The sequence below is a fragment of the Hypomesus transpacificus genome, chromosome 21, assembly GCF_021917145.1.
Source record: "Hypomesus transpacificus isolate Combined female chromosome 21, fHypTra1, whole genome shotgun sequence".
NCBI lineage: Eukaryota > Metazoa > Chordata > Actinopteri > Osmeriformes > Osmeridae > Hypomesus > Hypomesus transpacificus.
Genome location: NC_061080.1, coordinates 8671643 through 8743731, shown reverse-complemented (window position 1 = coordinate 8743731; position 72089 = coordinate 8671643). Strand labels below are relative to the sequence as shown.

The 72089-nt window shown below is 40.2% G+C and overlaps 1 protein-coding gene across 2 annotated transcripts; it reads left to right on the top strand.

Moving 5' to 3' along the window:
* The first annotated feature begins 14903 nt into the window (after positions 1-14903).
* On the top strand, positions 14904-39605 carry LOC124483353 (zinc finger protein 239-like). Of its 2 annotated transcripts, XM_047043777.1 has the most exons (3): positions 14904-14982; positions 30672-30783; positions 36991-39605. In XM_047043777.1, exon 3 carries the CDS (start codon positions 37136-37138, stop codon positions 37988-37990), a length of 855 nt encoding a protein of 284 aa, XP_046899733.1. In that variant the 5' UTR covers positions 14904-14982; positions 30672-30783; positions 36991-37135; the 3' UTR covers positions 37991-39605. The 2 variants fall into 2 exon arrangements, with proteins under 2 accessions (XP_046899733.1, XP_046899732.1); XM_047043776.1 differs by lacking the exon at positions 30672-30783 and having other exon boundaries at positions 14905-14982.
* Positions 39606-72089: the final 32484 nt, after the last annotated feature.

The window sequence follows — 72089 nt, the reverse complement described above, 5'->3', positions numbered from 1 at the left end:
AAAAACAATAGGTGCCTCGCAGCTTCGCTGCTTGGCCCCTAATAATAATAATAATAACAATAATACTAACAATAACAATAGGTTTCCTCCTGACGGTTTCCTCCTAACGGAGGCCACTAACCTCTGGTTTGTAGCCTGTAGCGCCACCTATGGGTAATGGTGGACCATTTGTGGTGTGGTATTTACTCTTGGCCTATACAATCAATGTTTCAGGATTTGGAGAACTTTTTACTATTGCATACAAAATCGGAAAAGCAATACCATCAAGATCCACAAGGGCCTTTATTTCAAGCCAAGAAGTGAAGGGAGCGGGCTTGTTTAGCCTATCCATTCCAGAAAGCCTTGTATCTTTGTGCTTTAGGGCGTGGCCTGTAGCGCCACCTATGGGTAATGGTGGGCCATTTGTGGTGTGGTAATTACTCTTGGCCTATACTATCAATGTTTCAGGATTTTTAGAACTTTTTACCATTGCATTCAAAATCGGAAATGCAATACCAACAAGATCCACATGGGCTTTTGTAAAAGTGTGGTTGTTACTCTTGGCCTGTACAATGTTTCAGGATTTGGATAACTTTTTACCATTACATACAAAATTGGAATTGCAATGACACCAAGGTCCTCAAGGGCCTATGCTGACATTCAAGGAATAAGTGGGGGCTTGGTCAGCCCACTCTCCTGAAATGTTGTGTGTGCGTCTTGCCAAGCCCGCTCGTGTATCAAGGGAAGGCTGAGTGTGTGAGAATTTGGAGCACGCGCGGGGAGGAGCAGGGTAGACATTCATTGGAAATGTGCTTAGATATTAGCCAAGCATGCAAATGCATAAATGTAATGTAATGCATGCATGTTTCAAATATTCACCAAAAATCGACCTTTCATCTTACAGTCAACTTTTTCACAGATTTGTGTACTAAACATTCTCAAGAGTCTTCATATGAACTTGTGATTTAATCTGAGTATCATTTTTTGACTGGCTGATGTGTAAAGCATTATTTTAGCGTTAGCAATACATTTGATTTAATGTATATCAATCATTTTTGGAGATATGAAGTTGCCTTTCCACATGGTAACATGTTTTAGTGTCTTCCACCGATCTACCAAGTTTAGTGTTGATATCTCTGAGATTTGCTGAGATTTGATCCAATTTCCTGTTTGGTTGCTTTGTTGCAGAATTTGATTGGCTGTACCGGACAAACGGTTTTGACATTCAAAGAGAAAAGTAATGCTGAATGAGGGTTGCTCTGAAGGTGATGTTTGCAATTTTTGGGGAAGATTGGAAAAGAATTGTAGAAATTGCGGGAAATCTATATAACTGGCAATTGATGCGATAGGGTGTGCTGAAGTCCTCTTGATCCAGGGAATCCAAGGTTACCTCATTTTTGAAAATCAGTCATAAGTTTCAAAAGTTGCGTGTGTAAACACAATACGACCCAACTTCCTGTTTAATGGCTTAACGGCTCATTTTGATTGCCTTTAGCGGGCAAACGGTTTTGAAAATCAAAACACCATGTGGTAGCGTTTGTGACGCTTGGTCTGAAGATAATCTCTGTCAAATTTGGTGAAGATTGGACAACATGCGTAGGAGTAGTAGAGAAGAAACGTTTTTCAATTAATTCAAAATGGCGGCCGCAACAATTCGGCTATTATCACAAATTATTATGAGTCACACACGGGATGTCCCAAGATATCATGAGACAAAGGAATCACTTAATAATAGCAAAGAAATCAATAGTCATTCAACAAAACACATTTTTGCTTCCTGCGGCCACGCCCAGTGATCACATGACACCAAATTGTGTGGACATCCTCAGAAGACATGAATCCTTTCTTCACTTTTACAGGTCTGGAGGGTCATGCAGAGGCCTGCTCAACAGAGTTGAACAGAGGATGCTGCGAGAAAAACTGATCCCTTGCTGGACTACCCCCCTCTAGCTGGACAGAATCAGAATCAGGACAGCTTCTCTTCAGCCCTGACCTCAGGACAGCTATATCCAGCTGGCCTGCCCTGACTGCCTGCCTGCAGGCCCTGCTTGCCCCTGCCTGCAGGCCCTGCTTGCCCCTGCCTGCAGGCCCTGCTTGCCCCTGCCTGCAGGCCCTGCTTGCCCCTGCCTGCAGGCCCTGCTTGCCCCTGCCTGCAGGCCCTGCTTGCCCCTGCCTGCAGGCCCTGCTTGCCCCTCCAGAGACAGACAGTCACCCCACAGACACAGTAGCTCTGCAGACTGCTTTTTTGAGGACATTGATGAAAAAGGACAAACCAGCATTTTTTACTTTGATGAAAGTCTAAATGTTTAATCCTTTCCATGTCACAGCATGCCAAGCTGCTGACTTTTAGTGTCTTAAGTAATGAAACCAATTCAAGTTATAGACTTGAATCCAATGATTAGTCATCTGAATAAAAACCACTCAAGAGAAGTACTGCTTCTTGGATGATTTGTGCTCCACATCAGTACATCTCACACATTTGCCTTTGTTTCCATGGGATTCATGGAATTGCTAGTTTCTGCTCCACCATTGTGTTATAAAAAATATAATTTAGGACAGCAATTACATTATTGTGTTATCCTTTCACATTACACACATTTAGTCAATGTTCTTAAACTCAACCGATTTTTGTCATTTTACCATACTGTTCATATTGAACAGACATCAGTGTTTGGGAAGATTACTGTATATTTCCACTTTTGATTTGTATTTCCATCTTAAATTTGGTCTTTATTTTCAATTTGAAGTGTTATTAAAAGATCTTAAAAAGTCTTAAATTTAACTTGTTTACACCTGTAGACACCCTGTGAAGCCCCCACCCCCCACTCTAGAGACAGTTGGTGACAGAGAGGTGCAGACATTAAGTTAAACATAGTTATGCCTTAAGTGTAGAGTAAAAAATAAAGACTAAATGTGGATGTAAATGGATGTTGACACTCAGTTCTCCGAGTTGGTGCATGTCAGTTTAGGCAAAGGTTGTCTTTTAAACCCTTAGGTTTAAAAAGAATTCAGATTTGATTGGAACTCTCTCTTTTATACATTTATAGTTAGGGTTCCTCCGGTAGGAGGGAACCCTATTGTTATTACCCTTACGGAAGGAAAATATATTGCAGTATATTGGAAAATATGATGTGATATATTAGGCAATATATGTCCATATATGGGATTTAATAATTATATTGTACCGAAATACATGGGATAATATACTGACGATAAATATATTACTAATATATTATAAACTGTAATATATATTCACGTAATATATTGCAATATATTGCAGAATACAGCAATGATTGCCGTTTTCCATATATTGCAACATATTCAACATGAATATATAATATATGTGTTTATATATCCCAAAATATATGCAATTTTAAATCTATAAATACCACCATAATGTATTCCGATTTATATGGGAAAATGTATTGGTAATATATATAAAGATATAGTGTCACATGTATATTTAATATATGGTAGAATATATTTGAATTATATTAAAAAAATATAGCTGTAAGCAGCAATGGTGAATTCCTCCTTGAAAATGGCAAAATATTGTAAAATTGACATAATAGATAGTTACACCGGGATTACCCAGAAAACTAGAAACTGTTTTGTGAAAATAAAAAAAACGCCTATTGCTGGAGTTGAACCTGGAACCCTTCGGTTACCAGCACAACCTTTCATCCAATTGAGCCATTCCAAGATCTAGACTTTGCAGTGTTCAGTTACTGAATAATAAAATAAGACGTTTCTCCTATGGCACTTATAGTCACATTTGGTGCAAGCTCAAACAGCTCTAATTCAGTCATATTTTCACATATTAAGGTGAAGCTTTGCAGGGTACTTCAGGGGGAAGTCACCGTAAAGCCTATTGCTGACAGGGGAATCCTAATTATATGGAAAGATATACATGAAATAAATGTACAGATATGTGTTCAATATATTGTGGAATATATTTTAAATATAGGTAAAATGTATGGAAAAATATTTGAAATATATGACAATGATCGCTTCCAGCAAACCTCTTTTGAATTAGCCACTTCTCCCTAAATAAATGTCAATCTTATGGTATTTACGTTTTTGGGGGCAAATTTTCAGTTAGCAGGTGGTACTGTTTGAATCGGGATTCCATTTGAAATACTGCTGTTGACAACCTTATTAGAATACCTTCTAGATGGCTGAGTGGTTAGGGAATCAGGCTATTAATCAGAAGGTTGCCGGTTTGATTCCCAGAAGCACGAAAATGAAGCTGTGTCCTTGGGCAAGGCAATTCACCTTACTTGCCTCGGGGTATGTCCCTGTACTTACTGTAACTTACTGTAAGTCACTAGATAAGATTGTCTGCTAAATGACTTAATGTAAATATCACCATATATGTCTGTACATTGTATGGGCATGTTCTCATATATGTACACATGCATTGTACAATATATCTTTCCATATAATTTGACATATATTTAAAATACATTCTACCATATATGAAGCATACAGTGACACTATATCTTTACATATATTACCCATACATTTTCCCATATAAAGCGGCATAGATTATGGTGGTTATTTATGAATACATAATTGCATATATTTTGGGATATATAACCACATATATTATATATTGATGTTCCATATATTGCAATATATGGAAAATGGCAATCATTGCTGTATTCTGCAATATATTGCAATATATTACATGAATATATTATAGTTTATAATATATTAGTAATATATCTATCATCAATCAATTATCCCATGTATTTCCATATATAATATATTGGTCAATGTAATGGAAAATAATATATTACAACATATTAAAATGTATTTCAAATCATATATTGGTAAATATATTTTCTTTCCGTAAGGGTAGGGTTCCTCCTGTCAATTTTTAAAGTGATGCCATTTGCAGGCCATAAGTCCCAAAATTCTGAAATTCATTACATATGCCTTATTTCTCATGAGGAACAAACAGCCTCTAGAACCTATAACGGCCGCCATATTCGATTTTTCTGTACAATAAAGATTTAGGAAACAAGTTTTTTCGCTTGCCAGGGAGGATGTCCAGGGAGGATGTCCGGACTGAGCCTCACAAAAGTTATCAATAGGATTTTTGATTTTCAAAACCGTTTGTCCAGTACAGCCAATCAAAATCATCAGCAAAGGAACCAAACAGGAAGTTGGGTCAAATCTCAGAACATTTTTGAGATATCAACACCAAACTTGGTATATCGGTGGAAGACACTACAAAATGTTCCCATCTGAAAAATGTACTTAATATCTTAAAAAATGACTGATATAAAGCAAATCGAATTTGTCGGTAACGCTAAAATAATGCTTTACACATCCACCGGTCTAAAATGGATACTCTGATACTATCACAAGTTCATATGAAGACACCTGAGAATGTGTAGTACACAAATCTGAGAAAAAGTTGACTGTAAGATGAAAAGTAGATTTTTGGTGAATATTTGAAACATGCATGCTTGGCTAATTTCAGAGCCTTTTGGCTAAATCCTCTCTCCCCTCCTCCTGCCCGCGCATGCTCCAAATCCTCACACACTCAGCCTTCCCCTACACACGCGCGGGCTTGGCAAGACGCACACGCAACATTTCAGGAGAGTGTGGGCTGATTTAACAGCCATTTAATTCATTAAGCAAGTTGTTTAACTCAAACAACCATAACACAGTACATATGGTATACAAAGCTGCAGTCAGATTTGGAGAAATTGTTAGCTTGGATGTTATCTTGCCATATACATGGGGTCTTGATGATGATACGTACGCAGCTTCAAGGCAGAAAGACGCGTTCCATTTCAGGAGACTCCGAGACCTTAGTGCGTCACTAGCATCTCGTCAAATCACGCAGTCGGAGCACAGCTAGATCATTAGCGTCAGCGCTCTTGGGTACCCAGCATGCAGTGTGGCATGTCAAAAAACGCCAAAACTTGTGGAAAATAGTTTGGTTACAACAGCTATGCAAGGGTTTTCCGTTGTTGCGTTCGTTCAGTTAGATGTTTTTTAATATTGCTGTTTGTCAGGGAGTCAGATGGCTGAGCGGTGAGGGAGTCGGGCTAGTAATCAGAAGGTTGCCGCCGCGCCACATGATGTTGTGTCCTTGGGCAAGGCACTTCACCCTACTTGCCTCGGGGAAATGTCTCTGTACTTACTGTAAGTCGCTCTGGATAAGAGCGTCTGCCAAATGACTAAATGTAAATGTCAGTTAAAATAATCTTGTTGGTCACTCATGTTGTGTGGTTTAATGGGATGTGAAAGTCGGCTATTGTACATCAATGTCCACAAGGAGTTGATCATGGGCTGTGCCATAAACCTTTTGCCAATGAGGCTATTCCTGATCGTAAGTTGACTGTGGTTCTGGAAAGCGGTCTTCAAGCCATCTTTGAGAAATTCTGGAAATAGTGTTGCGAGCAATGTGCTTTGACTGTGAGAGGCAATTTTTGGTCATCATCTAAACTTCATGTCCGCTACAGCATTTCTGCTTTGGCGTGACTTGCGCTGGGAGGGAGGTAAACGGCATGGATTGGGATAGTGTGCGGGCAGGTGTATTTTTATATAGGGTGAAATGGAATGAGAAATATAATACAAAATGTCTGAAAGGGGTGTATTTATGTAAATGCCCCACATCTCAATATCTTTGTGTCAATTAATCAAATATCATTTTGACTGATGGTTTTCAAACCTTTTTGGGTTCAAGATGACATCACTCTGAAGTACCATCAACAATTTCACGTTGGCATGTCAAAATATGATTGAATTTCAGTAGTTTAAACTTTGGCTGAATCTAACAACTCTTACCACAGAAGAAACAGCGTCCTTTTTATACAGTAACTGAACATTACACATTCAACACTGAGAATAGCTCAATGGACTGGGACAGTGACCTGCAAAGTATAAGGTTGCAGGTTTGAATCCAGCTGCAGTCTTTTAGCCTGTCTTAAATTTGAATATCTGTTTAGTCAAACAGGATGACATCATTATGAAATACCATGCGCAATTTCATGCAATTCCACTTTGAAATGTGAACCGCTTCTTAACCTTTGTCCCAAAGCTGACCAAAGCTAATTGTCTGCCCTTTCTACTCATACATTCTTAATAAATCTAATATAATTTTGACTGATTGTTTTTTAAACCTAATAGGGTTTAAGACAACATCAATCTCTAGTACCATAAACAATTTCACCTTGGTATGTCAATATATGATTGAATTCAATTAAATTGCTCCACAGTGTGCGCGCTCCAAATTCTCACAGACTCATCCTGCCCCTGACACTAGGGTGACCACCTGTCCTGCTTTGCATTGTGTCGCACAGCATTGTCACCCCTTGTTCCGCACGTCGCATATTGAAAATGCTGTGCTATACAGCGCAAAGAGGAACAGGTGGTCAACCTACTGACACACGCGCGAGCTTGGCGAGACGCACACACATCCTTTCTGGAAATGGTGTGCTGACCAAGCCCCACCCTCACCCTCATTTCGCTTCCAATAGCAGCTCGCCGTTACGAATATAAATTGCTTTTTGGCGGCCATTGTTGTTTTCAACTGGAATCACCTGAAAGATGTGTTGGAGGCAGCCACGTTCGGTAAGTCCTATTTTTACACATTTTAAGCTAGAATCAATGATTGGGTTCGTGAAAGTACACTACTCTTGAATTATGGTGAAGGTTTGAGCACTTTGAGACCTTTAGATTGTGAGTTTGAAGTGACGGAAAACCGAACTCGAAAAGCAGCTAGCTTTTTCCCTCTGTGTAATTGCTGAATCATGTATCATCTCGGTGAATTCATCAAAAAGGTAGATGAGGGCAGCTTTTAGGAGAACAAGCAATTCTCCACAGACCTGTCGGCTCAGAATTTCGATTTGGGTCGAAAAAGTCTTTGTAATAAGCCTATGCGCCAGGGAGACCGCATAGGCTTAGGCGGCAGCCATGTTTTGGTCGCGTCATGTTCATAAGTTCACCATTTCACAGTTCGGTCGACACCAAAAATGTCGAGGAGGGCAGCCTTTAGGAGATGTGGAAATTGAGCTTTTAGCCAGATGCTCCGATTATTTTTGTGATTTGTGGAAAACTTGCAAGTGGAATGAGACTGCGTCCCGGGGGTACATTGTTTTGACTTAGCCTCAGTGACAGACTCGGCTCGCTCACTCACTGGCAGTGTGTAAACGATATTGTAGTTCACTCAATTTTACTCCTAAAACGTCAGGGAGGTCTGCTTTTTGTAGACAAGAGTCTGCTGAAGATAGCCAGTAAATAGGATATTTCAAAACAAGCCTATTTAATTTGTCATTTTCCTGAGTAAGCGACCTACGTTAGCCAGGCTAGATTCACTCGGTCAGCTTATTTAAAGGTCTCTGGCAGTCAGAATCACTGTTTACAGGGAAAGGTGGAGTTGGTCTTTGGTCAGATGTGTATATTGACCAGTTTAGAGCTAAATACTCTTGCTAGATCCTGTGTTTTGAGTGACTTTGCATGGGTTTCCAACACATTTGGATTCCAGTTCAAGTATTGCCACTGCATTTCACAGTCAAAACTGAAGTCTGTGTCAAGTGTAGATGGGAAAAGCTTTATTTACCACCACTGACATAGACCCTTTCTTCACTTTTACAGGTCATGCAGAGGCCTGCTCAACAGAGTGCAACAGAGCATAATGAGAGCAACAAGAGAGGATACTGAGTGTAACAGAGGATGCAATAGAGAATGCTGAGGGCAACACAGACCCCTTGCTGGACTACCCTTCTCTACCTGCACAGCTTCTCTTCAGCCTGTCCCCAAGACAGCTTCATCCAGCTAGCCTGCCCTGCCTGCCTGCCCCTGCCTTGATATCTCAGAAGATCACAGAATTACAGCTGTTTAAACTTCAGCCATATCTTATTAAGCTTGCCACAGAACAAATAGCTTACTTTTCTATACAGTAACTGACCACAATGGTTCTCAATACTGAGAATAGCTCAGTAGGCTAAGACAGTGTACTGCAAGGTCACAGGTTCAAACCCAGCTGCAGTCTTTTGGCCAGTCATAATTTTGATTATCTGTTTAGTTAAACAGGATGACATCATTCTGATATACCATGTTCAATTTCACCTTGAAATGTCAACCGATTCTTAACCTTTGTCCCAAAGCTGACCAAAGCTAAAAAAAAAAAAATATTGAGGCAATTTGGACATTTACATAAATACACTTCTTTCAGCCATTTTGTATTGCATTTCTTATTCCATGTCACCCAATGTAAAGACATGTATTCTACACATCTGGAACTAATTTCAAGTCAATTGGGTCTATAGTTTATGAGTAGAAGGGTTTTGAAGGTTGTACCAAATTTGGACAGTACAAGAAAATTCATAAGTCTGACAATATGGGTCCTTGAGGCTTTTTTGTTTCCCATGAGAAATAAGGCATGTGAACCAATTTTCAGGTATTTTGGAGTAATAAGGCGCTGGGAAAATCATGTAGACTTTGGGCGTGTTTTATAGCGTCACCTATGGGCGCACATGGGCCATTAGCCGTCTGGGAGTAATGAGTGACCTGTTGTATCATTGGGCCAAATTGGAAAAAATCGGGTCCAGGACTTTTTGTGCTATTGGGCCATTTAGCGGAGAAAAAATAAATAAATATAGCTGCAAGCAGCGATGCGGGTTCCTCCGCAAAATGGCAAAATATTATAAAAATGTATATATATAACAAGAGAGCAAAACTACTTCATGTAGGGCCAACTACAAGAGGCTGAATGGGGATTTGAACTCATGACATAAGGTTACAATGCAGTCTCTCTATCCTCTCTGCTACACACCAACTGTTGAAAATTGAAGAGTAGAAAGGGTAAAGTATTAGCTTTGGTCAGCTTTGGGACAAAGGTTAAGGAGCGGTTGACATTTCAAAGTGGAATTGCATGAAATTGCGCATGGTATTTCATAATGATGTCGTCCTGTTTAACTAAACAGATATTCAAATTTAAGAAAGACTAAAAGACTGTGGCTGGATTCAAACCTATAACCTTATACTTTGCAGGTCACTGTCCCTGTCTATTGAGTTATTCTCAGTGTTGAACAATGACAAGTTCAGTTACTGTATAAAAGAGTCCGCTGTTTCTTCTGTGGTAAGAGTTGTTAGATTAAGCCAAAGTTTAAACTACTCAAATTCAATCATTTTTAATTGTTGATGGTACTTCAGAGTGATGTCATCTTGAACCGAATAAGGTTTGAAAACCATCAGTCAAAATTATATTTTATAACACAAATTTACACACGATTTATTGACACAAAGATATTGAGGCAATGTGTACATTTACATAAATACACCCCTTACAGACATTTTGTATTGCATTTCTCATTCCATTTCACCCTATATAAAAACACACCTATCCGCACACTATCCCCCAATTCATGCCGTTTACCTCCCTCCCAGCACAAGTCAATCCAAAGCAGAAATGCTGATGCGGACGCATGAATTTAGACGTCACCCAAAATTTGCCTCCCACAAACAAAACACACTGCTCTCAACACTGTTTCCAGAATTTCTCAAAGATGCTTTAGACCGCAATCCAAAACCACAGTCATCTTACAATGAAGAATAGCCTCATTGGCAAAAGGTCTATGGCACAGCCCATGATGATCTCCTTACCGACATATATATATGGAGGCCGACTCTCACTTCCGATTAAACCACACAACATGCACTCTCAGGGTGACCAACAATATTATTTTAACTAACAAACAACAATATTACAAACATCTAACTGAACGAACACAACAACTGAAATCCCTTACATAGCTGTTGTAACCAAACTATTTACCACAAGTCTTGGTGGTTTTTGACATGCCGCACTGCATGCTGGGTACCCAAGAGCGTTGACGCTGATGATCTAGCTGTGCTCCGACTGTGTGATATGACGAGATGCTACTGATGCGCTAAGGTCCCGGCGTCTCCTGAAATGTAACACATCTTTCTGCCTTGAAGCTGCGTGCGCATCATCATCAAGACCCCATGTATATGTCAAGATAACATCCAAGCTAACAATTTCGCCAAATCTGACTGCAGCTTTGTATACCATATGTAGCCTACTGTGTTATGGTTGTTTGAGTTAAACAACTTGCTTAATGAATTTAATGGCTGTTAAATGTCATATCCAACTATACATTTATAAAAGAGAGAGTTCCAATCAAATCTGAATTCTTTTTAAACCTAGAGGTTTAAAAGACAACTTTTGCCTAAACTGACATGCACCAACTCAGAGAACTGAGTTTCAACATCCATTTACACATTTAGTCTCTATTTTTTACCCTACTTTTAAGGCATAACTATGTTTAACTTAAGACCTTTTAATACCCCTTCCAATTGAAATTAAAGACCAAATTTACGATGGAAATACAGATGAAAAGTGGAAATATACAGTAATCTTCCCAAACACTGATGTCTGTTCAGTATGAACAGTATGGTAAAATGACAACAATCAGTTGAGTTTAAGTACATTGACTATATGTGTGTAATGCGAAAAAATAACACAAAAATGGAATTGCTGTCCTAAATTATATTTTTTATTACACAATGGTGGAGCAGAAACTTGCAAGTCCATGAATCCCATGGAAACAAAGGCAAATGTGTGAGATGTACTGATGTGGAGCACAAATCATCCAAGAAGCAGTACTTCTCTTTAGTGGTTTTTATTCAGATGACTAATCATTGGATTCAGGTCAAAAGGACACTAAAAGTCAGAAGCTTGGCATGCTGGGACATGGAAAGGATTACAAATTTAGACTTTCATCAAAGTAAAAAATGCTGGTTTGTCCTTTTTCATCAATATCCTCAAAAAAGCAGTCTGCAGAGCTACTGTGTCTGTGGGGTGACTGTCTGTCTCTGGAGGGGCACGCAGGGCCTGCAGGCAGGGGCAAGCAGGGCCTGCAGGCAGGGGCAAGCAGGGCCTGCAGGCAGGGGCAAGCAGGGCCTGCAGGCAGGGGCAAGCAGGGCCTGCAGGCAGGGGCAAGCAGGGCCTGCAGGCAGGGGCAAGCAGGGCCTGCAGGCCAGCTGGATGAAGCTGTCCTGGGGTCAGGGCTGAAGAGAAGCTGTCCTGATTCTGATTCTGTCCAGCAAGAGGGGGGTAGTCCAGCAATGGATCAGTTTTTCTCTCAGCACCCTCTGTTGAGCAGGCCTCTGCATGACCCTCCAGACCTGTAAAAGTGAAGAAAGGATCCATGTCAGTTGTGAAAAATGAAGCTTTTTACATCTACACTTGACATAAACTACAGTTTTGACTGTGAAATGTAGTGGCATTACTTGAGCTTGAATCCAAATGTGTTGAGCTGATGGAGACCCGGCCATGCAAAGTCACTCAAAACATTTGGCTCGATTCCAGGCTCTGGCAAGAGTATTTAGCTCTAAACTGGTCAATATTCACATCTGACCAAAGACCAGCTCGAACGTTGCCTGTAAACAGTGATTCTGACTGTCAGAGACCTTTAAATAGGCTGACCGAGTGAAACTAGCCTGGCTAACGTAGGTCGCTTTCTCAGGAAAATGACAAATGAAATAGGCTTGTTTTGAAAGATCCTATATACTGGCTATCTTCAGTAGACTCTTGTCTACAAAAAGCAGCCCTCCCTGACGTTTTAGGACTATAATTTAGTGAATTACGATATCGTACACACTGCCAGTGAGCGAGCCGAGTCTGTCATCGAGGCTAAGTCAAAACAATGTACCCTCGGGACGCAGTCTCACTCCACTTGCAAGTTTTCCACAAATCACAAAAATAATCGGAGCATCTGGCTAGAAGTACAATTCCTACATCTCCTAAAGGCTTCCCTCCTCGAGGTTTGGTAACAAACACATTTTTGGTGTCGACCGAACTGTGAAATGGTGAACTTATGAACTTGACGCGACCAAAACATGGCTGCCGCCTAAGCCTATGCGGTCTCCCTGGCGCATAGGCTTATTACAAAGACTTTCACGAGCCAATTCTGAGTCGACAGGTCTGTGGGGAATCGCTTGTTCTCCTAAAAGCTGCCCTCCTCTAGCCTGGTCCTAACCAGACCCTCGTACATTTCATTTGTACAAAGGGTCTGGTATGTCTCGATTGACAAACGTTAACTTCCTTGAAGGCGGGTCCTCTGTTGAAGTTTAAAACTATTGGATCCGCCCAGAGCCACTCTGATTTGCCATAACCAATCGCAAGCGTTCGCCTTAGCCAACTCCTTCACCACTACTGTAACGGAGCTGGCTGCCGTAGCTGGAAAATCAAACTTTTCCCGAACCCCGTGGGGAGGAGGGCCACAACATCATGGCCTCCAACAAAACTCAGCAAGGAATATTCTTGCTCCGGCTTTAACCTATATTCGGCAGCGTTGCCACAACGGCAGAATAGTTTCGCTCGCATCTTTCTCCGCCGCCATTACTGAACTACTCAAACAAGTGCACGACATTAACGTCATCGTTCTCAGCCACTCCCTCTGTTCGCTGATTGGACCTACAAAAAATTTGTTTCTGGAAACCGACTTCAGAATCGACATCCCAGACCTAGTAGAGAAGCAAAATCCAAATTGAGCGGAAGTAGGTAGGAGGGCAGAGCCAGGCTAGCCCTCCTCTACCTTTTTGATGAATTCGCCGAGATGCTACATGATTCACTAATTACACAGGGAGAAAAGTTAGCTACTTTTCGAGTTTGGTTTTCCGTCACTTCGAACTCACGATCTAAAGGTCTCAAAGTGCTCAAACCTTCACCATATTTTAAGAGTAGTGTACTTTCACAAACCCAATCATTGATTCCAGCTTAAAATGTGTAAAAATAGGACTTACCGAACGTGGCTGCCTCCAGGATGGCTATAAGGCAATTCCAGTTGAAAACAACAATGGCCGCAGAAAAAGAATTTATATTCGTAACGGCGAGCTGCGATTGGAAGCGAAATGAGGGTTAGGGTGGGGCTTGGTCAGCACACCATTTCCAGAAAGGATGTGTGTGGGTCTCGCCAAGCTCGCGCGTGTAAGTAGGTTGACCACCTGTCCCTCTTTTCGCTGTATAGCAAAGCATTTTTAATATGCGACCTTCGGAACAAGGGGTGAAAATGATGTGCGACACAACGCAAAGCGGGACAGGTGGTCACCCTAGTGTCAAGGGGCAGGAGGAGTCTGTGAGAATTTGGAGTGTGCGCACAGTGGAGCAATTCAATTGAATTCAATCATATATTGACATACCAAGGTGAAATTGTTTATGGTACTAGATATTGATGTCGTCTTGAACCCTATTAGGGTAACCCTATTACCCTATTAGATTATCAGTCAAAATTATCTTGTCTCTGGAGTGGGGGGTGGGGGCTTCACAGGGTTTCTTCAGGTGTAAACAAGTTAAATTTAAGACTTTTTAAGACCTTTTAATACAGAAATTAAATGGTCTGCTGTTCCTAATTATTCTCTATCGACATTATTGAAAATGAATTAATGTTACGATATCTTTATCGAGGGAAGTCATTACTTCTTTACAAGTTATTTGTATCGATTTATCGCCCAGCCCTAGTCCACACTGACTCTAATGACTACTTAAAACACATTACATCACACAATTGTATCTTGCACATTTGTATTTTTTTATAATAGTTGTATTTTATATTGTAAGTGGTAACTTATATTTAATTTTATGACATTTTATATTTAATTTTATTGTACATTTTATTGAATTCTAATTCCACTTAGGACTGCTAGTTTATGTACCCTATGTACCCTTTGTATAGATAGTCCACATATTTAAATTGTAGGTTCCTATATGTTTATTGTATGCACCTTCCTGCCAAAGTAAATTCCTTGTCTGTGCAAACTTTCATGGCGAATAAATCCCATTCTAATTGTGCTGTTGTCTTCACCCAAACCCCACTGTAGGAGGAGCACGGCCTCTCACTCCAGAACAGTAGGTGGCGGTGCTGCATCTCATGAACGTTGGTGGCAATCTGCCATTAAAAGAAGAACGCCGCTGTCCTGTCCAGTCTGAAAGGTTGAAAGTTGTTTACCGTACTGCAGGTATGTAAAGTTAATTATATGCCTTACGTTTTATTTCTGCTTTTGAAGTTTAAAGCACTGTTGCAAATCTAACAACTAGACTCAAGGTTTGCATTATGCGTTGGTTTTGACATCGTTGTGTCCAGGATTTGTGTTTGTGTGTTTAGTTTTAAGCTCACCACGGTGCTAGTTACAGTAGGCCTACCGTTGACCTTCCGGTATTTTCTTTCATTGTGTTATGTTACTCAGTGCTTGAAGTGGAGAAAAAAACGTGCCGGTACTCTTGCATTGGCAAATCATTATGAAATTTGAGATTTCTACAGTAAAGAACAAAACTTGGATTGCTGGTACAACAACAATTTATTGTTAGCCTATTTATTAACAACATAAATGCATAGCCTCGGGAGCATATTTGATCAGGGGGGTGGCTTAATGTTGCGGGGCGGCAGGGACGGTCTGGGAGTAAAAATAGGCCCTGGACTTTTATCCAGACCAGCTCACCAGACAAGTTTTTGAGCCGTTTCCGCTCTACTTCCAGAACTGCTCTGCAATCCACTTCCGTTCTAGTGGGCTGGGTTTGTTTTGCTAGCTAGCTCCGTTGTGCCGACTAAGCACTGATATCGCAGTGACAAAGAGGATATACAATTTACAACATGAAGAAAAGTAGTTCGGGAACGACGTGTGTGGTAGTTGGTTGCAAACACTCGAGAAAGCACCCGAACGAGTGGTTAGAGTACTACGACCAGTTTTAAAACCTAGAATCGCCTCTAGCCTGTTACAGCTAGCGTAAGTGGTCCCATTATCGTCCACCCAACCACTTTCAATGGAGAAATGTCAGTTTGACGCTGCGGAAGGCAGATGCTACACATACGGTTTGAGAGCGTATTTACATACTCAAATATCAAAGTAAGAAGCTGTAATTTGGTGTGCAGCAATATAAGATGTGTACATATCGATGAGTTACTTTCTTCCGTTGCTGCTGCATATCTTCTTTAAGAAATTAACGGAAGAAAAGGTTGTGGACGAAAATGGGGCCCCGAACGTTGGAGATTTAGAGTGGACGATAATAGGGCCCTTTACACTACAGTAGTATTGTTTGTAGGCTATTCACATTTTGTTGGTGTTCCATTGTCCAATTGTTGCAGTGGATTATGTGGAGAGTATATTATTATTGTTGCAGTGGATATGTGGATATAATAATTCAAACCTTTCAAATACACACATCTGTATAAGCCCGGCATGAGGTGTGTAGCCAACCGGTACTTGTTTAAAGCAGTCATAACCGGGTTCATAGGAAGAATAGATAGATACATTGGAACTTCAGGCAGTGACAAGCCACATAAATAAGGTTACTGCCTGTCTTGTCCTTCTGAAGTTGTTAAATTGAATAGGTTGATGTTCAACATGTATCATCAAGTATAGCCTAGAAATTCCGAACAAATTAGCTTTCAATGTTACGTATGCCTTGGCTACTTGGACTGTGTCCTGGCAATAAATAAAGAACATTATTCTACATGTTTTGCCAGGATAACTGGCAAGACCATTGAATGTTCATGAAGTTCCTGTGTGTTTATTCCTTTGACTGGGTACAACAATGCGATCAGTCAACCGACTATGTTTTTAATGTCGGGCTACGAATTTAAAGAACAACTTCTGTCTGATACGTGTGGCATCCTTTGGCCAAATAATTAGCCTACATTTTGCTGAGAGATTGAAGAGCTAGACAACAAAGGTTTTGAATGTGTTAATGAATCACTGACTAAAGTCATCTTCTGACTTTGCCTTTGCTCCATTTTAAAAGCTCCAAAATGATGGACTGGCAAAAGCTTTATAACTATAAATCTACTCTAAAATGTACTTAAAAGTACATAGTCCATATGGCGACGACGTTATCCACAAGTACATGCGACAACGTTGGCAACTTATCCAGTAGTAAATGTCAAGCGACAAGTATGTCAAAGTAGTAGGACCGTGATCCCAAGCTAGCATAGACATTGCTGTGTTTACACCGGCAGACGCTGTGCAAACCACTTCCGGCGGAAATTAATTGCATATGTGTAGAGTTATGGCGGCCCCCTGGTTTTGGCACGTAAACTTGTGTATAGTTATGCCACCACAGCTGCCTGCTAATGCATGCATAGTCTGTGTTTGATGTGATGCTAGTTCGTGAGTTTGATACTTAAAGGCCAACTTTTTTGGCCTTTATTTGAGCGCAAAATAGTTTTTTGAGCCTTGTGTAAAATAAAAATGGTTGTTTTTTAATTGGTAAAACCTTGTCTAGTGAAAGATAGGTCTCTTTATTTTTCAGCCCCACCCTTGCGTTTCTTATCCTCGTTTTCCATCGTTATTCTTCTCCCGGTAGATGCCTTTAGATGCCTTTCTGAAGCCAGGCTAACATGATTACTTACAAACGAAAGTTGTTTAATTTCTAGGTTTGAAAGGAGCAGTGAAAAATCTGTTTTACTGAGGGATCAGTTGATGCTGTCCAGATAACTTTTTCTAATCTATCGTACCGGCACGCAAGAAAAGGTGCCGCTACGCAAGAAAAGGTGCTGGTACGCTTAAGAGTCAAATGTAGAGGTGTCGGTACTGCGTACCGGTGAGTACCGGCCCACTTTGAGCACTGATGTTACTGTATACAGTAGAGCGTACCATTACGGTGCGTTTACACTGCAGCGACGCAATGCGAGCGACATGTTTTCCATTCATTGTTGGAATGCTGCTTCAGCATTCCAAGTATTGTTCTTTCAATCTTCAACTTCTTCGCATTCTTCTTCTATTTCTTCCGCGACACCTTTCAGCGCCTTCAAATCATCAGCTATTAAAACCGTTCAGCTATCAAAAAATTCAGCAGTTTCAGGCTATGACTGCTATATCTTTTGAGCTTTGTACCTCTTATGCTTGAATTAATATAAATCAATTATTCATAATATTCTTTACATGGTTTTCCAATTGAGTTTTTTTTTCAATTCCTCAATCCTCTTAAACTTCTTCAACTTTCAAATCCTTCTTCTTCCTCAATTCTTCAGCTACAGCCACCATTTAAACTTTAAAATGTTGACAAAACCCTAAACTATAAAAAAGAAGAAAAAAAAGCTTATGATATCTATTCAACTTTTTTTTTTATATCACTGATTATGTTTCATACGTTTTTTAAACCGTTTCTGAGATTTACATGGGTGTGTACGTGAGAGCCTAGAGTGCAGACTGAAACGCTTACAGTTCACACTGCAGCGACGCGATGCGAGCGACAACACGTTTTCTATGGAGCCAGGCGAATCGCTTGCGTGGTGCATTGTGGGTAGGGAAGCGACGCGACAGAGTTGAGATTTTCTCAACTTTATGCAAATGAAGAGAGATTTTTGCTAGCTATGTCCAATCGGAGTGTTGGCTCGTTTCTCGTAACATAGCAACCATGGTGAACATTTCTAGGTTTCAAGATGGAGGAGAAACTGATTGTGTGGCTGGGTACCCAGTACTGTATGACACGTCTCTGTATTCGTACAGATATGTTAATATAAAAAATGAAGCATGGCGCAAGGTTGCCGAAATTGTCGGTGCTCCTGGTGGGTATTTTGTACTTTCAAATTCAGTCTAGTCACATTACGTAACTTCGTTCTGTGGTAACGAGAGTTAGCTAATTGGCCAGGCTGGGACTCCCTAGTTGTATCGACAGATTAGCAGACACTTCGAGTAATATAATAAAACTTGTTTACACATGTCAACGTGTATGTTTATTAAACAGTTTTGTATTTTGTAAACAAGTTGTATTTTGATCGATGTTAAGAGTACGTATACCCAAGTCTGCACACTTGGCCATTACAACTACAACAGTGACTTTAGAGAACGATTCGCGTCGCTGCAGTGTGAACGTAGGGTTAGAGTGGAGGGGAGCTTCGAAATCAGTTTCAAAAAGTATTTCTAGTTTGCCAGCATTGCCACAATTTTCGCTCTTCATGCTTCGTTTTTGGATCAATATATAGCTAATTTTGTGCATTTTTATGCCACTACTACAACTACTAATTCTGCAGATGCTGCTAATATCTCTTTCACTAACTACTATGCTTATGATACTGTTTTGTAGTGATGGGGGAAACAAAGCTTTCCGAAGCAACGAGCTATGTGACACAATTGTCTCAAAAGTATCGCTTTTTCGAAGCGTTCGATACATCTTCTCCATAGGGACATCTGCTGGTCAGTTTATGGTATGGCGACTGTATCGAGCGAAGGAAGGAATCAAGTGACGTCAAGTCCTCGAGACGTCAGTCTCACAATCGTCATTGACAACTTGATAAATAAAGGTTATGTGACAAATGTTTCGATTTGCAAGTGTCAAAAATATGTTATCATATATCTTGTTGTATTATAAACAACGTAACGTCTTTGCTACTTTACGTTTATTACATTTAATTTTAGGTTCTTATAATATTAATTAGATGGAGCGCTCAACTTAGTATGGCAATGTGGTAAGAGCACAGCCTCTCACTCAGACAAAGTGAGATCGCATCCACTCACCCTGTTTTAGTGGAAGTAAATGTTAAATGAATACATTATTATATGATAATGTAAGCGAGCGGTTAAGGTTTTGGAACATGCTTTTGCAACCGGGAAAGGGATGGCCACATAAGAACGCTGGTAAAACTAGAGAAATATGTAGTCTATGTGCTTGTGTACGATATCATATCTGTATCTATCTGCATCTCTGGCTCTGTCAATGAATGTATTCTATAGCGTCTGTAAATAGGCCTGTCTCCTCTTTATAACTTACGAATATTAGTGATTTCTGATGTCTTTTAAGCGTTTGAATAAAACGCCTTTTGTCTCAGCTGCTCGTGTGACGTCTGATGCTTCGGACGACACTTCGACTCTAATCACGTGGTTTTTGCCCATTTGAGGCCACGCTCGACATGTTTGTATCGGTACCAATTGTTTCGAAAGGTCGATACAGCTTCGTGAGCACGGTATTGAGCGTAACATCACTACTGTTTTGTTCTACTACGCCACCGAGTGCGTTCACTAGACTATGAGAAACCCGATGGCCATTGTCGGTTTATGCCAATAATACGATTGTTCCGTTTACATGTGTAATTCGTTATGCGATTACTCAAACACGTCTACATGATTCTTTTTATTAATCGTTGTATGCTCCACGGACAGAACTTGCACCATCATCCTTCTGCAACAAAGTGTCGCTGTGTCTTCCTGTATCGGCCCTACTGTTGTATTTTTCATTCAATCAACACATTGAATCCTACTAAGAAAGCCGAGTAAACGCACTCAATGATACATTGCTACATCTGCAACTGATATTACTATCCCGACTAATTTCAGCTGTTAAAACTATAATATTCTTTTTACGACTAGCTAGCCTACTTCTGTTTAACAGTTAAACTTTCAGCTTCTCCCGCATTGTAGGCTATTTAAGCTCTTAGCGTTGTTAGTTGATGCAGTTCAGCTTCCACACTGCCTCTTGAAATTCAACTTTTTCTTTGATTGCTTCACAACGTTCAAACTTATTGTCCCGCATTGTATTTAAGCACTTAGCTTTGTTAGATGATGCAGTTCAGCTACCACACTGCCTCTTTAGTGTGACTCACAATTTTTTTTAATAATTTCAGCTTGCAGGTATTTTTTCGTTTCTGTATTTTCAGCAAAAAAAAAAAAGAAAACGGTTTTCAGCATTTCAACGCATTTTCAGCAGGAAATGCGTTTTCTAGTTTTTAATGGAGGCCGACGAATCGCTTACGTGGTGCATTGTGGGTAGCGACGCAACGCGATCGTGTTGAGATTTTCTCAACTTTATGCAAATGAGGAGCGATTTTCACTAGCGATGGCCAATCAGTGTTTTCTTGTTTCTCGAAACGTAGCAACCATGGTAAACATTTCTAGCTTTCAGTTTTTAAGATGAAGGAGAAACTAATCACCTGTGGTTGCATATCCAGTCCTGTACGAGACGTCTCTGTCTTTGTACAAATACATTAATTAAAAGAATGAGGCCTGGTGCAGGTTTGCCGACGTTGCCGGTGCTCCTGGTGGGTTTTTTGTACGTTCAAATTCAGATTCTCGTCACATTACGTAACTTTGTTCTGGTAACTAGCTAGTTACAGTAGTAATTGGAACTCCGGCTGAAATTCCCTGGTCGTATCGACAGATTAGCAGAGACTGAGTATCATAAAACGTTTTTACACATGTCAACGTGTATGTCTATTAAACAGTTTTGTATTTTGTATAGAAATAGTATTTTGATCGATGTTGCGAGTACGTAGCCCAAGTCTGCACACTTGGCCATGACAACTACAACAGTGACTTTAGAGAACTACAATTCTACATTAATCTGTTTGATACGCCCCCGAACGTGGTGAACTGTGGGAAGGCAAGCGATTTGTGTCGCTGCAGTGTAAACGCACTGTAACTCTTTAAAATTAATCAAGATGGTGATAAGTAGGCTAACTAGATGAACCCGGGACTTGACTAACTTGCTAGCAAGTATGGTTGAAATCAAATCAAATGCTTCAAATCAATGCTTCTTTTTGAATGAAAATACAATCAACGCTTCAGATATATCAAAATATGTAATAATAATGTTGAATATATATATATATATATATATATATATATATATATATATATATATATATATATTCCACATGTATCAATATGTCACCTGTATTTAAATGAAATTGTCTAAGAGAATAAGAGGAAAAACAAGAAGTTGGCATACTAACAGGGAGGGGTGCATGGGGTGATTGCACAACTGCAGGGAATATAGAGTCAGCATGCTCAAGGCCAGTGAGCACTACCAGATAATAGGGATGGAGATTTGAAATTATTTCACTATTTAAAGTATCCGAAATTATACACATATGAACCACCACACATTCTGGCAATAATTGTGATTTATACTGTTAGATTAAATAAGGATTAAATAAAGAAAATAAATGAATGATCAATTTATTGAACATGAAGCAAAGACGAGGAACTTGTAATACGCATGCGTCTTCAGGCGTAGCTCTTAACTTGGCGAATAACGCAAAAATAGCCAATTAGGCAACATGGCTACTAGGGTTGGGCGATATGGCCAAAATCTTCTATCACGGTAAGAGTTATTTTATATCACGGTTACGGTATACATCTTGGTATAGTAACAGTGTTTCCCCTAGGATTTTTTTTAGCAGTGGGGGCAGGTCAGGTCTACAACACCCCCCCCCCCCCCCCCGAATGTAATAGTCTAATAGCTAATGTAATATTGCACATATTTTTGTCCTATTTCCCCTAAATAAATACAATTTGCATACTTAAAGACACCTTACAGTATGTTCTAAATGGCATAAATGCTGCCAATTAATAATTTACGTAACAACTTGTTGTAAATGCAGTGGCCTAGCCTACAGATTAAGGTAGGCCACTCGGAAGCATGTACACTGTCTGCTTCATTTGATCTTGATAGGCTAAGCATTCTGTAGCAAATAATAACAATACCCACTATTTATTCATTAAAACTAGGCTACTTAAGCATAATAATGCACCTAAAATACAAACGTGAGCAAGGGCAGCAATCGCTATCGAATCAACAGACGTGCATTTTCGCTAGCAGGGGAAGAATACAAACAACGAAAATCACCAGTTAACTTAATTTAAATTTGCTAGAACTATAGACTAATACAATAACAGGCTTAAATGAACTGACAACATGTTTTATACGACTTTCAGTTCTCAAGGATGCACACGCCAATCTCAACTGCGCTGTGAAACGCGTCTGTGCTATTCTCCGACATGCGCTCTAACAATCACGGCTGATAGACGGCCTACAATTTTGTACAGCTCTAATTCTGATACCGTGGCGGTAGAAATTTAACCGTGGCGGGCCAATCAACAGGGGAAACACTGAGTAATTGTTCTGTAAATTCAATTAAGAAATGGTACAAAATAACCATACCATACTGCATCATCACACTTGATTATTTTTTACAAACAAAAACAACTGCCTCAGAGGAGACAACACTTGAGTTAAAAACAAGACTAAAAAAGTTACGAGTACGAGCATTCCGATTGGCTGATGCGCAGTCATTCCATCCGTCATATACATATTCCATCCGAGTTTTACTATCAATATAACTTTAGTTTCGGCATATCAACCTTATTAAAGCTTGGTCGAAACGTTAAATCATCAGTTTGATATTTCCCGGCATGAGCTCACTCTCAGTAGGCTTGTCGCGATAGTCAATATATTGACTTATCGTACGGTATATGTAAATGAGCGCAATCGTTTTTGGTGCTGCGATATATTGCAACTGATCATTTTTATAATAAAAAGTAATGATTATATCAAAAATAATGATTTTGAAAAATATTCAAATTGAATTTTCGAAATCGCATATGCGACGTTGCGCTGTGAGACCCGCATACAAACGATCACATATGTGAGACGCTACTCCTTAACAGGTTAACGGGTTAATCTACACTGTAGATTCTACAGTATAGTAGAGTCGTTGAGCTGCAGGAATTCGGCGTGCTCCTAGCATTGTGCTTTTGGATGTGCTTGATTAAATTGGTAGGATTGTACTTTACAGTACTACCACCACCCCTCAAAATAATTACTTTGCAGACATTGCAAGCAGCCGTTAAACTACTTGACTACGGCGTGGCAAGCGTGAAATATCTCCACACAGCCGACTCTTTGGCTCGCTCGATGTTACTTTTAAGTTTATCTATCCACTGGTTGGACACAAGCTGTACACCGCACGGTGCAATGCTTCAATCTAAAAACTTCCATGGTTTACACACCAGCAACCAGCAACAACAAATAAATAAGAATTCTAATATTTACAATGTAATGTTTACCAAGTTTTTGTAATTGATTGATTACTATTGTATGTTTGACCAATACACACCAATTCTACTGCTACATTTAATTTATTTTAATACGTTTGATTACATTCTATTTTCGCATTTTGAAAGCACATTTGTTTTTTAAATTACAAATAATAAGAATTCAGTACATTACTTATGTTATTTTTGTCTTAGTTTGTAAAGTCTGGTGCCTTTAGTCTCTTCCACATGGTGGAAGGAAGGTATAAGGTGGGAGGTATACCGTTTTTATACTTTTAATTCAACAACGGTATCGGGTCGGTATCATAGATACACAAAGCCCAGGCATCGGTATCGGGACTGAAAAGGTCGGATCGGTGCATCCCTAATAAATAATAATCCAATATAAGGCCCGTCACCGCCGGAATGGACTATTGCCAGGATGGACCATACAGTTATATTTGTTGTTGTTGTAATATAATGCGCACATATACACACACACACACACATTGATTTGGTAATAACTAGGGCAGCAACTAATGATTATTTTAATAATTGATTAATCTGTCAATTATTTTTTCGATTTAATCGATGAATCGGATCAAAAACAAAAAAGCATTCATTTCCAACCCTTTATTCAAAAACAGAACTGACAGTGCAAATTTACAGTGCAAAAACTCTTCAGAATGTGCACCAACAGGCACACAATTTTTAAAAAGTTATGAATATTAGCGTGGATTTAATGCTATTTGCCAAGATGAGCAATCTATTTGAGTTTCGTTTAAAACTTTATTGAAAATTGAAAGGTTGTGGAAGTAAAACAGACTTTATTCGAATGATCTGGTGTATATTTAAGATTTGTTGACACAATTTTGAAAAAAGTTAAGATTTGCGAGGATTAAGCTATTTTCAAAGATTAGTGATTTTCTATCATTTTATTTGAAACTTCATGCTTTCTCAGCGAGGTTGCCACTGCTTTCTTAAGTCCACAGCTTTTCGGGACTCTGTGTAGAGTTTGGGATTAGGTGCCTTGTCAGGAGGCTGTGTGTCACGGGGTGCTCCAAGCTTATGAACACATGGGTCTCGTTGCACAATGCTGTAGTAGGACTGGAGTGCCGGCATGATGTTTTCGATCGTTTGCAAGTTGTCATCTGTGAGCTCCAGAGTCCTGGCATCACTCAGCGTGATGGTTTTGCTGCCACTGCCCATCTTGACTCATGGAGATGCTCAAACATGTCACAGACCGAGTTCCAATGTGTTGGACAGTGCTTAATGAGCTTGTGTAAGGGCAGATTTTGACCCTACTATCGCTACAGTGCTGCGATGGAAATGGCTCACCAGCCTCCCACTTGCTCCCACCAGCCGACTCACACTGGCCTCTTTAAAGCCATCATTGCGCGTGAGTGACAGAGAGACGGAGGAAGAGCAGGGAAAGGAAATGCAGCTGCGTGTTTTAAATAGCATATTTTTTTTTTTTTATAACGAAACGCAATGTGTGGCAGCCGGTGTTGATAGGTGGCGTGGGTTGTGTGGGTGCTGCTAAACATTTGCCAAATTCATTCCTTTAGATGGTGGTTAGCTGTCTCGAATGGCATCGATAAAAATTAACGATCCCCATCCCTAAACATGCTGCTGTGAGAGAGCCAGCTGAAGCAACAGGTGAGGTGGACAAATGTATGAAGAAACAGGCAGGTAAGAAAGCAGGTCTCAGGACAAGGGAACTTATTTCTATTCTTTGGTTTCTGGCAGATAGGACTTGAATGGGGTGTGAATTTTGTATAGGATGTTACATTTATGGATTTTGGGTTGGGCGTGGGGATTTTGTGAAGGTGTGAATCATTTTTTATTAATATCTAATATAATAACGTTTTGAGAAACAAATTATTACCAAAGGAATTATTGGTAGCCTACCATTTTAATTTTTTTACGTCGCAACTATTAGAATTCACAACACATGGAATCATTTATTACTACTCCTACATAAGTATTCAAAAACAGTATTCGAATACTAACTTACTTTAGGATATTCGGATAACCGATTAACCACGCCCATCCCTACCTATTAAGGGAAACGGAATGACCACACCAGAGATGATAAGGCCACACATCTCTGGGTCAAGAGAAGGAGGAGACCGAACTGGTTTCAGGCAGTGGAGAATGTATTCCAGATCTCTAGACTGCCCACAAAGTCCTTCTGAAACCTGAGAGGATGAGGACATCCCCTCCCCATCAATGGTGTCTGACAAACACCTCCCCCTTAGGAAGAGTATAAGACCTGTGTGCTTTGCGGAGCCCAGGTAGAACTTGGCTCGACTGAACTTTGATAAGGACTTCTGACAAGACTTTGGTGTATTAACTGTTTGATTTGAATCGACACTTATTAAACTACAAAGAACTTGTATTGGGATTAACCTTGGGATGAACCTTGTATTCTTCTCCACCCAATTAGAATGTGACATAAGCAGGCTGAAAGAAAGCGACCAGAGGCCTGTTCCATAAAGCAAGTAACTGAATAAACCAGGTACTCTTATCTTCCGAATAAAACTACCCCCCGGAATAAAAGTACCCCCCGGACAAATCCTCAAAATCGAATAAAAGTACCCCCCGGAATAAAAGTACCCCCCGGAATAAAAGTACCCCCCGGAATAAAAGTACCCCCCGGAATAAAAGTACCCCCCGGAAAATTGCCAAATCAGCACACTGTGTCCATATGCGATCAAAATGTGTTCCTATCAGTGTAAGTGCACATCTTTTATTGTCACTTGCAATCAGGAGTAGAAATGGACAGCAAATATACAATTGTTATGAAAAAACTTAAACACTTGTAGTTTGGAAATACATGATAATTATTAGAAATTTTCTAAAAAGAGGCTGTTACAAATATATGGTAGTTTTCCTCAAAAACTTACAGTCAACATGACTGCAACATAACATGAAAACCACTGGACATACTTAGTTATTACAAAGTAAAAAAAGAGGCTGTCTAGTTACAAACATACATGTACTAATACTATCACTTTTCCTTAAACAGCTTACAGTCAACATGACAACCACTACCAAATAAAGCATTAGGAAAATACTTCAATGCCTGTAGCTTGGAAATACATAGTTACAAATCTGTCAAATAACAAACATGCCATGACTACTGGTATACGGTACCTCAAACTTATAGTAGACACGACTGCCGCGCAGCACAATTGCAGGTGCTGTGATATTTCTAATTACATCATCTCGTAGCACCTCATATTCCGCGTCTTGTGCGGCATACAATCCTGAACTTGCACCAGTACTAGTTACACCTTCAAAGTATCTACTGTACTTGAGTTTGCAAAATATAAAAAAGTAAATGCCCTGGGATTTCTATTTGACGATGAGAGGGTCGTTGTCTATAGGTTGTGACTGTCATGCTGGTGTGCTGAATGGGAACCGTTATTTACATTTACATTTATTCATTTAGCAGACGCTTTTATCCAACGCGACTTCCAAGAGAGAGCTTCACAAAGTGCATAGGTCACTGATAATAACAACAAGATAGCCCCACAGCATTGCGGGTAGTCAAAAACAAGAAGTACATATTGTGAACAACCAAAAAATAGTGCTAAAGGGAAGAAACCATAAGAGCATGTAGTTAAACAAGTTAAAAATTACACAACATTAATCTCTAAGTGCAGGTGTACCTGTAGGAAAGCAATAAAAATACGATTAACTAAAAAAGAATACAACAGTTTAAATCAGCTACCACTAACCAACAAGAGCAACAGTCTAAGCAAGAGTCATTGTGAACCTTGAGGAAACTAGCGTTGGGTTCAGCAAACCATTCCTAAGTACCATTGTACTCCCGGAACAAGTGTGTCTTGAGCCTTCTCTTGAAGGTGGAGAGACAGTCCGTGTCTCTGATGGAGGTGGGGAGTTGATTCCACCACTGGGGTGCCAGGCAGGAGAAGAGCTTGTGCTGGGACCGGGCGGTCTTGAGAGGTGGGACCACCAGACGTTGTCTGAAGAAGACCGTAGGTGGCGGGTGGGGGTGTAAGGCTGCAGGAGAGACTTGATGTAGTCGGGCGCAGTCCCGTTCACTGCTCGGAAGGTCAGTACCAGGGTCTTGAATCTGATGCGGGCCGTTATGGGTAGCCAGTGGAGGGAGATGAGGAGCGGGGTAACGTGGGAGCGTCTGGGTAGATTGTAGACCAGACGGGCCGCTGCGTTCTGAATCCTCTGAAGAGGGCGGGTTGCGCATGATGGGAGACCGGCGAGCAGCGAGTTGCAGTAGTCCAACTTGGAGAGGTGGGGCGATGAGAGAGAATGAGGTCAGAGAGCTCTGCCTCGGACAGGGGAGAGAAGGAGTTTAGACATTTAGTTGGGTCAGTAATGGAGGGTGAGGGGGTAGGAAGGGTGGGTTTAGGGAACCGACTGCTAATGTCGGCGACTTTTTTCTCAAAGAAGGAGGAGAAGTCGTCTGCTGTCAGGGTGGAGGGAGGGGGTGGGGGAGGTGGGTTAAGAAGGGTGGAGAAGGTAGAGAAAAGTTTGTGGGGGTTTGAAGCAGAGTTAATTTTGTTAAGGAAGTAGAGGGTTTTGGCACCAGTTATGTGAGAAGAGAAGGATTTGAGGAGGGAGTGATACTTATCAAGGTCCAGACCGTCTTTGGACTTGCGCCATCTCCTCTCAGCTGCTCGAAGGGTGGACCGTTCTTCACGAATAACATCCGTAAGCCATGGGCAGGGGGGAGAAGATCGTGCAGGCCTGGTAGACAGGGGACAGAGAGAGTCAAGTGATGCAGTTAAAGTGGTTAGCAAGGTGTCGGTGGCAGTGTTAGTGGGGTGGGACGAGAACTCGTCAATGGGAGGGAGGGAGGATGTTACAATAGAGGAGAAGTGGGAGGGGGATAGCGAGCGGAGGTTGCGCCGGAAAGTTACGAGGGGAGGGGAGGGGAGGTAGGAGGGATTGGAGGGAGAGAGACAGTGAATTGGATAAAGTAGTGATCAGAGATGTGCAGTGGGGTTACAGAGGTTAAGTCAGTGATACAGTTACGTGTCAGGACGAGGTCTAGCTGTTTGCCTGCCTTGTGGGTCGCCGGTGTGCTCAGCAGCGTCAGGTCGAAGGAGGTCAGGAGAGACAAGAAGTCGACAGCCTGCATTCCTTGAAGGTGGATGTTGAAGTCCCCAAGGATTATCAGGGGGGTTCCATCATCCGGAAGGACGCTGAGGAGCATGTCCAGCTCCTCCACAAAGTCGGCTAGCGGTCCTGGTGGGCGATAAAGAACAATTAAGCATGCTTTGATAGGATTAGTTAGCATCACATAATGGTGTTCAAATGATTTGGCAGTAACAGAGAGTGGTGTGGATGTGTATTTAATATGTGGGGAAAGAAGCAACCCTGTCCCACCACCCCGCCCGGTTGAGCGGGGTGAGTGAGTGAAGGAGTGCTTGACGGAGAGAGTAGCTGGAGTTGCAGTGTTCTCTGGGCGGATCCATGTCTCAGTCAGCGCAAGGGCATGAAGAGAAGCATGGGATGCAAACGCCGGGATGAAGTCTGCCTTGTTCACAGCAGACTGGCAGTTCCAGAGCCCTAAGGAAAGAGACAGGGCAGGTGGAGAAGAACTGGATATGTAGTGAAGGTTGGAAGTTGACCGACTATACTTTGTGACATATCTACGTCTACGGGTAGTGTAATGAACAGGAATGCTAAGGAAACACATGCTAGCTATGAATAAATTCTAGGTAGAATATAATCCAGATATGAATATAAATGGCTTGATACTTATCAGAAGAGGTGATCCGCCTCGTCGGCCTTCCTCGGTGGACTCCGCAGGTAGACTACTTGTCTTTGTTCGACTGAGTCTTCGTGCGACGAGGCTGCCTCTGTAATGCTAACCGCCTTAAATATGCTAATGCGCAGATACAACGCCCCCAATTACTGCCAAACAAAAGAATATCCTGAGTACCCTGAAACCGAAAATGACTCGTTATGTTATGTGAGTGTACAGTAGCTAGAGATAACATCCGATCCGACAAAGTAGCCATAATTAGGCTCTGGCTAACATTTACTGGCTTGCACTGACAACCAGTTGGTAGCTAATTTCGTTGGCTAATGTAAGCTACTTGCCAGTAGCTAGCTAGCTAAAGTAGCAAACGTTTTCACATCAGAGTTCAAATTCCGAAAAAAAAATCATGGAATTTTCTAAAATTATGTCTCGATTTTCCCCCAAAAAATAAACGTCCCATCCAAAATAAGAATGTACCGGGTGGATTATTCGGGTAAAAAAAATAAACGTACCGGTACGTTTATTCGGAAGATGAGAGTAGTTATTGTGTTGGTTAGTCTGACAGATTTTCAGTAGGTTTGGTTCCATAAAACAAGTTCAACAGCCCAGTTACTATCTCAATGTATGCTGCGAAACTAACCTTGTCTGGGGCAGCATAACTGCAGCAATCGTTTCGGCAGCTGGTCAAAAAATGTTGCGAGACGCTTGCATTAATTGTAAACTACGGTTTACGGTAGTAAAGTTGTAGACTTAATGATTACCGTATGCTCCGTAGTATAAGTCGCATCAGTCAAAAAATGCGTAATGAAAAGGGGAAAAAAAACAAAAGTCGCACTGGACTATCAGTCGCATTTCAAAATGTATTTCACAAAATCCAAGACCAAGAACAGACATTTAATCGGGAAAGGCAAGTTATTCAACTACACATTAGCACACAGAACAGGCTGAATAGGTGTCTGGTATGTTAACGTAACACATCAAGTTATTCAGCTATACAATAACATAAAGAACATACCTAGGAGGCTGAATAGGCTAAATTAACATAACAAGCTCCCGATCTCATTCCACATCACTGAATCTGTTGAACTCGTTGGTGTCATTCAGTATGAATTAACATTTGAATGATATATATTTTGAAATATAGGTCTCACCTGACTAAGTTGCAGGACCAGTCAATCCATTATGACAGATAATTGGACAATGGCAGGGACCTGATGTCTGAGGCTATTTCCTTCACAACTGTGTTGCCAAACAAGGTAAGATAACGTGTCAGCCCAGAGGCCAGAAGAGGGTCTTCTGTTGCCATGAATTTGACAAGGTGGTACAAATTACCCTTGTCTACCTCATGTCCTCTAAAAGCAAGCCCCTGTCTAGCAAGATACCTCATGCATCCCATAATTTTCATTAGACAGTGCCTTGCCTCCTGCTGTGTTTTAGCCATTGCACTTAGTAATTGGGTGTGAACTGACGTTTTCTCCAATGCATTTGTTGTTACAGCATGATGGTGTGCTTTACTCGCTTGATGGCGATTAAAGCTTCCAATGGCATTTTTCCAATTACTGAAACCATTTAAGCAGAAGGCTGGGTCATTCTTTTTTTCCAGAGTGGGCTATTTTATTGTGTATGATACGACACACTCAAAACAAAGTACCTTTTTCAAAGTTGGATTATAATGCACCACGGATACTGACTATACCACTTTGCCTAAAACCGTAATTTCTTGTGCTGAAGTTGCTGTACTTCAATGAATTTCGGATCAGGCTGGTATGGTTCACTCCCCAAATCCAGGGCACTACCACTCTGACATCTTTGGAGGTCACTGTCGCTCAAACTGACTGTTCTTCAAAGAGCAAAGAAAACTTTTCATAATTCACTACAACAGGTAGACAATGTTTACACCGTCAGTCATGATAGTACACCTCAACACAGAATCAATTTAAGACCTCACCTGAAGCCCTGATGGTCCAGCTACTGCTTCCTCAACCTGCCCTATGTCTGCACTGGACTGACTTTCCTGAATGCATTGCAGAATAATGCCTTAATGAATAAATGTAGACCTTTATAAGAGTAGAATATGTATTTATTTTGAAAGCAATTTAGAATATTTAGGTTCAGGTTTTATGGAACAGCCTTGTTTTTTTTATTCAACATCACATAATTCCAAATCAAAAAGTGCCTGACATAAGGTCAGATTCCCCCAACGTCCCAATGCATGGAAATTCTTAATGAAATTCCATGAGTAAGACCTCACCTGAAGCCCTGATGGTCCAGCTGCTGCTTTTGAGTTTCCTGAATGTATTTTAAAATAATGCCTTAATAAAAAATAAAAAATAAAGCAATTTAATGCAATGTTTACCAAAATTGACAATTCAACTTCTCACCTAAACCCATGATGCTGATTGATCACCAACCTGCTTTACATCTTTAGCTTCAGGTTGCTGTTTTTCTTGCACAGTAATTCATCAATTTAATAAAGACACTAACCATGCTTAGTTGACTGCTGTCATTGGTCAAGATTACAGGGATAGACATATTACTATCCAAGGGATCATATTGGCCTATTTATTAGCAGGTAATATCACTTTTGAGTTGCTAGCCTGATGGTACTAGGCTAAACTAGTATGTGGGTAGGTTAGCTTTATCCTTCTGGCTTAAACAAGACCAGCTGCTGCTAACACAATGGTCGAATGATTGCAGACGCTAATACGGTGTTCATTTTAGGACATCCACAGATCTCAGACCAAAAGTTGTCAGACTCAGGCGAAACGGCTTCAGTCTCAGAAAAACCTCATTTGTCATTCTCAGACAAAACGCTCTCAAACCAAACGCCGTCATTCTCGGACAAAACGCCATCATACTAAACGCCGTCATTCTCAGACAAAACGCTCTCAAACCAAATGCCGCCATTCTCAGACAAAACGCCCTCAGTCTCAGACAAAACTCTGTCAGAAAAAAAAGTTGTCAAAGTTAGATGAGGGAGCTGTTGGTTAGCCAAATGTTTTTTAAATTCGAAAAAAAAATCTTTAGTCGAAAAACTAAAGCTTGTATTGAAAATGTATGTTTTGGTCAAACTACAAGTGTACCAAAAATTTTTGAGGTTGAAATAACATTTCGATTACATTTCTGGAATTATTTTGAATAAATTATACATTTTCATTTCAGTTTAATATTTTCAGTTTCACATTTCATGTTTTCAGATCGTAAACTTTTTTTTTTACGGCTTATTTTTTTAATTAATTTTATTTTTTTAGTTTCAGACTTTTGGCCCCGATTTTGCGTAGGGGGCGTGGCTTCAACTCAGAGTTATGAGTGACAGCCTAAAAGAGGCAGAAGACTCAGCAGTCGGCATGGCGTCCACTCCACCAACCCAGTCTCATACTTCTGCGTATCAATGACAAGGGTTTACACATCTATTTTGCGTGCCATATATACGCCATAAATCTTACTCGACCAAGAGCATATCGACCAGAAAATCAAGTAGTTGACCTGAGTGGGGACAGCCCTACAAAATATAGCGTTTATATCACTTAACTGAATTGCCATCAGATTCTGTTGTAATATCAGTCTCATCAGGGCACCAAATGAAAAGTAGTTTAGCATACGAACACCACTCCAACAAGTAGCATAACATAATTCAACCATATAGATAGAGCTAATGCTAGCATAATGCTAGCTACCTGGTCAGAATAACGTTATACATGCTCACATTTTTTGTTCTGTAGGAGTCCAGTGATCCCTCTTGATAGCAGCAATCCATTTCTCACGACGCTCAGGGTTTTTTGGGACATTGTAAAAGGTACATTTATGTATTCGAGATTTTATGTTATAAAATATCACAGCCCACAGCACAACAGATAGACGGCGTCTTGCGATTCAACCCTTAAAATGGCGCTGCGACCACTGTGTGATGTCACATGAAACCCACCATGTCCTCAGATCTCAGACTCAAACGATGTTGTTCGCAGTATCCATGTTTGTTTTGAGCATTTTGTCTGAGATTGACGGCGTTTGGTTTGAGAGCGTTTTGTCTGAGAATGACGGCGTTTTGTTTGAGGGCGTTTTGTCTGAGAATGACTGTTTAGTTTGAGGGCGTTTTGTCTGAGAATGACTGTGTTTAGTTTGAGGGTGTTTTGTCTGAGTCTGACGACTTTTGGTCTAAGACTTGACGCCTTTTCATTTGAGTCTGACACTTGAGTGTGAGGTTTGAGTATGTACTAAAATGAACACCGTACTCTAGGGATATATTTAATACAAGAAAAAGTTACATGCCCTACTACTCTAACAACTTTCAAAAGATGTTTCCATTGTAGAATAGGTGGCGATGTAAGGCTAGCAGGTTTGCACTGTGTGGGTAGTTTTCCAAAACTACCCACGTCGTTAGTTAGCTAGTAGTACTAGCTAACTGACAACGACCTTCTTGATAGCGACTTACACTCTGAGTGGTGAAAAAACTTCTTATATCCCTTTTCTATTTGGGTAACATTTTCCTATCTACAAAGCACTAAAGGGTAAAAAATATCAATGCTGAGACCAAACGAAATACTAATATGAGGCTTTATTATTTCCTTATGGTATTAGCTTACCATGTCAGACGACTGCCCTCTTTCTGCAAGTCACGATTCAGTGTTTCTGACTCTGCCACTTCAGCCAATTAAATGACATCTTGTCACACAGGCTCGAGGGCGTATTGGTTAACTTGGAAATGTATTTTTCACTTTTATGGGAGACAAACCTAGTATAGATAATAATACGAATGAGTTTTGCAAATATATTGTGCAAAATATTTTTGGGGGAAATTAACAAAATATTGGTGGGGACAATGTCTTTCCCAAACTTTGGTCATGACTAGTCCCTATAGACCCTATGCAAACCTACGCCCTTGAGCCTATGTTATGTTTATGTACCATGTCAGCATTACCGTACTTAACGGAAAATAAGCTGCATCGTGTATTGGCCGCACGCCGCCAGAATGAGCACTTTGTGTTTGTAAATCGGAGTACACCGATACACACGGAATATAAGCCGCACTTTGAAAGCAAAGAACGTTACTGTTGTGCCAGCTAACGTTGAGCGGACCAATGCTATGACACACTATCGTAGTGGACAGCTTGGATACCGATCTAACTAGACAACATTCCCAATCAGGGTGAACACTCAAATTATCTAAACTATAGACCATAGCATTACACATCAAAACAGAACTAACAGTAGAGGCAATCTTACAGCATTGTGTAACTCACTTCGGTTGAGGATAGTATGTCCAGAAATAAGTCACTCATTTAGTGGCAGAATCCATTGTTATGTCTACAAAATAATTTTAGATATAGTATAAGTTTAGCTAGCTTGCAAATCAGAAAGCAGTCCATTCTATGTGACAAAGAACAAGGGTGTTTTGTCCCTCGGGAGTTGCCGTAGGCTTGATTCTGAAAGCATTACATTAAATCAGTGAGGGCTGTTCGAATGGCAATGTCAAGAAAAGCAGTGGTAAAATACAAGTTATGAAAAGAGACCGCGGCCGTGTCTTATTGTCCACACGATCATATACAAATACGTCTTAACTTAAGAGCTTGGTTACACTACCAAAGTTGAATCAGTAATGTTGTTAGCGATGCTAGCGTTATTTTGCTAGCTAGCCTATAACATTTCACTGGGTCTTGCAGCGGTTTGATTAACTGAAACTATTATGAAATGTTATGTTCTACAAGCCATTTGCCTATTTCTAAGCCGTGATAGATTAACTGAGACTACACAGTAAATAATTCCTTCAAGTAACAAGCCCCCGTGTTGAGCATTAAATTAGCTGCACGGTCTGTAGAGATCTTGAGACAAAGCTTCTTTTTTTGTTCTAAAACCGGACTATAAGCCGCTTACAAATGTAAGCCGCACGAGAAAACTATGAAATTGGAGTACAAGCTACGGCTTAGTTTGCGTAAAATACGGTACATACGATAAAGGAAAGCACAGAGGAGCTGAAAGACTTGGTGACCGGCGCGGAAAAATGCGCAACTGGTGTGAACAGCCTTGAGCCAGTCGTAGCCGATCGTGACGCTTCTGGGCACTTCGCAGCCAGTGTGTCCCAGGTGTCAGCCCGTGTTTTATCATGGATTTTCTGGCGTGATGCCAGGCGTGTTGTGTAAAGGGCACAGGCCCGTCATCATTATATGTAGGCTACAGTTCAGGGACGAAGTTTAATATCAGCTTTGGTAAGGAAATCAAGCCAATTTCTCTCGCAGTAAATTGAGCGCAAATAGCCTAATTTTTTTGGGGGCTTCATGTAATGTGATGTAAATACTTATATTTAAGTATGTTGTTATTATGTTTTAGTCAAAATAAGATTATCGGTGGGCCTATTATTTTGAAACTTTCTTTAGTTTTGTTTTCTTAGCCTACCTCAATTCTGACTTGCGTGCCGACACCTGGATTTATGTGTGTGTGTGTGTGCTGCAGTATCAGTATGTGCTTGTGTACACCTACTTTCTCACATCTGTATCTGTCTATCTAGAGTTGAGGTTCAAATCAGGAAGATACAAGGTTAAATGCCAGACCAAGTTCTTTAATGATGCAATCAACAATGAATACAACACACCAGGATGTTCTCAGTCTCAGAACAGTAAAACCAGCCGATGTTGCCAGTGCAGTTTCACAGAGCAGGAGTCATAGAATAAATCAAATAAAGGCCTTCGGGAGAAAGTAGTCTTGACAGAAGTCTGAGAGTTCTGCCCAGTCCAAATTATGTCTACCTTGACCCCAAGAGAGGGAGGCCAGGCTAGCCATTCTAGAGTTCACCGCAGGACCCACACAGGAGAGAAACCCTACAGCTGTGACCAAAGCCTCACCTAATCTTTCATTTTGACACTTTTACTCCCTAGTCAGCGTGCTGACCTTCATCATTCCTCCTTACACCAAAAGTTACATTCAACATGACATAGGTTATTCTCCACAGACTTCGAAGGGTCCTGTTGCAGAAGTTCATCTGTTGTTAATTAAAGCAATTGATCACATTTGGATATAAGTTTTAGTATAGCAAAAACAGCCAATGGTATCAATAACAGTGCCTTTGCAATCAGAAAACAATTTAATCACAGGCACCTCGCTAGTTTCTTTTAGTTTTGTAATTCTCAGCTTTCAATACAAAATGTAATATTTCTGGTGCCTCATAGATGAAAAATATGCTATAAGTATATTGTTATTATCATTGGATTTAAAACGATGCAATCAGAAACCATAGTAAATTGTATTACATGTACATATCCTGCGTATTGTATTATGATGTTTATAGTATTATTTGGTAAACAAACAAAAAACTATTAAAAGGAGTTGTTTGTTGGACATGCAGTTTTCTGTGTTTCTCCAGGCAAAATAAACCTGAGAAACACTTCTCACAAAATGACCACTGTTACATATGTAAAACAATGTATTGTGTGAAGGCTGAATGCTTATTTACTAAGAACTGTTTCCTCTAGATCTCTTGATTGTGGGCGGAGGGTGAGGAAGACTTCTTCCAACACCAGAAAAATTACAAAGAGAGGATCAACCAGAGAGCGCATCAACCAGAGATCAGTAACCAGAGAGAAACAAGAGACCAGAGAACAAATAGAGAACTGAGTTATGGAGACACAGCACTGTTATACCTGGCGGAAGAGCCTTTCCTTATCTAGAAACCTCAAGCAGGTGATCCACACTGGAGAGAAGCCCTACAGCTGTGACGTCTGTGGTCAAACCTTTAACATTGCTGGCAATTTCAGAGCTCACTGCAGGGTCCACACTGGAGAGAAACCCTATAGCTGTGACCTCTGTGGTAAAACCTTCAGCCAAGTTGAGACTTTCAGAGTTCACAGCCGGATCCACACTGGGGAGAAGCCCTATGGCTGTGACCTCTGTGGTCAAACCTTTAGCCAGGCTAGTCATTTCAGAGTTCACCGCAGGACCCACACAGGAGAGAAACCCTATAGCTGTGACCTCTGTGGTCAGACCTTCAGCCGAGTTGACACTTTCAGAGTTCACAGCAGGATCCACACAGGAGAAAAACCCTACAGCTGTGACCTCTGTGGTCAAACCTTTAGCCGGGCTGGTACTCTCAGTCTTCACCGCAGGACCCACACTGGGGAAAAGCCCTATTGGTGTGAATGCTGCAATAAAGCATTCTCTTCCTCTACTGAATTGACGAAGCACAGCAGGATCCACACTGGAAAAAAGCCCTACAGCTGTGACCTCTGTGGTCAAACCTGTAGTCGGGCTAGTACTCTCAGCCTTCACCGCAAAAGGAAACACACTGGTGAGAAGCCCTACATCTGTGAATGCTGTGATAAAGCCTTTTCTACCTGTAATGAATTGAAGAAGCACAGCAGGATTCACACAGTAGTGACAACCTACAGCTGCCCACACTGTGACTGTGTATGTGAAACAAAAAGCCTGTTAAAAATTCACCTGTGTATCCACAATAGAGAAAGCTCAAAGCGGTGATATATTGGGCAGGGGCTTGCCTGGCTCAAAAGGAGGAGGTGGTACCATCCTGATCATGTGCACACATGTGCATGTGTTCCGTGCCTTCAACTGGCTTAAACAAGCAATTTCACAAGCAACATTTGTCATTCATTTGCACCAAAGGGACTGTAATGTTAAAATGACATTCACACCTTCTAGCACACACTTCTGGAGAGGCTTCTCAACAGTTGAAGAGGAAGGTGAACCAAGGAAGATTGACATTTTCATAAAAGTTGTGTTCATGTAAATATAGTTCAAAACAGCTTTTAATGTCATGTTTGATAGGATTTTGTTTCCAATTGTATGTATTACATTCTAAATACTTTAAATATTGTAACATGTATATTTACAGAGTTTGTGAATGCAGTAGTCCAAAATGTGTTTACGTATTACCTTGTCTTGCAAAGGCATCACACTTGTTCTACTGCGGCCTTGCGTTAGACAACCTTACTTTCATATGGCCGGTGTCCTTATTTTCGTATGCAGGTTTGGGTGTATATATTGCAAAGCTATACCAATCACTGAGTTGTTTACTATATGAGCTCTGGTGCGTTAGGCGCCTAGTTTTATTGTGATTACCTTTGTTAGCGATTGCTCTGAAGGCATGTTTGTATTTGATTGTTTCATTATTATTGTATTGATGCCTGGAGCCAGGCCTAGGGGTGGGGCTCGATGGCGAGCGCCTTTTCCCATGGGGCCCAGCCGGGCTCAGTCCAAAGAAGCAACGTGGGACCCCCTTCCAGCGGGCTCACCACCTACAGGAGGGGTCATGGGGGTCGGGTGCAGTGTGAGACGGGTGGCAGCGGCCAAAGGCGGTCCGATCCTCGTCTGCAGAAGCTAGCTCTAGGGACGTGGAACGTCACCTCGCTGGCGGGAAACGAGCCTGAGCTGGAGCGCGACATAGAGAGATTCCGGCTAGATATAGTCGGCCTCGCCTCAACGCACAGCATAGGCTCCTTGAGAGGGGCTGGACTCTCTTTTACTCTGGAGTTGCCCTTGGTGAGAGGCGTCGAGCTTGGGTGGGAATACTTGTTTACCCTCGGTTCAGCGGGGGGGGGGATTTGGTGACCTCAGGATTGGGTCGCTGCTTTTCGCAAAGGATGTGGTCCTGTTGGCTTCATCGGGCCGCGACCTTCAGCTCTCACTGGAGCGGTACGCAACCGAATGCAAAGCGGCTGTGATACGCTGGAGGGACCATGTATCTCAGCTGGCCTGGGAATGCCTCTGGGTCCCCCAGGAAGAGCTGGTGGAAGTGGCCAGGGAGAGGGAAGTCTGGGCCTCCCTGCTTAGGTTGCTGCCCCCGCGACCCACCCCCAGACAAGCGGCAGATAACAAACTTTCGAAGTAAGTTTTAACTTAAGGCCTCTGAGTCACAGTAGGGCTTTCCATGCTCCGAAGTAATACCATAGCCTCTGGGGGTCAGTTTGCATACTGTGATGGTGGTTAAGTCCATATCCATAGTAGAGTATTCATACTTTAAGGTTGGTGCCCTGATCAATAGGGGTGTAACAATATATCATGGTACAATACATTGCGATACAAAAATGTAACAATATGTATCGTGGAGTCATGACGATACTTTTTCAATATGACATTCCTTTTATTCTATTGGTTGAGCTACCTTCACGCCACATGTTGCACCTGCGGCTCGCGTACACATAGCATTGAGCTAGGGCTGCAACAAACAATTATTTTAATAATCGATTAATCTGTCGATTATTTTTTCCGATTAATCGATGAATCGGATAAAAAAAACTAAAAAGCATTCATTTCCAACCCTTTTTTAAAAAAAATCACCAGAATGTGCACAAACCGATTTTGAATAATCTGTTGTATATTTTAAAAATAATTGACACCATTTTGAAAAAGGTTAAGATTTGTGAGGATTAAGCTATTCTCAGAGTGATTTTCTATCATTTTATTTGAAACCTCCTTGAAAAAGTAAAGGCTGTGGACGTATACCAGACATTAAGATACTCTGGTGTCTGTTTGAGGTTTATATTCCCAAAAATAGTCCCGCATTTTTTTTAATGGTATGGGTTGTTTTCACCCGGTCCCTAACGCGATGCTGCAAAGTAGCGTCTTCCGAAATTGAGACAAATGTCGAATATGAAACTAACTTTACCTCGGTCAATTACATTTATGCATTTAGCAGACGCTTTTATCACACTGTGATACACACTGTTTCGATGTACTTTGTGTAAAATGCTCCCACACCTTAGATGATTTGGGTCGTACTGATTTTTCTGCCTCCGCCATGTGTTTCAGAACAACGTTACTCAACAACGTCTCTCCAAAGGCCTTTCCTCTACCTCCGCGCTCAACTAATTTTTATTTTATTTTTTATACTCAAACATCTCCGCGACTTATTGAGTGGCGTAATAATCGCGCGACACAACGAATCGATAATGAAATTCGTTGCCAACGCTTTTAATAATCGATTTGTTGTTGCAGCCCTACATTGAGCATTCACAGCTTGAACTCGGCAGTAGCCTAGCAGGGAAAAATGAGTTCGACTGATATAGAAGATACATCCACCTACAAGTCCGAGGTCTGGCAGCACTTTAAACAACAAGAGGACGGTAAAAAACGGACAGATAAAACATGAACAGTGTTTAAATACTGTAAAAAAAAAAAAAAATATGATGTTTCCTTTAAAGGGGCAATTGACTGCAAAACCGATTTTACCCAGTCATTGTTGAAAAACGACAGTTCGGAGCGTAAACTGAACATACCGTGAATATCAAAGTCCATTGACACCTCTTTCCTATTCAAATCTCAAAAAGAAAAAATTTGGCTGTAAAACGCTAGCTTTTCAACAAAGCCACCGGTCCTACGTAGGACCGGTGATCGCCCTCTTATTGGCTCTGGTCTGTATCTTTGTCACGCCCCAGAATTTACATCCAGACCAGCCAGAGGTAGCGTCTATCTCCGATACTAGTTTAGCTGCGCGCTGCTCTGTGTAGGCTACTTATAAGGAATTACAAAGAAGAACGTTTTGAATTATAACAAGGATATTGATTATGGACCACGGTCGTAAATGCTGTGTTCCAGGCTGTACAGGGAAGGCTAACACTCACAGTCTTCCCAAGGAGCCAAACATTCAACAGGCATGGCTGCTGTTGTCTATGAGAATATCCCGGCGAAGTTCGACACTCAATCATTCATTTGCTCTGAACATTTCACCCAAGACAGTTTGACAACCTTGGACAATTTCAAGCAGGATATGCTAGGAAGCTGAACTTGGAAAGAGGTGCTATTCCAACCGTATGCTCATTGCAACCGCAAGCTACAAGGACAGTATGATGTTGTGCTAACAGTTATTAGCAATGCTAACGTTTCCTGTATATAGCATACCAGGTAGAATGCTAAATACGTTTCTACACACATCAAATGACTCTAGCTAGACTAGCTGTAGTCGGCATTAGAAGGGAAGCTTCCGAAAAATAGCCAGAAAACGAACTGCAGTCTGGCTTATTGCTAACGCCTGTCTAGATAATCTATTTGAAATAACTGGAGAAAGGCAGGTTTTAGATACAGGATACGTTAGCATTGCTAGTAACTGTTACTAGTAACACCTAGACTGTAGGCATGTAAACAAGTTTAGCTTGCTAGTTAACGCAAGAGCATAGAATGTGTGATAATTTAGCCTAGTTTATTGGCAATGGGGCTAACGTTGATTCATGTTCCTGACTGTGTTTCATTCAAATAAATAACCTGTGTAATGAAAATCTACAATTCACGATGCATGTTTGTCCAGATCTTTGTCATGTTATTTTACAGCAAGATATCTAGAGCTAGCCTAGTTAGCTAACTGAAGCCGAGTAGAATCACAATATGGTTTGGTTGCTAAGCTGTAGCCTAACGTTCTACCCACCTAAGTCAATCCAGTTTGCTTCAACAACAGAAGTGGAAACAAGTAATGTTATCATTTCAAACGATATATAGTCAATCTGTTGAAAACAGTGTTGTGTAGACACAATAGATTTATTTGCGCGTTTTTATTTCAAGTCTCCAACTTCGGTGTTTCAGCGAGTGCTGCTGTTGCCGTGTTGCGTTTTTGCTCCCAGCTTCACTCGTTGATAATCAACCAATCAGCTTGCAGCTTATCTAAATATTAATGAGCATACCATAAAAGGAGAAAAGCTAGTGTTTTTTCCCGGGAACATTTCAGAGGATCTGTCAGAGGGCATAGAACAGCACCCGGGCCATTTTCAACCCAACCAATGTTACATACCCTATTCGGAGACCTTAAGGAACAGTGTGAAATACCCAAAAAACCCAGTCAATTGCCCCTTTAAAACGGTACCACAACAAGAAATTGCAACTGGGTGCGAAAAAGACACTACAAAGCACTCCGACTGGGATAGTATCAAAAGAGACCCTATTAATATTGAGATCCACTTCATACATATTTTTCAACAAACTGTGTCAACAAAGCGCCAAGTGTCTCATATGTATGAAAGTTTGATGATAGACACATCAGATAACACTTTACATATTAAAGAGCAATGCTGCCCTACAAAGGCAAAAGACCGTAACTCGCTGAAGTGTAGAACGGAGAAAAACGACTTCAAAGTTTTTGCACTTTTGAAGTAGTTGACCTGCCAAATATATTTTAGGTAGAACACTGGAAATCTAGCAGTTTGATGTTTTAGTGATTACACATTATCTAAATGAGAAATCTTTGAAATTGTTGATCTTAAACTGCACTTTTGACCCCTATTTTGAAGTTACGATAGACTATAGTATACTACTGTAAGTGGTCATGCCAAGGCAAAATACAGTAACTCCCGTTTCTTCGCTCACTTAGTTGCTTATCACGATATAAACTCTGTATTTTATAAGCCAATGTAACATACACATGGATACCTGTCACAAGACTCACAAGACAAGAGTGTTTTTGATTTAACTGCCATGTTTGACTCATGTTTGGGATGTTTGGTGTTGAATGCCAGCGAGTAGGCTAGGCTAATGCTAGATGTGTTTGTTGTTGTTAGGTTACGTATTAGTTCAATTGAAAAAGTAACTCCATTTGAAAGTTTTTGAGTGCCGCAAAACAAAGGCAAAGAACCGTAAATGATGTTACGGCATTCTGCATTGGCTTTCTAAAGCCAAAGCAGGCTTTTGGAAGTTACGGTGAAGACAACAACCTTATTTTCTCTGAAAAACAGACAAGTTCATTTAAGATATTTGGCCACATGATAAAGCAGACCTTAACTGTTCCGAAAATTTAAAAAAATCATTTTCGACAAAATCGAAGTTACGGTCTTTTGCCTTTGCACGGCAGAATGGGAAATGGAACTTAACACAACTATAGATGATGACTCATGGGAAGATATCTGTACTGCGTGTCACAAGGGGGTTGGTAGTCAGATGTGGAAATAATTTGACTGGAAGGTGAAGATAAGATTCTTTAGGACTCCTCTGAAAGTGTCAATGTTTAAGGATAATGCCACTAATAAATGTTGTAGAAATTGTGGTATGGTTGGGGACCATACACACATATTCTGGGACTGTCCCATGATACAGACATTCTGGAAAGACATCAAGGAATAGTTGGAAAAAACCTTTGAGACTGGAAAATACACAAGAAGAATTGTTGATTAAGGACCAGTGCTATATGTTACACATTTTGTTGATGGTTGCAAAAAAATTAAAATTACTATTAACTGGATGAAGCCTAGCCCTCCTACAATAGCTCAATGGATACAAAAAGTCAGACAGGTCCATACATTGGAAAATATGACTGCTATCCTTCAACTGAAAGTACCTGTATTCAGGGCCAGGTTAAGGTCATAACGTGGTGTATAATTGTATGAAATGTATGATGAAAATTGGTTAGCAATTTCGCCAATCAAATACCAAGAAATAGGTTGCTGCAGTTTGTCTTTCAACTACAGTTGCAAAATCCGCGATGGGACTGAGCTTGAATTGCTTCGGTGACTTTTTGTAGTACAAAATTACTGTAAATCAAAAGTATCTGCAGTCTTTCGACAGACCCTCCAATCATCACGCGGAAGCCCAGCGTCCAGGCCAGCCCACTCCTCTATTCACCCCCAGAGACACTGAGCGTCCGAGGCGGGACATAATCTCAGCATTCATCCAATGACCGTATATTTTCGAAGCACTGAAAAAAAACTGTTCAAAACAGCCCCATTGAAGTCCATGGAAGCTGAGCTTCAACAGGGAAATGCACTGTGACGCTACGGGGATGTATGAGAAGGAAATCAGTCGGTCAAGCTGCTAATATATGTAGCTGATTCTGAAAGAACTCGTCTTCGATATGAACGTGTTCTAACGCATTAAAAATGTTAACACAATAGTAAATATTTGACCATACATTTTTTTTTATTGCAGGGGAAGCTGAGCTTCCCTTGCAGTCTTAAATAAATCGCCACTGATTGTAATACATTGTAACACGCACCCCTAGCCAGCCATAATGTCAAATACATTGGAACATGCAGTCTAGCGTGCACACACACAGCGCAGCGAACACATATTTACAAACAACTCGATTGAACAATTTAATTATCAGGCTGTGGCCGCCTACTGAAAAGAACATAGGCTAGATCAGGGGTGGCCAACCAGTCAGAGACTAAGAGCCATTTTTTTACCTTGTTACTGCAAAGAGCCACATCCTACACACAGGAACACGTGAACATCGCCCCATCCCTTCCTCACTCTCACACACACACACACACACTCACAGCCCTCTGTGACATGCTAGCGTGTAAAAAGGGCTATACAAATACATTTGATTTGACTCACACACAGGAACACACATACATACATACCACACACAGAGACAGACAGACAGAGAGACACAGACCTCTGTTCAGACAGATTTACTGTATATGTCACCAGGGCCGGAGTGCGGCCACTTTTCAGCACAGGAGATTCAGGCCTAAGACCGGCCCACTTTTTTGTATACCAAACAGTGCCGGATGCAGTATGCTTTGACTGGGGGTGCAGTGAATTTTTTTTATATTGATACCATTTTTGAGACTTCTTAACGATCAGTGTTAATCAGGCGGAGCCAGACGTTGTAAACATTCTGGGCTTAGCCCCACAGGACGTATGGGTTTGATGTGATGCAAGATAGGGACTTCCACACTTAATGCCAGGGTGCACAGCGCACAAGGCAACATTTTAGCCATTATTTGAGCTTAAAACAGTTTTTTTAGCTAAATGTAAAATAAACAGAGATGTTTTTCAATTTGTAAAACCTTGTCTTGTGATGCCATCACTCCGGCCCTGCTCCCATCCATCCTCGCTGACATGTATCGTTACAGTAGGGCCCCCCCCGGCCACGCTATCGGTAGCCTATCTGAGAAAACCTTTTCGAAAAGACGATGGACCCAACCAACTCTTTTTGGGAGGGGAGAACTCCCTCACATGGTACAACCCATGCAGAGGCTGAGGTGTCAGAATGCGAAACGTGTGTAGCCTACTTTAACAGAAGATAAGACTAACGTGACAACAAACAACTGTACAACTGTATCTGCTTTTATGCCTGACTTTTCAAAATGATTACCTTGTTCTTGCGAAAGTAAGTCCCTTTTGGAAATTCCTGGTCAATCTTAGCATGGAGTGAGCTGAAGTGGCGCTGAAGATTTGAAGCCTTGAAATGCGCTAATGACGCCTGGCATAAGGCAGAATGGCCATTACGTTCAACAAAAAATATAAACTCTCACAATCTGTTAAAAACGTCCTGTACTCATCTTCATATTTGCGTTTTGCTGAGCATTTTTTCCCTGCCATTTTCAGAGCGAACTTGACACCAATTGTTTACTCAACAACAAGGTTTTCCCTCCCTCCAAGCTCAGCGTGGAGTTTTATGTTGGTCCACACCAAACATGTTTCGCGTGTCTATTTTAGATACAAAGTGCATGTATACAGACGCGATCATGCGAAAATTCACGTCAGACGTGCAGTTGCTTGGGATGAAAATATTGAACTCAACATGAACATTGAACACACATATATAAAAATAAAAAAACACAAATGCAAAATTGATAACAGAAGTCTTTAGTAGGGTCTTTATCAAGCAACATGATTGTTTTAAATTTTGTGGTGCATGAATCAACCAAACGTAATTTTAGCTAGTTTTCGTATCCGTCTTTATTTTCTAGACTACCAATACCATGTTTTGTCCCTTCTGTGGCCACGATCTGGCAACAGTTAGTCTTTTGTGGCTCATGTGACTGAAAACATTTTCAGTTTTTGGCTGACCCTGAAGACGACGTTAGTTAGCAACACAATAGTGGCCTTTTTACAAAACGATAGATGTCAGTCATTGATTAGAGTAGATAAGAACTGTTATTGCATTAAACATTTATGCCCATTAGTTGGGCTTGTGATTGGATGGTACCGTTTTAATACCATAGTACAAGATTAACTTTGGCATAATCAAAACATAAGTTTTAACACATGACTGCCTTTACAAGTTTGAAGGTCATAAAATTGTTCAAACCAAACTGAAAAGCATGACCCTTTCAGTAAAACATCTTCCCTATTTCAGTGACTGATTTCAAAGCTGCTTAGACAAAAATTGTCAGACTTATAGGTGCCCTTTATTATGTTGATTTTTAAAACATCTTTGTTTTCAAATCTTAATAATAACTGATTTCCCCACATATAGGCTCCTAAAGTGTAATTATTTTGATATTTTTCTCCATCTGTGTTGATCAGGACCATTATCGGACAACCTCTCTGAAGAGGATCTCATTCTTAAGTACTTGATGATGATGATGATGAACTTTATTGGTTCGTCGCAGTTTAAAAACTGAATAAAAAAACAATATACACACATAATTAATCATGACTTAATCGTTACATTACACAATATAAACAGGTATTTAGATGAGTGTATGACAGACAGTATATTACGGATAAAATACCAACAAACTGTAAGCTACAAATGACCACACTGGTTTAAAAGACGTGTCAGATGTGGTATAGGTGAGTTACTGTATCTCAGTGTGTTAGCCTTCGAAAGGCTCAGTTTGTATCCATTTCTGGTGCTTCTGAGATGTCAGATCTGCGCTTCAGCAACCAGTGTGCAAATTCAGAGTTCAGAAGGGATCTGGCATACTTCAGAGATGGCCATAATTACAATGTCATTTTGGATTTCTTGGAAACTAAACATAACCTTAAAATGAGCCTTCGCTCCCTGAAAAAAGAAGAAAAGATTATCCTTGTACAGACAAAATAATTACTCGCCATTGTCCAAGCAGCAATCATTGAAGAGCTGAATGGCCCTGGACAGCATTACGGGTACCGCACAGCAATGTGGCAGACATTGCGGCAGAAGTATGGTCTCACCGTGAGAAGGCAAGACATCATGCTTATGCTTGCTGAGGTTGATCCATCAGGTGTTGAACAACGCTCAAGACGAAGATTTGTGAGAATAGTTTATCATTCCCTGGGACCAAACCATGTTTGGCATGTAGATGGATACAACAAATTAAAACCATATGGTTTGGCAATTAGTGGCTGTATTGACGGTTACTCTCGCAAAATTATGTGGTTGATATGTGGAGCAAGCAACAATGATCCAGAGATCATAGCTCAACATTATCTGCATTGTGTCACTGAATTTGTAGTCATACCATTGCGTCTTCGCACTGACTGTGGCACTGAATATGGGAAAATGGCAGCAATCCACTGTGCTCTCAGATCAACACACAGTGATGATTCTGCAGGGGCTGCAAGTCATATATATGGCTCCTTAACCTCAAGCCAACGAATTGAAAGCTGGTGGTCATACTTCAGAAAACAAAGGTATTGCCACAACCATTTATACAGATTTCTATAGTATTCATTTTGTTTAGAAATATTGTGGTGATGGGTCTGTGTACTGTCTGCTGCCTGGTGGTAGATGTGCTTTACCTATATCTACAGGACTGTCTCAGAAAATTAGAATACTGTGATAAAGTTCTTTATTTTCTGTAATGCAATAAAAATAAATGTCATGCATTCTGGATTCATTACAAATCAACTGAAATATTGCAAGCCTTTTATTCTTTTAATATTGCTGATTATGGCTTACAGCTTAAGAAAACTCAAATATCCTATCTCTAAATATTAGAATATCATGAAAAAGTATACTAGTAGGGTATTCAACTAATCACTTGAATCGTCTAATTAACTCGAAACACCTGCAAGGGTTTCCTGAGCCTTGAAAACACTCAGCTTGGTTCAGTTAACTAAATCACAAGTATGGGGAAGACTGCTGATCTGACTGCTGTCCAGAGGACCATCATTGACACCCTCCATCAGGAGGGTAAGACACAAAAAGGAATTTCTCAAAGAGCAAGCTGTTCACAGAGTGCAGTGTCAAAGCACATCCACAAAAAGTCTGTTGGAAGGGGGAAATGTGGCAGGAAACGCTGCACAACCAAGAGAGATGACCGCAGCCTTAACAGCATTGTGAAGAAGAGTCGCTTCCAGAGTCCAGGTATCAAAAGCCACTGTTCACAGATGTGTCCGGGAAAAGGGCTACAATAGCCGTATTCCCATGGTCAAGCCACTTCTGAACTCAAGACAATGGAAGAAGCGTCTGACTTGGGCTATGGAAAAGAAGCACCGGACAGTTGCAGAGTGGTCCAAAGTCCTCTTTTCAGACGAAAGCAAGTGTTGTATTTCATTTGGAAGTCAAGCGCCAGAGTCTGGAGAAAGGCTGAAGAGGAGCAAAATCCAAGTTGCTTGAAATCCAGTGTGAAGTTCCCACAGTCAGTGATGGTTTGGGGAGCCATGTCAGCTGCTGGTGTTGGTCCACTGTGTTTCATCAAGTCCAGAGTAAATGCAGCAGTGTACCAAGAGATTTTAGAGCACTACATGCTTCCGTCTGCTGAAAAGCTCTATGGAGATGAGGATTTCATTTTCCAGCATGATCTGGCACCTGCCCACAGTGCCAGAACCACCAGTAACTGGTGTACTGACCACGGCATTACTGTCCTCGATTGGCCTGCCAATTCCCCTGACCTGAACCCCATAGAGAATTTGTGGGGTATTGTGAAGAGGAAGCTGAAAGACACCAGCAACAATGCAAATGAGCTAAAGGCCCCTATTGAAGCATCCTGGGCATCCATAACACCTCAGCAATGCCACAGGCTGATTGCCTCCATGCCACGCCGCATTGATGCAGTAATCCGTGCAAAAGGATTCCCAACCAAGTACTGAGTGCATTAATGGACATTTTCAAATGTTTGATTTTGCTTTTATACATTTTTTTTTTTTACTTGGTCTGAGGAAATATTCTAATATTTAGAGATAGGATATTTGAGTTCTCTTAAACTGTAAGCCATAATCAGCAATATTAAAAGAATAAAAGGCTTGCAATATTTCAGTTGATTTGTAATTAATCCAGAATGCATGACATTTTTGTTATTTTAATTGCATTACAGAAAATAAAGAACTTTATCACAATATTCTAATTTTCTGAGACAGTCCTGTACAGTTCTGGAAAATTAAGAGATCACTGCATTTTTCTTCAAACTCTTTAATCTCTAAGTTACTTATTTAAATGATGTCAGTAGTTCATAGAACATTTCAGTTTCCCCAAACATGAATAGGAAGAACAGAGAAACTGAATTTTGCATCTGTCTCTTACATTTTCCTAAAGCTGTATAAGTGAAATAATCTTCCACTTGATAGAGAAAACAATTTTACCTAGGACAAAATGTGTAATATGGGTGTTTCTGTTGTTGATTGTATTTACTGTATGTAGGTCTCAATTCTAGATCGACCTCTTGAATGATTTGAGGGAGAGACAGCTCTTCAACGGCAGTCATGAACATATATACTTAGTGCGGTTTGTGTTCTTGGGTGTGCTACAGATGGACCTCGATGAATACAAAGAAATGTGGAACACCCACACCATTCGACTGGTTACACAGTCTCGTTGTCCTTATGGTAAACCAGATGTAATGTACACCCTGCCACACAGGTTTTTTACACTAACATAAAATATATTTTATATTTTGTCATGGAATTATTTAAAATACACTTTGCAAAGTCTCTTACTTGGCAAAGGAATTTCTTGTTTACATAGCCTTTTATTGACTGGCTGGTGTTACAGAAAGAGATGGAGAGAGTAAATGATGGAGCATTGAATTAGTCAATATAGTAACATCTTAAACTGCATATCATCAGATTACATTTACTTAGTTTGTGCTTAGATGTAAGTACTTAGATGTATGAACGAAGACAAATCTTTAACACTAACATCAATCTTATCAATTTCTCATTTTACTAATAGGTTTAAAGGAAGAGGCTGCAGCTTCCCTGTCTCGCATGAAGATTTGGCCCAATTTGTAGTTCAGGCTTCCCGGAGTCCATGTGGAGATGACCAACTGCAGGAATACTTTGAAGAACTACAAAGACAAAGCGGTTTGACCTCATCTCTGAACTGGGAGTCTGGCGTGGAGAACTACATGAAACTTAAAAGCATGGCTGATATTTAATCCAAAAGTTAGTTTATATCACAAGTTTTGGCAACTGTTACTACTAGTAAGATCACTGAATAGTCCTAATGCACAGAATTAGGCCAGGGGTCCAAAACCTGGTGAGTTTTGCATCCCAAAGTCCATTGTATTCTTGAAAACTTGTGGACATTGGTAAGCTGATTGTGTTGGAACAGGTGCTGGCAACTGGGAATCTGGAGGTCCTTTCAAAAGAAAGTGTGGGCTGTGGCAGAATTGAAGAAGGAGGCAGGGGGTTCAGTCCAGTAGCAAACATCAGGATATCCTGGAGGGGAGAGGTCTGTTCCTTGCTGTGGAGAAAAAGGATGAGCAGAGAGAAAAAGAGTATATGTACTTATTTGTATGATTGTAAATAAGAAAATCTGATGTGCATATAATTACCTTCCGTTTTAAGAAGGTAGTCTTTCCAGTATCCCAGTAGTCTGGTTTCCTCCTGTCACATGGTGCTGCCTACTTCACTAAGCTGAACCTTGAAGATCCCCTCAAATGATTCAGATGTCAGTTCCTCCACACTGTAGCACATTAACGGTGTGAAAAGGTTTGGATGCTGCTCTCCAGAGCATGAATCACATCAAGTGTGGATAGGCCAATCCTAAATCTGGAAACATTGGGCCTCATTTTTGAACATTTTCTCAAGTTTCTTCTGAAATGTTTCTTACGGGCTTCGGAAAAACAACGTAAGAAAAAGAAATCCGCCAAATTCATGAACGCTTGAAAATGTGTTCCTACGCAGCAAAAGCTTTCTGCGCTGTGCTACCGGGGAAGAGTTTTCTGAAGTTGAAAGCGTGTCCTCGTGCTCCTGAATTTGCACACATACACGCCCCGAATGCATCTTATAAGGGCATGCTACAGCAGTGACGTGTGCAGTCAGAATCGACACAATTAGAACGCAACAGGAACGCAAGTTATGTCCAAGCGAAAAGCAACCGGTGCACAGGTGCATCGGTGCAACATCATACCAGTAAGATGAGCAGTGGAATTGTTCTCCACTGGATCCAACAGTGTGCACACTAACAAGGTTAATTATTATTATTATTTAAATCCGAGGAACGTCTGTTATGGCAAGCCGTTTTATCATTTAACCAATGAATTCTTGATATCCAAAATTCGAATTCTAGCTTTCCAAAATTCGAATTCTTGATATATCAAATACAATTCTAAGCATTTTTGCTAAATATGACAAGCCGTTTTATCATTTAACCAATGAATTGTTGATATCAAGAATTCGAAATGTTGATATCCAGAATTGAATTCTGGATATCCAAAATTCGAATTCTTGATATCCAAAATGCAATTCTGGATATCAACAATTCATTGGTTAAATGATAAAACGGCTTGCCATAGTCTGTATAGTTGAATGCAATCACCAACGATTTCTCATAACTTCATTAACACTTCAAACACAGAGTTTTCTTAAATGCGATTCCTTTGATCCTTGTGGTTTTTTAAGGAATCGCATTTGAGACAACTCTGGTCGATTTACGACTGCTATTTCGGGTTCGGAATGTCTTTTTAAGTTCACAATAAATCTCAGATGAGAGAACTTTCATGAATGCCAAATATTTTACTAAATCCAATTCAGAAGAAATTCATTCTTAAATTCTTCTTAACTGCGTTCGAGAATGAGGCCCATTGGGCATTAGATTCTTATAATGACATTTGCATCTTAAAGGACAATTTCAGTAATTGGACACGTGTTCATAAGTTCAATTCAGGAGTACTTGGACTTTGCCATGGAGCACAATCATTTACAGTAGCCAGAATACTGGCAGGCTTCAACTGAACTGTATCTGAAGTTAAAAGAAATTGCTCAGCTATGAATTGAATGGATATTTATTGTAATGGTGGTGGAACATGTACAGTGTTGATTTGTCCATATAATCTTCAACATTTCAAAGTGTGAATAAAAATAACAGGTGATGGAACACAATCTAAAACAATTGTCAATGCTAACTGAATGCTCACATACCATTATTATAAACGCCACCTTCACAAAAGCAACTGCACTTTAGGGCAGTGGTTCCCAACCCTGGTCCTCGGGACCCCCTGTCCTGCAAGAACTGTCCTGATTCAAATCAATGGTCGTTAACAGGCTTCTGCAGACGTAGACAACGACCCATTCATTTGAATCAGGTGTGTTGGAGCAGGGAAAACATCTAAAACATGCAGGACAGGGGGTTCCGAGGACCAGGGTTGGAAACCGGTGCTCTAGGGGTTATCCAGTCATGTGGCTTATCGACAGCCAAGTCCTGGACTATTTTGGATACCAAAGTCCATTTGTGATTTAAACAGACCATATGAATCCAGGAGTGGTCATTTTAACAAGTTCGAACATTTATTTGCCATTGGGAATGGGGAGTCATCCAGGAACTCTATTTGTGGTAATAGTTGCAAGCCAGATGGGGGAAGTGATGTCAGTCCAGTTGCAAACATCAGAAGGCCCTCCACAGACGCAGCAGCCTCGCCTTCTGCAAATAAATAAATTTTCAGATATACCATGGTAATGTGGTTTTCCAATTAGTTACAAAAAACCTTTCAAACTTTCACAATCAAGGAGATAGTCTGCCCAATAGGCCAAGGTTTGACTTTCTTTTAGTCTTCTATTACTCCCTGAAGGGCTGAGGTCAGGTTTGAAGAGTCTCTCTCAAGTTCCAAGCCAGTGAGTCGCTTTTCAAAGTGGCACAGGACAGGGGTCAGCAAAGTAGGGTGTTGCTGTAGTGTGGGCAGAAACTGGAGGGCTGAAAGACCATCTTTGAATCTATAAAGTGAACACAAACACTGTTTTACTGCTGTGTAGATCCAACTGCACTAAAATCTAAAGAAAACTATTAGAGGTTCTCTCGTCGTCGTTATCTGCCGCTTGTCTCCGGGGGTTGGGTCGCGGGGGCAGCAACCTAAGCAGGCAGGCCCAGACATCCCTCTCCCCGGCCACTTCCACTAGCTCTTCCTAAGGGACCCCAAGGCGTTCCTAGGCCAGCCGAGAGACATAGTCCCTCCAGCGTGTCCTGGGTCTTCCCAGTGGGACGTGCCCAGAACACCTCACCAGGGAGGCGTCCAGGAGGCATCCTTATCAGATGCCCGAGCCACCTCAGCTGGCTCCTCTCGATGCGGAGGAGCAGCGGTTCTACTATGAGCCCCTCCCGGATGATCAAGCTTCTCACCCTATCTGTAAGGGAGAGCCCGGACACCCTGCGGAGAAAGCTCATTTTGGCCGCTTGTATTCGCGATCTTGTTTTTTCGGTCACTACCCACAGTTCGTGACCATAGGTGAGGGTAGGAACGTAGATCCACTGGTAAATAGAGAGCTTCGAGCCCCGAGCCGGAGATTGCACTCCATCCTTTTCCGGTCGATAACCATGGCCTCAGATTTGGAGGTGCTGATTCACATCCCAGCCGCTTCGCATTCGGTTGCGAACCGCTCCAGTGAGAGCTGAAGGTCGCGGCCCGATGAAGCCAACAGGACCACATCATCTGCAAAATACTTTTAGAAGCCATGCTTTGTCTGGTCTTTCACCTGGAACCTGTTTGCCATGGGTGAACCTACCAGGGGCATAAAGCCCCCGACAACATAGCTTCCAGGATCATTAGGACATGCATACCCCTCCACCGCGATAAGGTGGTGACTCAGGGAGGGGTATTGGAGATTCTCTTCACGACAATTACTATCCACCTAAAAGAAAATATTGGGGGAAAATGGTTGTGTGATAACATTCTTTTGAATTGCTCATGGAAAGGTGTTACAAACTGTAAGAATTTGACAAGGAGGAATGACACAGAGGGCAGGTTGGCACAAGGCAGGGACTGGACTGGAGAGACAGACATCACTTAGTGTATTACAACTGAAAGCCTAAGGCAAAACATTTGTCACAGTGAATAATAACAGATACACATGCCATGACGCGTTTTAAACAAAAATGTCATACATAAACATAAAAAAGAATAAAATCACATATTTCAAAATATTATCTTACCTGTCAATTACAGATGAGTTGCGGTTGATAATATACCACTGGAGGTAGTCTGCCACGATTTCTTTATTTTCTTCAACAGCAGCCACATCAGTCAGCCTGCTGTCTGTAACATTGTGCTTTGTCCCATGATACACTCTTGCAGAGCATCCAATGAAACAGCATTCTCAATCTGAAAGACAGAAAGAGGCATAAACACCCCAGTAAATAACTGTATGTACAATCCTTGCCCATTTTTATTCTGTGACTTACATAGCATGCAGTAAACTTACCCTATCAAAAACCAATACATTCAGCAAATTCTGTGTATGCGATATAGGAAGTAAACATGGTCTTAAAACAGTGCAGGAACTATGTCAACCTCTGTCCTACCACATTGTAAATGTATACTATTCTCACCTCTCGCAAAGCTTTCCCTATTTCTTCATCAGTTATTAAATTGACTGTTGGTTTGAATGAAGGCTGGCCGGCAAGATAACGTACAAGATCTTCTGACAGGAAATGGGGTCCTGGACCTCCATGTACAACTGACACTGCGATCATCTTTCCTGCCTGGAAGTATTCATCCTCCCTAACAGCTATGAATGAATTCATATTGCAAAATGAAAACATACAATACATGATATACTTTAAGATATTGAAGAAAAAGGCATATGCTATGTCATGTTTATGTTTAATGATAAATAACCAACCATTAGTGTAGCACACATCTAACCCCATACATACCATTTGCATTGTAGACCAAGAACCGATGTCCTTCTGGTCCATCAAAAATGTGCCGGTCTTTCAGGTGTTTCATTAGCAGAGTAAAAAATTCTCATCTTGGACCACTTGAGTCAATTCCCTCCTCAAAAACACCAGCATCATCAGTAAATCTGACCAGCATGTCACAGGTTTCAGAATATGTTGTACGCTTGAAACCTCTGACGGCTCCATCCCAAACATTAGACCTTGAGATGTTGAACCTGCTGACTCTTTTGTGATCAATAGGAAGCGACAGGTTTGCTACAATGTCAGGTAGTGTAATGTCCATCTCCTCCCTGTAATGACAAAAAGTGATTAAATTAATGGATATCCAAGACAGCACACAACCCAACGGAGAAGAACTAATTGCATGCTGAAGATTGAGAGACTTTGTCCTACACACCAGTCCACTCTGCAGTGTGGTAGGGTGTGCATACCGGTCCTAGGTATCAACGATTTGTGTGTTAGCTACATTGTTATTTAGACCAATTGATATTGATGTATTTTCTTTTCTTTGGTTACCCGGGTAACATTTAAAAAAGGGAATTGTTTAAAAAGTAATATTTGAAAGGGATTTGTTTGAGAAGGTAATATTCCAAAGGTATAGGAAAGAGTAATATTATTGAATAAATAAGTTGCGTTAATATATAAATAAAATTAGAAATTATTAGATCATGAATAGCCGTTAATACATAATATTAATAATAATAAGCAATAGTTAAATTAATACATAAGCAGTAACGGATAATATTAATAAATAGTAAATGGATAATAACAAATAGCTTAATAATTGATACATAAAATACACAGTTGATAAGGAACTGAATCAATAATTGGGACAACAAAAGATTGCATTCTGATTTCTTTCATTTCTATTCTTTATGTAATAAAAGGGATTGTGAATCCCAAAAGGAAACTATTTGTGTGTTGTGATTCCAGGTATTATTGTGTATGCTTGACTCCATAGCCGAATTTGGTCTTCTGTCGATCTAGTCTTAAATACACCACACATGCCTGTACCTTATTATCAATAAGGGTTACACAAACATCAACAATTCAATCACAACATGCCAATATGTCACAAGTAAGAAATATTGCAAATCGCAGTTACTTTTGTCGGTTTGAAGAACAGAGTCAATGGTTCGTTATGTTCAAAGAATAGAAAACGGAATCTCTCGTCAAAGTTCCGGGCGCTTAGTGAATGTGCAGGTTAAGAGGAATAGGTTAGAGAGTGACACGTTCACCTCAGGTTAATCCTACGAACAAGCGGGGGTGATTGTAGGTTTGGGGGTTTTATACTCCAAAGAACAGGGGGGTTATCCATGTGAAGGTGACCTCTCTCATTGGTCAGTTACTTCCACCTGGGCGTCGTCCTGGGATCTGCCCAGAGGTGTGAAATGGCTTTTAGCCTTGAGTTCCGTTATCTTAAATGTCCATGGAATGCTTAAACTTCAGAATATAACAATACAACGTTCATAACTGGTTCTTAGTATGATACAATTATTTTGATACCAAGATTGACTGATTTAACTATACCTGAAGGGGAGTTATAATCAAACATCAATTAAACAACGTTCTAGGTAAATGAGAAAAACACTTTTAATACATTATTTAATAATAATGTATGTACTTTTAATGTATTATAATACATCGACTACTGTCATTGAATTAGTGTCCATGAGCCATGTAGTCCTTGAGAATATGTTTGTAAATCCACACAAGAAAGTTCTTCCCTATAAATCCCTTTGTCTGATACTGTGGGACCATGTGGCCTCTGTTCCTGACCACATGCTGGGCCACGAGCTTTGAAGCTCCTGCTCTGGGAGATAAGGACAAAAGGGGGAAAACCCCTTACCTTGTTGGGGGTAGGAGAAAGGTGTGGATGGTACCATGCTTTGTCTGTTGACTCTGCTACAACAGTAATTAGCTTCTTACAGCTAATAATCTGCAGTGTCACTTGGCGAGGGCCCACGTTCTCGTCAAGTGATGCAAGATCGGCGGAGTTTGAGGGGCCCCTAAACATTTAAATATATTAGTAAATCATAGTAAATGGACATTTATTAAGTTTACTTCTTGAAGTACTTACATTAATTGAAAGTGCACTTGAAAGTATTCCAAAGTTTACTTTGAGGTAATTAAGGAAGTATACTTCATGAACTAAAAGTGCACTACACGGGCTACTTTACAATATCAAAAGCAAACCTCAAATACACTATCAGTGTACTTTAAAGTGCACTAAATGACCTAAAAAGTGGGCCAATTCAGTTTACTTAGTACAAAAATAATATATAAATAAGTACACTTTTAGTATACTTTAAGTACCATGATAATAGTATACTTTTTATGCTTAAGTATACTTACAAATTAAACTTGAAGTATACTTCTTTTTCGTAAGGGTTCTTCTTTGTATTCATTTGTACAATTCACTTTAGTAAAACTATTCACTTATAATTCTTGATTATGTAGGCTACTTGCTATAGTAAATGCACTATATGCCAAGTGTAATAGAATTGTCTGATAAATTAGTATAGCTACATTATTTTACACATTTACATAAAAAGGTCCCTGCTCACAGCCAGAAGTCCCTCCTAATAACAACAAGATAGCCCCAAAGCATTGCGGCTAGCCAAAGCAAGAAGCACACATTGTGAACAACCAAAAATTTGGAAAACGATATGACAACTCTAGTGTGGACGGATATCGTTTGTTTTTTATTGATTGTATATTTTGAGTTTTATTCACATCCATTCTACAGGTACAATACAGGTGCATTGTGACAATCAAATTTGATTAGGTTAAAATCAACAAATAATCGTGATAATTAATCGTGATCTCAATATTGATCAAAATAATCGTGATTATCATTTTGGCCATAATCGTGCAGCCTTAAGTTCAGGGTTATTATTTTTCATGACATGTCTGTAAACTCATTCCTTTTCATTTCAGCAGAATCGCAGACTTGCAAAGGTTGACTAGCATCCAGATAGTTAAATTCCAATTGAGGACTGATGACATATCACACTATATACTGTACAAAGGGCTCCTGTCTGTCTCCTCTGATGTCTAGAGGCGATTTAAGAATTGAGGTTTGACGAACAAAAGTTAATCATCTGCATATAGTGGTCGCTTTTTCCCCCCATATGATGTATCCCTATTTAGGACCCTATCTCTAAACCAGTGACGTGCGGTCAGGGGAGGCAAGGGAGGTAGTGCCTCCCCTGTGTCATCATGAAATGTAAAAAACGAATCATATAAAATAATAATATTTGTTCACTGATCTGTGATAAAAATATAATTATTGGATGATTCCAATTATTTTTATAGCCAATATCGCCTAATTTGTGTATTTTCCTGTTCAAATAAGGGGAAAGAAGCGGAAGGAGGCAGCGACTAGCTATTACCAAATTTACTTGCCACACAACTGTTTTGTGTTGATCATATCCATTTAATGGATTGTGCTTCTCACAGCCTAGTTTCTAACTTGCAATGTACAGTTCTTGATTTTAGGACGCTAAGCCTGGACCTTCCCTTTGTGAAAGGCTAGTGAAAAATGATGACATTTTGATTGGTTCCATCAAATTTATAAAAAAAAAAAATATAACTATAATGATTTATTTAACAAAAGGTAGAAAAAAAGAAAGAAATACAGTGATAGTTCAAGATAGAGTTTTAACAAGTTTAAGGCTTGATCATGAAAACAGGTCAGGGCTGTTTGAGCAGGCAGCACAGACGTATACATTATAACGTTACCAACATAAATTAATCGACATACAAACAGGACAATAACACAAAGACAATACCATACAGCTCCATCTAGCATTCTAAAATGGAACCGGGAAAATTCAGCCCACCAGCACTACCCAGCTGATGGCCCTGAACCCTCCCCGAACATCTTTTAACAGGCCATTTCATAGATACGACAGTTCCCAAAAGTCATCGGTCCATCCTAGAGACATGCAGCTATACCAGATCTCTTCTGTTATTTGTTAACTCCTTAGAACAATACAGTTGAATCCACATTGTCTTCAGACCAACTGTCTCTTCCTCCCTAGGTGACAAAAAATCTTCAAGTCACCCAGTATGCATTGCAGTAGGCTACTGTGTATGAGTTCTCGCACGCTACCTCATCAATTGAACAATCCTAAAAACCAACTGCTACTAGAGGACCCCCTCGAAAACGAGATGCTGCATCTCAAGGGGTTATCCTCCAAACAATAAATTTCTTTGACTTGTGGAAGAAATTGCGATTTCCTGTGTGCTTACATTATTCACTTATCAATAGAACTAGTCATTACATACTAGTTAGTATGTTATCATGTAAGCTTGCTATTAATAAGAGTAGATTGTGTCTGTGTGTCAGGATTAATAGATGTTCGGGATCAGGAGAAAGTACTGCTGAACTCTAGTCTGAGAGTTGTCATGTGTTTGGAGCAGTGAATCTCTTTCTCTGAGACTGTAGTAACGTCATTACTGCCTGACTGTCACTATCCATGTTTACATTCTTGTGCCCTATAAAAGATGGTCCTCCGGCCTTCAGAGCGGAGAGAGACATCATTGAGACCTAAGCCTGGTGTTGTGTTGTCATTTATTGTCAGAGGTCTGGTTTTCTCTCCCAATCTGCAGATTGATAAATACTTATTAAAATCCAGAACTCAACTGAATTTAGTCACTCCGTTTATGAAGAGACGGACAAAACACTTTCTTCATCATACTTGAATCAACTATTTAAAGATGCAGCAATTAAGTATTTATTTTTAACTTACTGGGGGAGTTGGATTTTGGCAACACTTTTTCATACCTGCCAAAATCCTCCCCCCTCATGTCTTGGGACTATAAGATCTGACACACCCCAAAATTCTTTTGGTGGCTCCTCATGCCCTTTAAAGTGTGCCATAAAAAGATTTTTAACCTAGTTGCATAAATGTAAAAGTTATAAGGGGAGTAGGATTTGGGCAACACTGTTTTTCATACCAGCCAATATCTCTCCCCCCACCCCCACATACTTTGTGGCTATAAGATCTGACACACCCCAACTATGCGGGGATGGGGGGTAATGTTATTATGACAGTTTTTGTCACTATCACCAATTAATGTTTGAACACTCATTATCATTCCACAAATTCATCTTCATGTTTATCCAAAATCTCAGGTTATCTGTGACAGCTGCCTTGAATGGTTTCATCAGGGTTGTGCTCGGATCCAACTGACAAAGGAATATGTCTGTGCTGCCTGCCGTAAACAGCCCTGACCTGTTTTCATTTCATTGAACTTAACTCTTGTTTAAATTATCACTATTTAATTTTGTTTACATTTAAATGTATGCATTTAGCAGATGCTTTAATCCAAAGCGACTTCCAAGAGAGAGTTTTACAGAAGTGCATAGGTCACTGATCATAACAACGAGATAGCCCCAAACATTGCGGGTAGCCAAACATGAAGCATACATTGTGAAAACCAAATAAGTCCCAAAGGGAAGAACAATAAGAGCATGTTGTTACACAAGTTACAGCAAGAACCTCAAAAGTGCAAGAGTGTACCTGTGGAAAAAGCAAGCAACAATAATATATTTCACGGCAAGTACAATAATTTTAGGACAGTTACAAAAAAAACAAGAGAAACAAGTCTCTCAATAAGAGTCATTGTGATCCTGGAGGAAACTAACATCAGGTCCAGCCAATCATTCCTAAGTGCCGTTGTACTACCGGAACAAGTGCGTCTTGAGCCTTTTCTTGAAGGTGTGGAGACAGGCTGAGGGAGAGGTTGAAGATGTCACTGAAGACTCCTGCTAGCTGGTCAGCACAGCCCCTGAGGGCCCTACCTGATATACCATCTGGGCCAGGGGCCTTGTAAGGGTTGTTCTTTTGGAAACAAAGCTTCACCTCAGCTAGTTAATGTAGGCACACCACTGGCTTGGCCTTCAGGTAACTATACCTCAGGGGGGTCACTGTCCCTTTCAAAGCGAGCGTAGAAGGCATTTAGCCCGACTGGCAGTGGATTGAGGACTGGGTCTCACTGTAGCCTCTCCCTTTATAGTCTGTGATGGCTTTAAGTCCACTCCACATGTGCCTGGGGTCAGAGCCATGGTAGCTGGACTCCACCTTGGTTCTGTAACCCCTTTACGCTGCTTTGATGGCTTTCAAAGGTTGTATCTGGCTTTCCTCTACTGATCAGGGTCCCCAGAGCTGCCGGGCTCATCTTGGGGTAAGTGTTGCAAATAGTGAAAGTTGACAGTCCTTATATGACCGAACCATTGTTGGAATACAACATTCTCTACCAGGGGTCTATTGGGTCATATACAACCTGCAGCCGATGTGTGATGGCTAAACTCACTCCTCAAGTATACCTAGCCAAAAGTATGAGCATTTGTGATGTCAGACATTGATGTTAGATGAGAGGACCTGGCTCACAATCTGTATGGACTTCCGCTTTGTTCATTGGATTAAAATCAAGCCAAATGGAATGGAGGCGTTTTTTTCATGGTGTGGAATTCATTTATGCTTGAGTATAAAATGTTACTATAGACAATTCTGTGCTTCGAACTTTGTGGCAACATTTTGGGGAAGGCCCCTTTCCTGTTTTGGCTTGATTGTGCTCCTATGCACAAAGTGATCTGCTGTCATGTCCCCGGCCTAGGCCAGACCGGGTTCTAATCTGTTTCTTCCAGGTCCAGTCATCCATTCCACTTCTTCACTCCCTCCCGGTAACTCAACTCACCTGCGGCTCATAACCTCATCAACACCACAGCTCTTAAACCCTGGATTGTCACCCACTACTCGCCAGTTTGTTGAATCACCGACCCCACGTCTGTATTCCTGGCTTTCTGTGGTTTTGTGACAAGACTTCACCTGTGTTTTTGCTGACCTTGTTTCTGTCTCAACCAGATCACCGCTTCCAGTCCTCCAGTCCTCCTACTGGTGCCCCACTCAACCATCCACCAGTTACCCTCAACCGTCCTCCCCATCTCTCTCTCAAATAAAATCTGCGCACATCCAGAACCTTGTTTGTCGTGCGTTTGGGTCCTCAGTACAGCCGCGACATCTGCGCAGTAGAGATCGGGTGTTGGAGCCGCAGTTCTGATTCTATATCAAGGTCCCACCCATAAACTTGCGCGACCCAATCGCAAGCACACAATAACCCATTTTTATATCGTCAAATTAAGAGTTTAAGACAAACTGATGAGAAAAATTTGCACTCAAACAGACATCAGCGGGATAAGAACTACCTTAAATTACAGGAAACATCTTTGGAAAAAATCATTTGAAGTGATTTTTTTGTTTGGCTCATTTCCCATCTGCTAACATGGAGGGGGCGGAATTTATGACCTGTACTGCAGCCAGCCATTAGGGGGGTGATCAAGATGTTTTGGCTTCACTTTTCAGAGCTACCGTCCAGTGTATTACAGTCTGCCGCAAACGTAGCGCCCTAAGCCAATCTTCAGGCTACAGCTCATACTTTAAAATATGTTTAATAGTGGCCCCTCCTTTCCACCCCCCTTACGTATCATCTGTCTCCCCTTTGCTGATTTTGTGATGGGAATTGGGGAACGAAAACACTTGTAGGTGTGTCTCGCAAATTACCAAGCGTCAATTGGTAGCGCAGGGCTCAAATATATGCTTTGCCAATTGCGAAATGTGATGGAAAAACGATTGGCCACAATCAGTGTTGGGAACGTTACCTCAAATGTGTAATTAGTTACAGTTACTAGTTACTTATTTCAGAAGTAACGGCATTACTTTACTAGTTACTGCATAGAAAAGTAATTAGTTACAAGGGAAAGTAACGTTTGCGTTACTTCTAATTCCCTGCTTCTATTATCAAATTAACGCTCACAGATAGTTTTAGTATTTTTGTGTTGCAGTGCCACAGTGTGGGACAAGACAATTGTAAAATGTTATATCATTGTATGTTGCTAATTAGTTGCCTGAGGGCAACGGACTCAACTGTTGACTTAGGTCGCATGTCTTGACAACATACCTGGGGGATCAGTCTGTTTAGTTCTGCCTGGCTTAGAGACTGGAAATACTCTGTTTAAAATCAAGCCTCAGCTGTTTTGATGAAGTGGCGTGGGTTCTTTCGCGATTAGCTTTTTAGAAGCGTGTTGTTTTACTAGGTGCTTGTGAAGATTATAATTACTATTCTTCGCAGCGGATAAAGTTCTCGCACCTGCACACAAACTACAACTAACCAGTGTAGCGCCCCCCTAGCTAGTCTTATACTATTTTGGAGTGCGCTCCCCGAATTCTTCTTTAAGTGAGATCTCTCTCTCTTAAATTAATTAATTAATGCCCTAATATTCAGGTTTACAGATTCCTATTTCACTTTTACTTATTATTATTTTCCCGACAAGAAGATACACATTAACTGAAATGAAATACACACTTGTAAGTTTTCCAGTACATACACATTTAGTGTACTTTAAGTAATTACAAACACATGGACCATACATTACATGCAAAATGTAGCTAGCTTACACTAGTGATGTTACGCTCGATACCGTGCTCACGAAGCGGTATCGACCTTTCAAAACAATTGGTACCGATACAAACGTGTCGAGCGTGGCTTCAAATGGGCAAAAACCACGTGATCAGAGTCGAAGTGTCGAAGTGACGTCCGAAGCATCAGACGTCACACGAGCAGCTGAGACAAACGGCGTTTTATTCAAAGGCTTAAAAGACATCAGAAATCACTAATATTCGTAAGTTATAAAGAGGAGACAGGCCTATTTACAGACGCTATAGAATACATTCATTGACAGAGCCAGAGATACAGATAGATTGCCAGAGCTAGATAGACAGAGATGGATACAGATATGAGATCGTACACTAGCTCAGAGCTTACATATTTCTCTAGTTTTACCAGCATTCAAATGTGGCCATCCCTTTCCCGGTTGCAAAAGCATGTTCCAAAACCTTACCGCTAGCCTACATTATCTTAAAACAATGTGTTCATTTAGCATATACTTCCACTAAACCGGGATGAGTGGATGCGATCTCACTTTGTCTGAGTGAAAGGCAGCGGTCTTACCACGAAGCCATACTCAGTTGAGTATTCCATGTAATTAATGTTATAAGAACCTAAAAATAAATGTTATAAACGTAAAGTAGCAAGGACGTTACGTTGTTTATAATACAACAATATATATGATAACATATTTTTGACACTTGCAAATCGAAACATTTGTCACATAACCTTTATTTATTAAGTTGTCAATGACGATTGTGAGACTGACGTCTCGAGGACTTGACGTCACTTGATTCCTTCCTTCGCTCGATACAGTCGCCATACCATAAACTGACCAGCAGATGTCCCTATGGAGAGGATGTATCGAACGCTTCGAAAAAGCGATACTTTTTCGAGACAATTGTGTCAAATAGCTCGTTGCTTCGGAAAGCTTCGTTTCCCCCATCACTAGCTTACACACAGTAAGTTAGGCTAGTTGGAGCACTCTTTTTTGCTTCGTGTCCGTAGAATTAATGTCTGTCTTCACTATCTCGCCGATAATAAAACAACAAACAATAATATTTGTCACGTTTTCTCTTTCACTCACACGCGGACTACCACAACTCTCTCGCCATTCCCCTTCTCGCTTCCCATCCTCTCTCACACTCTCCTTTTTTTTTTTATTTTTTTTTTTTTATTAGAATTCAGTTTACAACTATTCATTTTTACATTTTGCAACATAAAAAATAAGACAAAGAAAATAAAATATGTTACAAGGTGACAGACTTGCAAACTTCCTTAAAGACAATGACAGCAATAATTCTTAATTGAATAGTTTTGAGTAGATATCCATTGTTATATTACTTTTCTTATTTTTTACCAATTTAAGAGACTCAAAGTACATATCAGTTTCAATTAGGAACATTTTAAAACATGGGGTCGATTTGGAGAACTTTGCTTTATGAATATGGAACTTACCTAATAAAATAAATAGGTTAACAATATTACCCAAAGTGCTATCTATACCTTCAAAATAAGTAATAATATGTTTCCCTTCCAGTGAGACTGTATGTGTTGTTTTAAATAAAATGTAATCTTCAAGACTTTTCCAGAATGTAATACAGAATAACATCCATAAAAAAGATGGGTCAACGATTCTTGTTCTGTTTTACAAAAGCTACAGTAATTATCAACAGGCATGAATTTTGAGATAAACACGTTTGTAGGGTATATATTATGCAGTATTTTCAAATGTAATTCCCTAACTTTGTTTGTGATACAATATCTAAATGTTATGTCCCCGGCCTAATCCGGGCCGGGATTTCTGTTTTCTGGATTTCTGTGCCGGCTCCAGGTTTCATGCCATACTCCATTCCTCCTGTGTAATTGACACACCTGCAACCCATCCCCTCATCAGCACCACAGTATTTCAACCCCGGTTTTCCTGTCACTCATCGCCAGTTCAACGCTTCGTCCAGAAGGTAGTATCGGCTCCCAGTACATGGTACTATATCTAGTCCGTCCTAAAACCTTGTTTCCTCTCTGCCTGCTACAGACCACATCCTCCGGTTCATCAGCCTGCCTGCCACACCTGCCTGCCCCACCGGATCTCCTTCGCTCTCCTTCACCTCAATTCAATAAACCAGTCAACTTGACCTTCAGTGGAGTCGTGCATTAGGGTCCACACCCCAGTAGCCAGTTGGTCCAACATAACACTAAAAGGAACAAGCCACGCCCTATGCCATTTAATATCAGTAAAATGAGAATTCCAGAAAAACTTTCCCCGAGGTGTTACTTTCTTTGAATTTTGGAAGCAATTTCTAATTAGCTTATTAGTACATTTGCTGCTGATAATATCAATACCGTTTATATAAAGAGTAGAATTAAATCCAGAAACCTCATTTTGTTTTGCATAACCTTTAATTAATTCTAATATGCCAGTAGGTATAGATTTGAAAACCGAGCTATATTCTTTAAATGTTATCGGGAATGACTTCTCTCTGAGAAAGGAATCATATTTAAGTAATTGTCCATTACAATCAAAAAGGTCTTTTAAGAAGATAATATCTCTATCAATCCAATTCTGCAGAAAGAGTGATTTGTTCCTCCTAGTGATGCATTCATTATTCCATAAAATAGATTTGTGTGGAGAAAAGTTGTGAGAATGACACAGCTTCCAGGCCAAAAGAGCTTGTTGATAAAATTGTGATAGTTTCAGCGGCAATCTTGTAAAACTGTAGTTACATTTCAATACAAATTTAAGACCTCCTTTACTGTGAAAAATATTATTGGGAATGAAGTACCATAAAGACTCTGGCGCTCTCAGACATTCCTTCAACCATTTCACCTTAAAGGTGTAATTCAAGTCCAAAAAGTTCAGAAGTTCAAATCCACCTTCATCCTTAGAACCAGAGAGCACCACTATTTTTAAATGATGGTGTCTATTTTTCCATTCAAAGTTTGTAAACATAGTATTTATGTCTTTGCACGTTGAATCATGAACATTGAGAGAAAGTGCAGGATAGACAAATCTTGAAATCCCTTCCGCTTTCATCAAAAGAATCCTTCCCAAAATAGAAATGTCTCTCTGAAGCCATAAATTCAGTATTGTTTTAGTCTTCTTCAATTTAGATGAAAAATTAAGCTGTTGACGTTCCGTGTGGTCCTTGCAGATATGAATACCCAAATATTTAACACATTTTTTAACAGGTATGTTAAACATATTTTCCTCTTCAGACTGATACAAACATAAAATTTCACATTTAGATTTGTTAAGTGTTAAACCCGAAGCAGCTGAAAATTGGTCAATTAGGGTTATAGCATATTCAATCTGATGTTTGTCACTCAAAAAGAGAGCTGTATCATCCGCTAGTTGAGTTATTCTAATTTCCTTACCAAAAATAGATAAACCTTTAATGATAGGATTATGTCGAATATGTAATGACAATAATTCAACCACCAGCAAGAACAAGAATGGTGAAATAGGACATCCCTGGCGAACTGATCTCAGTACAAGAAATCTTTCTGTGGTGTTTGGATATAATATCACAGAGTTGTCAATATTTTTATAAAGCATTTCTATTACAGATATAAAATGTTGTCCAAAATCAAAAATCTGAAGTGTTTTGAGTAAAAAGTAGTGTTCTACCGTATCAAATGCTTTATAGAAGTCAAGAAATAGTACCAGTGCATCAGTATTGATATTATCAGAATAGTCCAACAGGTCAAGAACAAGTCTTATATTAGAGCTAATGTGACGGTTAGACATAAACCCTGTTTGTGTTTCATGTATTATCTCATGAAGACCTCTTTTTAACCGTTTAGCAAAAATCAATGATAACATTTTGTAGTCAATATTTAGGAGTGTAATAGGTCTCCAATTTTCTATCATTAAGTGATCTTTATCAGGTTTAGGGAGAAGACATATTAAACCTTGCTTCATAGTTGTGGACATTTCCTTATTTAAAATGCATTCCTTGAATAAATCAAATAAAGGATTTTCAATGGTTTCCCAAAAATGCTAATAAAATTCAACTGAAAGCCCATCAATACCCGGAGATTTCCCTTTTTTCATTGCACTAACAGCCTCTGAGATTTCCACATTAGTAATGGGACGTTCGCATTCCATCTTAAAGTGATCAGATATAGTTGGTGTAAATTCTTTAACTGATTCAATAAATTTATCACAATCACTAAATTGAATATTTGACTTGTAAATATTGCTATAAAATGTACCAACATGTCTTGAAATGTCCAGAGAATTAGAGGTGATGTTATCATTAATTTTAAGAGTAGTTAAATTATTTCTTTTGTGATTTCGCTTCTCTAAAGCAAAGAAATAACTCGAATTTCTTTCCCCTTGTTCCAGCCATTTTGCTCGGGACCTTACAAATACCCCTTTAGCCATTTCAATATACATATTATCTATTTCCTCTTTTAATTTTTTCATTGTCGTTTCTTCTTCCTCTGAAAGATTACCCTTATTCATTAACACATTTAATTTATCCATAATACTGACTTCTTTGGCTATGTTTTCTATTTTTATTACTTTACTTTGTTTAATTGCCATTTCTCTGATTTTAAACTTGAAATATTCCCATTTTGTATGTGATTCATTTCGTTATTACCAAATATGCTTTTTGCTGTTTCTTTGACTAAATCACAAAACTCATCGTCTTTTAATAAGTTATTAATTAGTTTCCAATAACCCCTTATTATATTACCCTTCTGTTGTTTTGTTCCTGCTAAATGGATTGAAATTAATTTGTGATCAGAAAGTGGGGCATAACTATGTGATGATTCTGTCACAAACTGCAAACAAGAGGGACTCTCTCACACTCTCCACCAATCCACAAACAGCAGACACGACCTCATCACTCCAAACTCTTCACAATAAAGTATGTAGGCCTACCGTTCTAAATTATTAAATGTGCCATATGGTTTCTTACACAATAACCTTTTTAACTGTTAAACATATCTTTTGACATATAACATTTTAAACATATTTAAATTGTACAATTTCAAATTAAGTAAACAAATAAAATACAATGATTATGAAAATAAACCAAAATCCCACAGGGCTACACCAGTATATTTTTATCCTTGATCTAGTCAAGGGAAAAATAATGTCGATATTTCCATATCCAACAGAGACTTTTCTTTTTGAGGAAGATTAAATCATTCAGGGTGTGCACGACTTTGATGACTTTGTTTTACCAGTGTTTTATTGGTCCGTGTACCTTGTGGCTATTGGTTTTTCTATTTGCAACCGGTGTTGACAAACGCAAAATAGGGCCGTAATATCGTTTTGTCATTTTAGTAACTCAAACACACATTTAAGTATTACGGCTTGTTTTTGGTTGTTTCGTTTTTTTTAAAATTAATCGTTGTTTTGATTATTCCATATCCTTTATGCTAATATCTGCAAAAAATGAAAAATAGCCTCGTAATATCGTTTTGTCCATTGTGGATGTCAGAACCAGATTATGGGGAAAGGCTTGGTTTCCGTTGTTTTGTTTCATTTTGGAATTACGGAATATCCATATAACACAAACGGTATAACGAGCCATTTACTCATTTGTTTGACCGGCCGTATTACGCACACTGGCACAAGTGAAAGAGAGAGAGAGGGGGAGAGACGTGTAATGATTGGGGGTGTTATTACTATCGAACACCAGAGGGCAGCAACGACTAGCTAAAAAAAAAAAATGTCCTGTGATCTGTAGGCCTACAATCTTGAAGAATTACCAGCAGGTTCTTTAGTAAAAGACACACACCAAACTGGAGGCACATGTTGACCGAGTTTTCTAGTTGCTACTTAATTAATAAATCTTTGATGAACCCAAGTTTCTTTAAAATATATTAGAAACATTAGAAGACGGGGCTCCAGTGTGTGTTCAAACAAGGCCAAAAGTGTCAGACGGCATTGGTTGAAAAAGATAATCATACCCTTGCAAGAAACACTCCACGCCTCAACCCTCCCTCCCCCCACCTAAATTACCGCTTTCAGCTCTGTTGTACGTTTTAATAAAGTGCATTGAGGCAATCATAGTGAGCAAGTTGAGGTCATGAGGGCTACCTTTGCATTTTACATAGACACACAACTGACAGAGGCACTGTTGTGGATACTGTTTTTAAAGTTCTGATCATATTCAATGTCCAAATTCAACTTCTTCAAAGTCCATAAACAACACAGAGCAGCAACGAGAGGGTTCCCAGGAAAATCAGATTTCATTTGTCTGTGCTACACCTTTTATATCCAACAAATTACACCCCTGAACTTTTAAAACAAATCTTTTGGCCTACTACAATTGTAAATAACCTATGAATTCTGCTCCAATTGGGCCTTGATGCAATGCTATGTCATATTTTCAGCTGTTTCTGCAACATTTTTGGGGACTAACCAGGGACCAAACCAGTTCCTCTATTCTGCCCTACTACATGTGTTTTCCAACACCAGTTGCAATCAACCCTGGGTTATAGCCCTTCACCATTGAATGGTGCCATTCATTCTTCACAGGTCACAGGCATCAAGTCAAAGTGAATAGTAACTGGTCCAACTCCATATCCAAGCCCATGGTATCTGTGGAGGAATACAGTCATCACACTTGTCAAATCCTCCCCACACAAGTCCAATGACTTTAATAACGTGTGTGTAGGCCCATGCTATAGCAGGTTGCAGACATACAACACAGATGAGAGTGAATTAGAGATAATGGTAATGGGAGGGTGTTGCACTTTTCTGCTTCTCTTTTTCTCCACTCACTTTACCTTCTCACGCTTTCCAATTGTTTAAGTCTCTATACTCTATTCTCTCTGTATCCTGCATAAAAGATGACTGTGTACTGTATATCAAAACAATCCGGCATTTCAATCCATATATCTCTCCACACTGAGATCCCATCACCCTTTCCCAGCCCACTGCTGTTTTCAACTAACTTATATACTACAACAGCATAATACAATCCCTGAAATTCAGATATGGCTTTTGATTTTGGAGTGCCACCCCAAGATTTCAGTGGCCCTATCTGGCCACTCCTATAAAACATTTCTGGGGGTGCCACTGATTTTGCCTGTTTATACTTGCACTGCAATGAAGAAAACAATATGACAACAATAATGTTTAATGTAACTGGCCCCTCTAACAGAGCACCACTGGCCCCAATGTAACTGCCCCCCCCCCCTCATGGTCTAGAACCTCGCCTAGCTACATTGCAAATCAAGACAAGAGCCTTTTCATAAGGCCCAGTGGCAGACATGCTGTCTGAGGCTGTCAAATATCAGCACTCATGGAATGCCTCCTGTACAATTAAAGTAGGCCTACTTGGTTGGAACTAACTTAATATTTAAATTACGAACAAACAACAAGAAAAATTGTATGTAGACACAGCAGGCCCTCTAATTGCATTCATTCTCATTCCTGTGGCTACGGTGGTCTCAAGCTAGTATACTAACTTTAAGCACAGAAGTATAAGCTACTATACGAAGCGTCACAAGCAGAACAGTAATTTCCTTTCTCAGGACATTTTAAAATGGTGTGTAACAGCGTGAATGCATTGATGTTGGCTAAACAAGTGTAGTGTTGTACATTGATGGAAAATATTATGTTTTTTATTAATAAAAAGTAGTGCTGTCAGTTTAACGCGTTATTAACGGCGTTAACGCAAACCCAAATTAACGGCGTCAATTTTTTTATCGCGCGATTAACGCTCTTTTTGGCCTAGCAAACGTTGTAGTTTTTTTCACATACTGTTGCAACAATTACCGACGTTAGAAAGACTACAACACCACACCGGATCTAGCTAGACCGGAAATAAAACAACAGGCGCGCCACACACACTTGTTTGGCTTGCGAGCCGGCTAAAGAGTAGTAGCAGAGCCCGTTTACGGATATTAGACATTCTCTGGTAATAGGCTAACGTTACGTTTTGAATGGATGGCGAGCGCGAGACGCCGAAATGGATGCCAATAAGATTCTGAATGGAAAGTTTACTTTTAAAAAGTTGCCAAGTGGTTCCATTGACAAGACCAAAGTGATCTGTGTGTTTTGTCGTTGTTAACTGAGCTATCATCGCAGCACGTCCAGTCTGAAATACCACTTGATGGCCAAGCGCACAGCTAATGCGATTCATGCGAATTCTCCGCCCCCTCGTCAAAGCCAGGCGATTGCAATGTTGTTTTCAATAAAAAAAATATTTGCACAAAGCAATCCGAACCACTTTTCCATGTTGATAAGAGCTTTAAAATTTGAAAAAAGAATGGGACAAAAAGAAATCCAGGGACATTTAGAATAGATAAAAATGTGCGATTAATTGATTAATCGCGAGTTAACTATGACATTAATGCGATTAATCGCGATTAAATATTTTAATCGTTTGACAGCACTAATAAAAAGGGAAGATTTCCTCACTGATTGCCTCAATGCACTTCATTAAAACG

What these genes read in the sequence shown, in the direction of transcription:
- LOC124483353 (XM_047043777.1), top strand. Translation starts at nt 37,136, where the DNA reads ATGGAGACACAGCACTGTTATACCTGGCGGAAGAGCCTTTCCTTATCT.